The sequence below is a fragment of the Bos mutus genome, chromosome 15 (genome assembly GCF_027580195.1).
Source record: "Bos mutus isolate GX-2022 chromosome 15, NWIPB_WYAK_1.1, whole genome shotgun sequence".
In the NCBI taxonomy this organism is placed as follows: Eukaryota; Metazoa; Chordata; class Mammalia; order Artiodactyla; family Bovidae; genus Bos; species Bos mutus.
The window spans coordinates 1,518,494-1,586,952 of record NC_091631.1 but is presented as its reverse complement, the minus strand read 5'-3'; the positions used below and the strand labels follow the sequence as shown (position 1 = coordinate 1,586,952).

General features: G+C 51.6%; 2 protein-coding genes across 2 annotated transcripts; one reads left to right on the top strand and one right to left on the bottom strand.

Annotated features, from left to right (window-relative positions):
• The first annotated feature begins 9,292 nt into the window (after nucleotides 1–9,292).
• On the top strand, nucleotides 9,293–52,538 carry DTX4 (deltex E3 ubiquitin ligase 4). Its single transcript, XM_070383273.1, is given in 10 exon segments — nucleotides 9,293–9,753; nucleotides 18,106–18,504; nucleotides 18,507–18,813; nucleotides 26,809–26,870; nucleotides 27,489–27,650; nucleotides 29,785–29,846; nucleotides 31,042–31,194; nucleotides 34,898–35,059; nucleotides 43,720–43,809; nucleotides 49,273–52,538. Coding segments are annotated over 10 exon segments (1,842 nt in total). The 5' UTR covers nucleotides 9,293–9,542; the 3' UTR covers nucleotides 49,507–52,538.
• A 2,373-nt stretch (nucleotides 52,539–54,911) lies between these two features.
• Nucleotides 54,912–57,568, bottom strand: LOC102285769 (macrophage-expressed gene 1 protein). Its single transcript, XM_005907352.3, has one exon. The coding sequence runs from the start codon at nucleotides 57,465–57,467 to the stop codon at nucleotides 55,314–55,316; it is 2,154 nt and encodes a 717-aa protein (XP_005907414.1). The 5' UTR covers nucleotides 57,468–57,568; the 3' UTR covers nucleotides 54,912–55,313.
• Between the last annotated feature and the right edge of the window lie 10,891 nt (nucleotides 57,569–68,459).

The window sequence follows — 68,459 nt, the reverse complement described above, 5'->3', positions numbered from 1 at the left end:
GGAAAACATACATTAAGACTGAGTGACCAGATGCTCTGTTTTCATTTACTTTCTGTTGCTTAAACTTGCTTTTTTTACTTCATCTTTTTGGGAAAGCCTATCTCTAAAAAATGCAAATAATAATATAAAATTCATTCAAAATCACATAGTCTATTGGGAAAAGAAATAAACAAAGAATTGGGGTTTTGCTTCTCACTGTATTCATTGCTAATTTGTGACTTTGGGATGAAAAAAATTATTTTCTGTGTCCCAGCTTCCCCTTCAACCATTAGAGGTCATATTTGTCTCTTATCATTGACTTAATGACTAGAATCAAAAGTGCTGGGTAAATTTAAGTTATTATTAGCATAAACGACTATGTTTCAATGCGATAAATATTATGCTTCAGTGTCTTGCTAACTAATTTTTCAAGGTGTATTTTGGGAGAAGATGAACAAGATCCGGATGGCATGGGTTAGGGTTTATGAGAAGACTCTCTGCCATCTTGGAGCAAATGCTATCCCTCAGTTGATGGGTAAGGGGGAGGATTAAGTGTTCCTTTCTCCTTCCCACCACAGGCCCTCTTGTTAACAGTCTGGATGGCAAGAGGAAGGATTAAAACAAGTCATCCCAATGGTTCCTTGTTGTTACTCAGGCTGTTCTCTCTCTTCCAGGCAGGAACATTCCCGATGATGGTTCAGCAGGAAAGAATCTGCCTGTAATGCAGGAGACACAAGAGACTAGGGCTCGTTCCCTGAGTCAGGAAGATCCCCTGGAGGAGGAAATGACAAACCACTCCAATATTCTCACCTGGGAAATCCCCAGGACAGAGGAGCCTGGTGGACTACAGTCTGTGGGGTCACAAAGAGTCAGACCTGACTGGCATGACTGAGTGACTAAGCATCTAGACAGGAGCAGGAAGGAAGGTTTTCATGACAGTGGGGCAGCAAGCCTCGTGGCCAGCAGAAAAGCCACATGGCTCTGACTTCTGAGTGCAGGACTCCCCAGAGCTGAAATCGACCACACCAACCTTTAAACCTTACTATTTGCTGTCTGCCTTTGAGTGAATTAAAACAGGAGGTCTTTTGCTTGGACCCAAACTACCCACTAGCCACACAAAGACAGAAATAAATGCATGTCATCACTCCTGTTCTCTCCCTGCCTCTCTCCGTCAACCTCAGATGCCTTTGGGGAGACTTAGAGATGGAGCTGAGACTTCCCTGTCCCCCAGAGGACCAAAGACCATACACCCTTGTGTGAATGTACTGGGAATTTCAGGGAGGGGAGGAGTTAAATTTCCAGCTGTGTTGAATCCAGGCACCCCAGTCCCTTTCTTGCCCTGAGAGGGGAAAAGATTCTGGCCCAGGTGCAGGCAGTCAAAGGCACCGAGGACTGAGGGATGGCATGAAGGCATGTGCATGGAGTCAGAAAGAAGTCCCTGAACTTGGTTTTCACCAGACGCTGAGAGGGACATGAGAGAGGAATTAACAGTGGCACTTGGGCAATAATCCTGCAGAAAGGGGCTAACGGAGGAAGAGAGACCAACAGTTCGCTTCTCTCTCTCCTATGTCCACTGTCCTCTCTTTCCCACCTGAGCTAGACTTTCCCATCAGCTCATGGCAAACAGAAGGGGAAAAAGTGGAAGTAGTGGCAGCTTTTATTTTCTTGGGCTCCAAAATCACTGCAGACAGTGACTGCAGCCATGACATTAAAAGACGCTTGTTCCTTGAATTGAAAGCTATGACCAACCTAGACAGTGTATTAAAAAGCAGAGCTATCACTTTGCTGACAAAGGTCCGCATAGTCAAAGCTATGGTTTTTCCAGTAGTCATGTGTGGATGTGAGAGTTGGACCGTAAAGAAGGCTGAGTGCCGAAGAATTGATGTTTCTGAACCGTGGTGTTGGAGAAGATTCTTGAGAGTGCCTTGGTCTGCAAGGAGATCAATCACTCATTCCAAAAGGAAATCAACCCTGAATGTTCATTGGAGGGACTGACGCTGAAGCTCCAGTGCTTTGGCCCCCACCAGCTTTTCCCCACCACTCTGAACTTCCCTGGGCAGCTTTAATTGTGCCCCCCGATTTGCACTGTGATTCTGTAGGAGGAAAGACACCTGATTCACTCAGTGGGGTTCAGGTAAGATGTGAGGTGAGGAAGGAAATGTGAGCTCCTGGAGGAGGCGCTTTGGATGGACTCGGTATACTTCTGTCTGTTGTGTCTGTGGGTGTGTGCGTTCAGTCGTGTCCGACTCTTTGCGACCCCATGGACTGCAGCCCTCCAGGCTCTCTGTCCATGGGATTCTCCAGGTAAGGATACTGGAGTGGGCTGCCGTTTCCTCCTCTGGGATCTTCCCGACCCAGGGATTGAACCTGCATCTCTTGCCTCTCTTGCGTTGGCAGGCGGATTCTTTACCGCTAGTGCCGCCTGTGAAGTGTTGTGGGAATGGATGCCTTGCACCCCTGCACTCCCATCTCATAAACACCAGACAGATTTCTCAGGAACTACTTCACATGAGACATGTAGACTGGCTCCAAACCATTTCCCTGTCCTGTCTGGATATTCCAGCAAAAATTAATCCAGAATCCCAAAAGAACGGGAGTTCCCAGAATAGCTTAAAAACATTGGAAGCTGGCCTGCACGCGCACGGTTTCCCGGTACCACATCGCCACCTGCTGGACGGAGCCGCAAAACGCACACCTTCCAAACCGAGGCCGCGGTCCTCTTGCAGCCAGAAGACGTTGAAACTTACCAGGGGAATTTCCACCTGCTGGCTCCTTTGCGGAGCTGTCCAACTCTGAATCATGGACTATCAACGGAAGGATCCAAAGTCACTCGCAGTCAAATGCAAATGGTGTGTTCAGGAGCTCCGTCAGCCCCCAGCACAGGCATCACTTTGGATTTAACGTGAAAAAATGGCAGTTGCCTTTCTGGGAGAAAACTTCTCCCCCACTTCATTCCCCATCAGGATTTTTTTTTTTTTTTTTTTTTTGCCCTCCAGAGAAAGGTCACTCTGTCTTCTGATTGCTTGAAATCAGATCGTCTTCATCTTGTCAGAGATGAAACTGACTTGAAATGGAGTTACAAAATGTTAAGGTTTTGTCTGCCTCTGGTCCACTCCACTCGAGTTTAACCTACCGGGCGTCCAGCCGAGAGCCTGGGATGTTTATTAATGTCCTTCCCATGTCAAATTCTGAGCCCCAGTGTTTATCTCATCAGCACCATAAGTCTTTGCGGAGACTTTTCACTGACTTACCTACCCCCACTGGAGTGGGAGGGGGGCCTGGAAATTAGTGCAAGCTTCTTTAAGGACCTGAAGAGCACAGAAAGAGTGGCCTCTGTCACATAGGCCTTTGACTTGTCAGTCTGTCCCCTGCAGAAACCTAGCAAGTCCTGAAGAATGAGAGTCTCTTTCCTCCAAGTCAGCCAAATGGCAGGTCCAGGTGTAGCTTCTATTCCAGATGCAGTATCTTTGCAAAAGCAAATGAACACTGTCTTGGGTATATGGTTGTGGTCACTGATTGGATGAGTGTGGGTTTTTTTTTTTTTTTTCCTTTCACTATTAGAGGGGATCAGAAACATTTGAACTCACACAAAGAGACAACAGTATATATTATTTAGTTTTGCCCCAAGAAACTGTATTAACACACTTTCCTTTTGTTAGAGAGTGTGGATGATGTGTAATTCCCACTGCTGCTGCTGCTAAGTCACTTCAGTTGTGTCCGACTCTGTGACCCCATAGACGGCAGCCACCAGGCTCCCCCGTCCCTGGGATTCTCCAGGCAAGAACACTGGAGTGGGTTGCCATTTCCTTCTCCAATGCATGAAAGTGAAAAGTGAAAGTGAAGTCGCTCAGTCGTGTCGGACTCTTAGTGACCCCATGGACTGCAGCCCACCAGGCTCCTCCATCCATGGGATTTTCCAGGCAAGGTACTGGAGTGGGATGCCATTCAGACCATCATATTTGTCAGCTCTATCAGTGATAATTAGAAAAGACTCTGATGCTGGGAAAGATTGAAGGCAGGAGGAGAAGGGGACGACAGAGGATGAGATGGTTGGATGGCATCACCAACTCAATGGACATGAGTTTGAGTAAACTCTGGGAGTTGGTGATGGACAGGGAGGCCTGGTGTGCTGCAGTCCATGGGGTCCCAAAGAGTCGGACACCATTGAGCGACTAAACTGAACTGAACTGATAAATGGTATCATGCTAATCAAGCCAGATGAGCTGAAGTAGTCACCACTTCAGAGGCCCTGGCTCACATGCATTTCAGACATTGGGAGGTAATTCTATGAAGAACCTACTAAATCAGGGGCATGCCAGGATGTCTCCTCTTTAAAAAATGGTATACCCCACTATACAGGAGGAGGTCATAATGCCTCTGGTTCCTGAGGGTAGCATATTTCACAGCTGGGTATACTGCTTCTGCCCATTTATAGGGTGACAAAATAGGCTGCCATCTTTGAATGGGACTTAGATTAGGAAAGGGTTTTGCAGAAGATGCAGTCTGTGGTGAAAACAGTGCTGCTACTTGGATGATCCAGCCGAGCTGACCTGTGCTGTTAGAAGTATCAGACGTGGAAGAAGATTCCGCGTGGAGTTTACAGCACGTGTGGGAGAGTCACAATGCAGACCCCTGTGGCTCTGCAGCAAGGCCGCGCCATTTTCAGTGGAGGGTGTGTTTCCAGAGTAACAACCTCTGGTGTTCTAGTGGACCCTGGCTAAAACGGAGCACCTGCGCGTGAAATGACTTGTGACGATTCGTCCGGAACAGCCCGTTGTGTGGTGAGTTCTTTCAGGTTTGCCAAGTCATAATTCAGGTGTGGCCAAAAACTCCCTCTTGTAATTTGGAAGTGGTGTACCCAGAGCTAAGCGTGAATGAGAGAAAAAATCACAAGTGAGTTGCATGGGCAACGTGGGGAGCATTCCTGCAAAGACATCTGTGGCCTCACTCCTGGAACCTGTGAAAAAGCAGAGATGTTACTTGGCCAACAAAGGTCCCTCCAATCAAAGCTTTGGTTTTTCCAGTAGTCGTGTAAGGAGGTGACAGTCAGACCATAAAGAAGGCTGAGCACCGAAGAATTGAAGCTTTTAAACTGTGGCATTGGAGAAGACTCTTGAGAGTCCTTTGGACTACAAGGAGATCCAATCAGTCCATCCTAAAGGAGATCAGTCCTGGGTGTTCATTGGAAGGACTGATGTTGAAGATGAAATTCCACTACTTTGGCCACCTGATGCAAAGAGATGACTCATTGGAAAAGACCCTGATGCTGGGCAAGATTGAGGGCAGGAGGAGAAGGGGATGACAGAGGATGAGACAGTTGGATGGCATCATCAACTCAATAGACATGAGTTTGAGTAAACTCTGGGAGTTGGTGATGGACAGGGAGGCCTGGCGTGCTGCCATCCATGGGGTCGCAAGCTGAACTGATGAATATGTTATTTGGTAAATGGTAAATGTGAGGCATCTCTGATTGACCATTTTTAGCTTCTAAACTTCCTGTTGGGCAAGACTGTTATAATGTATAAGTTCAAAAGTCTCCAAAGACCACCTTTCAGTTCAATAATTTGCTAAAAGATTAGTAGAGCTCAAAAAACCATTATGCTCATGCCATGGTTTAGTACAGTGAAAGAATACAGATAAAAATCAGCAAATGAATATGATTTAGTCTAGGCATGCAAGGCTGGTTCAACATCCAAAGCCTTATTCACATGATTCATCCCATGAACTGACTAAAGAAGTAAAGCCATATGATCATAACAGTAGAGGCAGTAAAATCATTTGACAAAATCCAACACCCATTTGTAAAAACTATCAGCCAACTAGAAATAGAGGGCAATTTTCTCAAGTTGATAAAGAACATCTACAAAAATCCTATAACCAATATCATACTTCATGGTGAGAAACCAGATGCTTTCCTGCCAAAATCAGAAACCAGGCAAGAATGTTTGCTTTCCCCACATCTGTCCAACACCACAAACCTTTTATCTCAGTCTGTGGCTTGTCTACTCATTCTCTCTCTCTCTCTCTCTCTTTCTTTCTTTAACCTCTAACATATTAATAGCTACAGTAAATGTAAATGGTTTAAGTATATCAGTTAAAGGGCAGAGATTGCCAGAGTAGATTAAAACATAGCCTAGTTATAAACTGTCTTTAAAAACTCAGTTCAAATATACCTTTAGAGGCAGATTGAAGTGAAAGAATGGGGAAAAAATATGCATAATGAAGACACTGATAAAAGGAAAACATAAGTGCCTATCTTAATACTAGATAAAGTTGACTTCAGATCAAAGAAAATTACTGCTAACAGGGCTACTGTATAATGATAAAAAGGTCAATCCATCAAAAAATAAAGTAATCCCAAATATGCAAGCATAAGCAACTAAGTGGCAAAGTGTGTGATGTAAAACCTGATAGAACTAAAAGGAAAAATAGACAAATTCACAATTCTAGTTAGAGACTCCGGTTCACCTCTTTCAAAAATTTATAGAACAACTATACAGACAATCAGCCTCAGAAAAGAAGAACTAAATAAAGTCATCAACCAATAGCATTTAATGAAAATTTGTAGAACATTCCACTCAACAACAGAATACAGGTTCCATTTAAGCACCCACAGAACTCACCCCTTTTATCAGGTTTTGGCTTTTTCTACCTGGGAATTTCTCATTTAGTTGGTCAGGTGCTGTTTTTTTACTCTGATACTTCCAACTCCCCTTAAATTGTTACTGATATTTTCTAGTTAATTTTTGGATCTTTGCCTACCCAGACCATAGGAAAGTTCCCAGGGTCTTCATACTCTTGGTCCCATGACTGAAAGTAAAAATGGCTCGATACAAGTTTATATGCATTTTTCTTCAGTTCTACTTTGTCCTTCCAGAACATTCTATCCTCTTTGTCTCCCTTCCTTTCTTTCGCACTGAGGCAGTTTCACATTGCTATATGTCTTGCCTTTTATCACACCATCTCCTCATCATATAATGTGTCACAAAACAATATGGGGTTTTATTTTGTCTTGGCTTTTTTTTTTTTTGGTCTTGGTTTGTTTTGTCCACTGAATTTTTGAATCTCAGTTTCCCCTCTGTTAAACATGTAACTGGGGCAAACTGCTCAAATTCCCAAAACTGTGTCATTTATAAAATGGGAATAATGGTGACTCTTGGTGGGATTGTGGTATCCTTAACTCCTTTCCTTTTGTCCTTCAAACTCTAAAGCTCTTTGTTTTAATGAATGACGTTGATTGAGTTGGATTGGGAGACTGGTCCTGGGGAAGAGGTTTACTGGAGACTCTGGAGGTGACCTTGGGGAGATTTCTGGGCAAGGGGACCAGCAGGAACAAAGCTCAGAAGCAGCCTCAAGTCTGGTGCTTTCAAAAGCCCGAAGAAGAGCATGTTTGGTATTTTCTTGTTGACTTCGTACTTAGGACTCAGTGAAGAGGGAGGTGAGGGTAGAGGGATGAAGAGATTTGGAAAGTACTAGTGAAGGAAGAAAGGGCAGATATGATTCAAGGGAGAGCAAGGAACAGATGGAACACAGATCTTCCAAAACAAAAGAGATCATATGATGTTTTGGCAGAAAACGATTATTTCAGAAAGTTTCTTAATCCCCACTCTTAATACAGAAACTACTTTTATTTCTCCAGATCCTATCCTGGATCTTGATCATATAAATGCACTGTTTTATGTGGTTGCAGCTTTAGCAAAACAAGTTTTGTGCTTTCTGGAAGGATTAATATGTAATCCTGATGTCAAGCTAATCTTTTAGTCAGAACATATCCATTTTAGACTATTTTCCACGTTGACTGTTGATGACCAAACAACCAAGTCTAACTTTTATCTGTCCTGAGAAGGGTCCCATTCTCTGCAACCCCATGGACTGAAGCCCGCCAGCCTCCTCTATCCATGGAATTCTCCAGGCAAGAAGACTAGAGTGAGTTGCCATTCCCTCCTCCAGTAGATTTTCCCCACCCAGGGACTGAACCCAGTAGTCCTGCTTTGCAGGCAGATTCTTTACCATCTGAGCCACCAGGGAAGACCTGCTGCTGCTGCTGCTGCTGCTAAGTCGCTTCAGTCGTGTCCGACTCTGTGCGACCCCATAGATGGCAGCCCACCAGGCTCCCCGTCCTGGGATTCTCCAGGCAAGAACACTGGAGTGGGTTGCCATTTCCTTCTCCAATGCATGAAAGTGAAAAGTGAAAGTGAAGTCGCTCAGTCCTGTCTGACTCTTAGTGACCCCATGGACTGCAGCCCACCAGGCTCCCCCGTCCCTGGGATTTTCCAGGCGAGAGTACTGCAGTGGGTTGCCATTGCCTACCTAGTGTCTCATTATTTGCGTCACAGAAATTCTGCAAAATAAATCCATTTAACACATGCCTTCTTTATTTCAGTAAGGTAGTCTAAAGTGAAAGTGAAAGTCGCTCAGTCGTGTCTTACTCTGTGCGACCCCATGGACTATACAGTCTATGGACTTCTCCAGGCCAGAAAACTGGAGTGGGTAGCCTTTCCCTCTACCAGGGGATCTTTCCAACCCAGGGATTGAACCCAGGGCTCCCACACTGCAGGTGGATTTTTTACCATCTGAGCCACCAGGGAAGCCCAAGGTAGTCTAAGCAGGCCAGAAAACCCACATTTGCCCTCTACACCGACAGTGTTAATCCATCATCTCTCCAATTTCTGCACGCCTTTGCAGGGGGTCTCAGCAGCGAGGCTGGTACGTGCTGAGTCGCTCAGTCGTATCCGACTGTGTGGACTGTAGGCCGCAGGCTCGTCTGTCCCCGGGGTCCTCCAGGCAGGAACACCGGGGCGGGCGGCCGGGCGGGCAGGAGCGCGCTCGGCCGGCAGGGGGCGGGGGCTCCGGGCCGCGGCCGGGCCCGGGGGCGTGGCCCCGCGTCCTTGACGGACAGCGCAGGATGCTGGCGAAGATGCGGGAATACGGCCCCCGCGGCGAGAGCGTGCAGACCGTGAGTGTGCCAGGCGCTGCGGGTCCCGGAGCTCGCGGTGCGGACAGCGATCACACTGCACTTAAAAAAAAAAAAAGAAAGAAAGAAAGAAAAAAATTCCCTTTTGGGGAGAGAGCCTGCCAAGTTGAGGATGCTGACAGCGGCGGTCCCGGGCCGTGTCCTGGTCGGGGGTGGGGGTGTCGCTCCTTCGCGTCTCGGGACCGTGGAGCCCCTCGCAGGCGCGGGTTTGCCCGGGCGCGGGGTTCGGGAGGGGCGGCTCCTTCCCGAGGCGGCGGCGCGAAGCCGCAGGGAGGGGGAGCTCTCGGCCCGCGCGGCGGGCGGGCCGGGGGGGCGGCGGGGGCCGCGGGGCGGGGAGGAGGGCCCGGCCAGCCGCCCCGAGCGCCGCCGCCCGCCCGATCCCGCCGGCGCCCGGTGCAAGGGCTGGAGCCCCGGCCGCGCGCCCGTGTGCATGAGGCCCCGCGACCCCGTGGGGCGCGCGATCCGAGCCCGGCGGCTGGGCTCTCGGGGCCCCAGCGGACGCGCGGCGGCGGCGCGGCCCGCGGCCGGGGGCTGAGGCGGCCGGGGGCGCCGGGTGCGGGGCCGGGGCCCGCGGGCGGTCGGGCGCGCCATGCTCCTGGCCTCGGCCGTGGTGGTCTGGGAATGGCTGAACGAGCACGGGCGCTGGCGGCCCTACAGCCCCGCCGTGAGCCACCACATCGAGGCGGCGGTGCGCGCCGGCCCGCGCGCCGGCGGCAGCGTGGTGCTGGGCCAGGTGGACCGCCGGCTCGCGCCCTACATCATCGACCTGCACTCCATGAACCAGTTTCGCCAGGACACGGGTGAGCCGGCCGTCCCCGCCCCGCGCGCACCCTCCTCCGCCGGGGGCCCCTCCGGACCTCTGGGTCCCCCATAAGCTGCCGAGGAGGGGGCACAGTGCGCCCCCGCCCTGCGAGCGTCTTATGATACCTGCTGCAATAAACGTCCGTGCAGGTCTGGTTAGGCCGGCCGACTTTTACCCTCGCCCCTAAGAAAGCCCTTCAACGGTCTTCCCCCCCTTTAAACGCTCGGTACCCCAAGTCCACTCTAGTAGGAACAGAGGGGCCGCGGCAGCATATCGGCCGGTGGGCAAGTCTACCTGCCCGCCTTCGCCAGCATCACGTGGGCTGAGCCTTCGTCGGTCGGGCACCCTGGGGCCTGCCACCCGCACCCCCGGCTGCCCACGTCGCTGCCTTTGCCCTTCCCGGGGGCATGCCGTCCCCCCGGCCCCGTCCTGGGGGTGGGCACCGGGCGCGGGGGAGGGTGGAGATTCCTGGGAGGCCGGCGCTGTAGTCGAGCCTGCGAAGGCCTCCCCGGAGAGACCGATGGACTTGGGGGGCTGTCAGCGCCGGGCACGCCCTGGCGGCCGCGGGGCGGTGAGCGCCTCTGATCGGGCGCTCCGAGGGTGGAAGCAACAGGCCCGCGCAGATGGACAGAGGACAGGGAGGGCCGCCGCTACGGAATGCCGGCGGGGAAGCCGAGCGTGTTTATCCCTGGGGGCGGAGGCGGCCGGGGCTGCGCATTCCTGCAAGGAAACTGTCCCCAGCTTCCTCCCACAAAGGTCCCCGATGGGGGACACACTGAACTCCCATCTACTGGTGAGAAGTAAGTCGCGGCTGTGGCCACTACCAACCCGGCTTCCCAGCCCGAGTGAGGATGGCGATCAGGGTGCCCGGTCCTTGGCGTGAGGGCGGGGAAGCTGGGGAGACCTGCCTCTTTGCGAGGCCCCCGGGCCGAGCTCAGCTGGTCTAGTACGCATCTATCCCTGAACAGCCTCTTCAGGGAGGTGGTGTTTCTGGGGGGTGTTTCTGGAATTCTGGCTGGGCTTTCCCCACGAGTGTGACTGCTTAGTTCAGTTCAGCCGCTCAGTCGTGTCCCACTCTTTGCCACCCCATGGACTGCAGCCCCCCAGGCCTCCCTGACTGAGGAGCCCCCGGAAAGGCAGGTGTGGGGGAGGAGGGGCTGGAGAGGGGACTGGAGAGTCCCAGAGGGCCGGACAACAGCTGCCCGAGCAGGGCATGTCCGCCAGTCTTGGAAAGCCCCCACGTCCTGAGCGCTAATTAGGATGGTCATGGGAAAGGGGTGTCTTTCCACCCCCTGTCTTCATCTGTAGCCATGACTCCCAACAAGCTCGCTGCCAAGGACTTTGCAGACACTCGCCTATTGAGGGAAGCCTTCTGGGGAAAGGATTCCAGAAGTGTTAGCATCTGGGGGGCTTCAGCCTTGGTGAGAGAGGGGGAAAGGTGGATCTGAGAGAGACTGGGGGAGGAGGGGCTAAAGAGGGAAGTGGGGAGACTGGGGCAGAGGACAGTGGGGAGACTGGGGCAGAGGGAAGTGGGGAGACTGGGGCAGAGGACAGTGGGGAGGCTGGGACAGAGGAGAGTGTGGAGACTGGGACAGAGGGGAGAAGGGAGACTGGGACAGAGGATTGTGTGGCCTGGGGGGATAGGGAGAAGTTAACTGTGGATTTGGGGTAGCGGTTGGAAAGGTCTATCCCTTTTGGTGGGTCCAGAGGGAGGATGACGGTCAAGACACCTCCCGACAGGGAACTCCAGTCCTGCTCAGAATTCACGGACAGGTGTTAGCTGTTCAGTCGTCATTGTTGAGCCGCTAAGTCGTGTCTGACTCTTTTGCAACCCATGGACTGTAGTCCACCAGGCTCCTCTGTCCGTGGGATTTTCCAGGCAAGAATACTGGAGTGGGTTGCCCTGCCCTCCTCCAGGGGATCTTCCTGACCCAGGGATCAAACTTGTGTCTCCTGGATGGGCCAGCTGGTTCCTTACCGCTGAGCCACCAGGGAGGCCTATGAGCTGTCCCATTTCAGATTAAATCTCAGCTGCAGGTGGAGGGACACCTTAGCAACATAAAGGTCCCAGGCCTGGTCCCACATTTGGAAAGGAGGAAAGCTTACTCAGTGTTCAGGGATGTCTGCGGTGGGCCTGGTACGGATCCTTTGTTTAGAAGTGAAGTCTGGAGGAGACCCAGTGGAAGGACAGACCCTCCTCCCCAGGTCTGACCACTCTTTGCTGAGAACCAGCTGACCACTGCCTGGGGGTGCACAGGGACCCTGGAGGCTGGGGCGCCCCACAGGTTAGACCTGAGCTGGCCCTGGAGCCTTTTTCTAACTGCCTTGGGGTACTTGTTCCACTGTTCTCTTCCTTTTAGAGACTGTTGGTTTCACCCACTCATGCTAAGGGTCAGTTGGCCAACCCATCCTCCGTGCCAGACCCGGTGCAGAAGGCCCTGGGCTGGATTCCTGGGAGTCCTGGGTCTGTCGGGGAGCTTGCCAAAGCAGAATAGCATCTTGGGGTGTCTGCAACCCCCCTCTTCTGTCTTCTCCGCCAACAGACACACAATTCCTCTCCATATAGCTCATGGATGAAGCTGTGACAGGGTAGGGACTGGAACCCACTGGCTCCCCGGCAACCTTGGCCAAGCCCTAGCGATGACTAATTAAAGCACCCACCATCTCCAAGCCACAGTTTGAAGCTGGGAACCAGAAACATCTCCATAAACAAAGGGGAGCTGGAAGCCCCTTGCCCAGAGGCGATTCCTCTCTTTCTTTTTTCATTTTTTTTTTGTTGTTGCCTCTACTCTGTGGGGACGTTTCCTGACATGGGAGCTTTGTTTTTTTCAGAAGCTGCCTGCCTTGCTGCCAAGTAAGTCCTCGTCTCCAGTCCCCCAGCTCCAGCCTCATCCAGTCTGTCTCCAGGGAGATGGCTGGGGGGTCGCAGACACCTCGCCCGCCTCTGTTTGCCCTGGGCCCCTCTCCTCCCAGACTCTGAGCTTATTTGCATTCAGTGTCACTTTTCCTTGAGGCGAAGGGAGAAGGAGGAAAGAGACAGGGAGGTGGAGGTGAAGGAGTCTTGCCTGCTTCCCAAAGCCTTGGCTGGGTCCTCTCTGCCCCTGACCGTTCGCCTTGACTGGGCTGACCTGTTGTAGGGCAGCGGCTGGAACTTCATCCCCTGTATCTTCCAGCACTGTCCCCTGCATGTTTCAGCGGACCCGATCATTACCACTGAGTCCCTTGACTGCTTAAGCGTCATTCTCATCCATAGAATGAAGGGCAGCCTTAAGGTTCCTTCTGGCTCCCTGCCTCCCATCATGCAGGTCAGCAGGTGGTTGAGTCTGGAGCCAGCACCACTGAAGATGCTGATGAGAAGTAACAGGGTGTGACGGAGGGTTCCTTCCAGCTCAGTTTTCCAGGCAACGTCGGTCTCTTTTATGTCTTTAACACAGTGAGAAAGGTCAGATGGAGCATGAATCAAGGGTTTGGTAGGAGCTGATTTTTAGGCCCGCTCCCCCGCGATATTCCCCACCGTGTGTGAGCACAGGAGTGCTGGGGGCAAGCGTCATGACCACAGGGTACTGCGGCGTGGGGCAGGCAGCAGGCACCCCGCATGTAGTACCTGGTTCCATTCTCCATGGTCCTCTTATGAAGAACCTGCTGTTCTGGTTTCATAGTAAAGGAAACAAGTTGGAAAAGATGAAGTTGCCCAAAGTTTTACAGCAAGTGCACGACAAAGCTGAGGTTCCCGATCAAGTGCGCGTGCCCTGCCTCATCTGGGGAACACTTGCAGACCACCTACTTCACGCGGGCCCCGTCCCAGGCCCGGGGGATGTTGCAACAGCAAACCATCCAAGTCTCCACCCTCATGGAATGTTCGAGTGCGGATGAGGGCCACTGGTCAGAGAAGCCTGGGACGTCCTGAGCACAGGGCCGCAGAGACGTGGATGAAATGCCCTGGGAGATGTTGTCTCTCATTTCCCAGGAGCCAACAACTTGGGTGGTGCTTTGGGGTCTCGGTGTGTGAGTTGCCAGGGAAACCTTTTATTTCTCTCTTTCTCTTTTTTCCTGCTTAGTCTGTGTAATCCTTTATCCCTGTCCTTCAGTCACTGTACCTTGGGACCCAGTGGATTTCCTCCGATTATCTAGTTCAGGGTCTATAGACAGATCCAGGACTACAGACAGGTCCAGGACCTGCCCATTCCTGATGGAGCAGTCTCTGAAAATCTTCAGAGAATGCAACCCCACCATCCCTCTTGTCCCCCAGCTTTGGTGCCGAGGTCCACCCTCGCCCTCCAGGGCTGAACTGAACGCAGCATCTTTCCCTCCAAAAGCCAGCTCTCCTTGTGACAGCTCTCTGCTTGGTGAATGGCATCACCATCTTACGGCTTGCCCGTGATCGAAGCCTCAGGAGTCTTTGACGCGTTTCAGCTTTGTGTTTGCACGTCTCATCTATATGGACATGTGGGACTTGAAAGCTGAGCAGTCACGATGAACACGGCAGGGGCTCACGTGCAGGTTTCTGGGCCCGGCCCCCGGCCAGGCCGACCCTCGGTGACTCGTCTGTTCCCCAGGAGACTCAGAAGCCGGTGGCCCTGGATCACTTAGAAAGCATTCAGCTACTCAGGCTCACGCCCTGCCCAGCGCCCATCTGTGGGGTCTGTGATCTGTCACCTGCTTTTCATTTCTGCTCCCAGCACCCTCTCCCACCTCCATCCCCTCACCGCCCCACCCCCACACAGTACTCAATAAACAGAGCAGCTCTGGTGTCACTGTGCTTCCCCAGGGGCTCAGCGGTAAAGAACCCCCCTGCCCATGCAGGAGACACAGGAGACACAGATTCAGTCCCTGGGTCTGGAAGATCCCCTGGAGGAGGGCATGGCAACCCACTCCAATATTCTTGCCTGGAGAACCTCACACGGTCCGCAGGGTGGCAAAGAGTCAGACTCCACTGAATCGAGTTGGCACAGACGCACTTGTGCCGTCACTTCTCTGTGTCACAAACCTCAGTGGTTCCTCGAGACCTGTAAATACAAGCCCTCACAGCCCAGCGTTTCCAACCACCTGTACCCTGGCTCTCACACGCCTTTCCAGGTTTATCCTGTTCTCTGCCCATATTTTCCTCTATGCCTGCCGACAAGCAAGCCTTTTATTCAGGCGTCCCCTGGGACCCCCCTCCACCTACAGCAGCCTGCTTCTCCTGAGCTGCCCTCCTTCAGCCTTGTCACCTCCTGAGATTCCCCCTCTCCCCCGGGCCCTAGGCTCTTTGTCATGCTCTCCGCTTCTTGAAATGTTCTCCAAGTGGTTACTACCTCATGTGTTCCATGGATAGGTACTGAGCTCCTAGAACATGCCAGGCATGGGGGCCACAGCCGTGAGCAAGCTCCTGGATGCCCACCCTGTGAGACCGGGAGTCCCATGGGTTAGAGTGACGTTCATCAAATGAGTCACACAAAGAAATGTGTGACTGCACCTCCAGATCGTGTGTAAAAAATAATAATAATAGGGGCAGGAATTTGAGCCAGTTGGACGGCCCAGAGAGGCTTCCTTGAGAAAATGAACTGAGATCTGAAGGATGGGCACCTAAGAGGGTGCCGGAGGCCGGAGGCGGAAGTGCGGGCAGAGAATATCAGGGTGTGCGGAGGCCACGGAGGGGCGGCTCTAGGTCTAGACCTCGAGGAAGTCGTGCCCGGGACCGGAGCTCCCAGGGCGTGTGGTTTACTGTTAACACAGCCCTGCTGGCAGCCTTCTCGGGCAGCCTCTGTCTCGTAACTTCCTTGCCTGGTTTTAGACTCCAGGCGCTCAAGGAGAGCCTGAATCGGCCTTCCTCACGGCCGCTGATACACACTCAGCAACACGGGATCCGGAATCAGATGCCAGCGTCCCCAGAGGTGCGTCTTCTGCGCACCGCGGCGCGTCTGTAGGGCCCGCGTTACCGCCCGCGCTGCATTAGGTGCTGGAGGGCAAGGTGCTCTGCTGTGAAAAAGGCCGGGATGCTGGTACCCAGCAGATCGAAGGCGCCGTCTCCCCAGGCTCCTTGAGGGTGGCGCCCGGACCAGGAAGGCACGTCCAGAAACGAGTGACAAATGGCACAGGAACGATAAGGAACATTTCGGCAGATGAAAACAGCAAAGGAGGGCGTCCCCAGAGGCCTGCCCTGGTGACTAGGAGGCGTGGGGGAGTCAGGGAGCACTGGCGAGGGAGCAAACAGGTGGGGGAGCGAGGCTGGACCAAGCGGCTGATGCGCCCGGAAGCTCCGCCGTTGGATCCGAAGGCCGCGACTTTGTCCCCCAGCGAGCTGGCTCCTTAGGGGGAAACCGGGGGGCTAACGGGGGCCTCCTGGGTGCCCCTTCTCCCTCCTCTCCCGCGCCCTCGACGTCCCCCAGCAGAGCTCCCGGGCCTGAATAAGGGGCTTGTTCTGTCTCTCCCTCCAGCCTCTGCATATTGATGTTCTGGGTCATTAAGGGGCTTGGAGACAGGGCGGGAGGGCGGGTGACGACCTGGCAAAGGCCTCAATAGTCATTGTTCCTTTTCTTCCCCCTTTGAATGGGATTCTGTCCCCGGTCTTGGTATCTCCTTCTGGCTTGGAGGAGGGGATGGGTCAGGGGCCAGCGGAGGGGAGCCTTTTCCCACCGCTCTGATGGAGCCTAAGCTGACAGATGCAGAGATTCCAGCATCCTAGGAGCTCTCCCAGTCTCCCCCTCCTGCCCCGAGCCAGGCGTCCTCAGCCTTGAGCTTAATACCCATGAAATGAGCCTGGGGTGGACCTGGGTCTGCATCAGGGTTCCGGGAGGTGGAGGAGAAAGAGGCAACAGTTACAGGCTTAGTTTTCCCCACCATTCCTGAAGGTTCATCTCTGCTCTAACTGTTCCCCTGCAATAACCCAGATCTCTTCCCTGCCCTTGCCACCCTACCCACCCACCCTGAGATGATCCAGATTGAGACTGTCCTATCTTTGTTTTATAATTACAGGAACTCTTTTTTATTATTATTCAGGAAGCAGGCAGAGTTATCTAAGGTTGAACAACATGATCTTTACTCACACATCTGGATTCAAATTCTTGACCTGTACTTCACTTTGTCTCATTGGGCAGTTTAAATGAGACTACCCTGGTGGCTCAGATGGTAAAAATCCTCCTGCAATGCAGGAACCTGGGTTCAATTCCGGGGGTGGGGAGATCCCCTGGAGAAGCCAACGGCAACCCACTCCAGTATTCTTGCCAGGAGAATTCCATGGACAGAGGAGCCTAGTGGGCTACAAAGAGTCAGACAGGGCTGAGCAAGTAGCACCTTCACTTTCACCCTGCCTTTGGCTTTCCTGGGGGGTCAGCAGGTAAAGAATCCGCCTGCCAATGCAGGAGATGTAAGAGACTCAGTTTCAGTCCTTGGCTTGGGAAGATCTCCTGGAGAAGGAAATGGCAACCCATTCCAGTATTCTTGCCTGGAAAATCCCATGGACAAAGGAGCCTGGTGGGCTATAGTCCATGAGGTTGCAAAGAGTCAGACACAACTTTTGACTAAACGGCAACTAAACAGCCACAACCCTATCTTTAGGAAGGTTGAGCCTCTTGAATAAAAGATGTTAGATAAATAGAAAGTTATTCTTAGGATCGCTATTACTGTTGTTGATATAAGATTTAATGCTGGGAAATATGAGAGAGTTCTTCCACCCTGATCTTTTATTTTTTTACCACACCCATAAAAGTCCAGACAGCCAGCTCCATCACCACCTGGGCGGGCATCCTGGGTGGGGACAGAGTCTTCCTACGTTCTCTAGGGTTCCCTGACCTGTGTTCTTTTCCTCTTAGCCCTCGGGGGCTTAGGCCTTCAGAGAGTCACGGAAGAAGAGAGATTATTTAAGAGCACCTACTATGTGTCAAAGGTGATATGCCTTAGTGCAAAGGACAGGGCGCTTGAGAAATCCCAGACTTGGCACAAATACATACATGTTGAGTGAGAGAGCAACATTTAATTATGGCAAAAACTTTGCAAAGGAGCTATTATCTTATTCCTCCTGGGGGAGAAAAGGAGGTTGTGGGCTGTTATATTAAGCAAACAAATGTGGCTGCAAACTAAAGTAGAGTCTCCGAACTCCAAACCAGGCAGTGCTCTTTGGGGTACCCTGCAGCGTCACCCGCATCCTTCCCTTGCAGCTCATCAGCTTCCCACCCTGCCTTCCACCCCAGCCTGCACCCCTGAACCCTCCCCGTTCACGGCAGACCTTAAAACGGCAGGAAGGAGCCTCCTTCAAAGCCAAGGCAGCCAAGGGCCGGCCACGTAGACTCGCTTACCGCGAGCCTCTTAAGGTAGCACCCGTGGGTTCCAGCCCTGGGTGCCGCTGACCGCCTCCTCCGTCCCTCTCCGGCAGGGACCCTCCGGCCCGTCCGGCGCAACTACTACGACCCCGCCTCGGCGCCCGGAAAGGGCGTGGTGTGGGAGTGGGAGAACGACCACGGCTCCTGGACGCCCTACGACATGGACGTGGGCATCACCATCCAACACGCCTTCGAGAAGCAGAGGCCCTGGATCGACCTGAGCCCCATCGGCTTCGGCTACGTCATTGACTTCGGCACCATGGGCCAGATCAACCGGCAGACGCAGCGCCAGCGCCGCGTGCGCCGCCGCCTGGACCTGGTCTACCCGCTGGTCACGGGCGCCGCGGGCCGCGCCGCGTCCTGGCCGGCCGCCCCCGGGGCCGCCGCCGCCGCGGGGCCGCGCGCGCCGCCCTGCTCCTGCCCGCAGTGCGTCCTGGTGAGGAGCGTCAAGGCCGCGGCGCCGCCGGCCCCCGCCGCCCGCAGGAGCGCCGCCCGCCCGCGGCCCTCAAGGGCCGCCCGGGCCCCGGGGCCACGCCGCCGGACAGCGCGGGCGCAGGCCGGGGCCCCGGGAAGCCGGCCCCGTCGTCGCAGGCGATCCGGAGACAAGCCTCCAGCGCGGCGGCAGGGGCAGCCCCCGCGGCCTGTCCCGCCAGCCCGCCGGGGGCCAACGGCAAGGCCGGCCGGGTGGCCCTGGCGACCTTGAATCGGACCAGCCTGCAGCGACTGGCCCTCGCCCAGTCCCGGGTGCTGATCGCCTCTGGGTAAGTGCTTCTGCGGTGACACCCCTGAGCGCGTCCGGAGCCCCGGGCCTCAGACCTGAGGATCGCCTGAGTCAGAGAGGACCCAGGGGCTGCTCTGGCTTAAGCTCCTCCATGGCTTCTCCAGACCCCCTGGCTGCAGGGGAAAGGCCCGCAGTGGTGTGGTGCGGAGGGGAGCCTTTTGGTCTTTGGGGTCCCGGCAGGTCTGAATTCTGAAGGAGACGTTGCCTCTTACCAAGAGCAGGAAACGGCAACCCAGTCGTGTTCTTGCCTAGAGGATCCCGTGGACGGAGGAGCCTGCTGGGCTGCTGTCTATGGGGTCGCACAGAGTCGGATACGATGGAAGCGACTTAGCATGCGTGCGTGCTTTGGAGAAGGAAACGGCAACCCACTCCAGCACTCTTGCCTGGAGAATCCCAGGGACAGGGGAGCTGGGTGGGCTGCCGTCTATGGGGTCGCACAGAGTCGGACACAACTGAAGCGACTTAGCAGCAGCAGCAACAGCAGCCCTGTGATAGAAGCCGGTTCCCTAATATCGTAGAATCCTGACTTGCTCATCTGTAAATCCCAGCCATGGTGTTAGGGTTGCGGTGAGGACTATGCCTGCCAAGGAAGAGCAGACATCATTCGTGGGCTCCCCCTACTTCTAGTTTGCAGGCCTTATCGCTTTACTTAATCCTTGCAAGTCTACAAAGCACGGTTTTTGGTCCCATTTTACCTTGGAAGACCCGAAAGGCTCACTCGCTCCAGGGTACATATCTGGTTATCAGCAGAGACGGGGACTCAAACTTTAGGGAGTTCTTCCAACTCTGCCACGCTGCTTCCCTGGCAATCGCACACCGCACGCACAGGTGTCCCGTGTGAGTTACTCCGCCTCCAGGGACTCCAGACTGGAATAACAGCCCCTGTTTAGTAAATGCTTACCATGGGGTTTCCCTGGTTGCTCAGATGGTGAAGAATCCGCCTGCCATGCTGGAGCCTCAGGTTTGATCCCTGAGTTGGGAAGATCCCCTGGAGGAGGGCATGGCAACCCACTCCAGTATTCTTACCTGGAGAATTCCACGGACAGAGGAGCCTGCTGGGCTACAGTCCATGGGGTCGTGAGCAGTCGGACTCGACTGAGCAACTTCACTTTCACACACTTCCACTTATATGTGCCAGACATTTTCCGTGCCCGAGGTCAGTCATTCCTTGTGACAACTTGGGGGAGTTGTCCCTTCTGTTATTCCCGTGTTCTATCAAGCTTCTTAGTCTTCCTGGTCATAAAATCAGAGAGACCCAGGTCCACATGGTACCCACCGCCTTTGGCTGCTGGCCATGGATTTCATGTGAATTGGGCCTCTTGTACCTGCCAGCCTTCCCTTCTCTGGAGGAGCCTGACTTGGCGGACACCCCTAGCCACAGATATTCAGGAAGCCTTAGAGTTAGGGTGGACACCAGCTTGCGAAGATCGAGCTGCCAGGAAGAGTGTGTCTGCACCGGGGGGCTCGGCCCTGGGCGGAGAGAAGATGAGAGGATGCTGAGGACTGGGAGGTGGCCCAGCTTACCCCTGCCTCTGCCGCTGGGGGAGCCCTAGACTGTCTGCACATCCACGTTCCCGCCTGTGTGGACTGGGGGTAGCAGGCTTGCCCTGCCCCCCACCCCGAGTCAGCATGTAACCCTCAACGAGGAGAGGGCGCTCCTTAACATCTGCCCAGATGCACTTGCCAGCAAGGACCCATTCCAAGCGTCAGACGCAGGGAGAGCTGCACACTCCACGTGTTACAGAGTCGGGGCTGGGGCCCAGGTCTTCGTCTCCGCATCCGATCGGTGCTCTCTTGGCTAAAGCCCAGCTCCTCATTGTATTTAAAGGCAAGTTATAAATGGTCAGATGCCGGTCAGGTGCGGGGGCTTTTCCTATGACTTCCTCTGGGCCTGCAGGAAAGTCTGGCAGAGGGACGGGTCCCGGCGCAATGCCGCTGGTCCTGTCTCCACGCTGGCGAAAGGCAGCCTCCTGGGGCCTCTCGCAGGAGTTCCTGGTGCCTGCCACCGTGGGAGAGGGACGCTCATGTGGAGGTAAGAGCTCACCCTCTAGAAGCTTCACCACCTGCGCTGGGACCCAGGTTTCTGGCTGAGTAACTCGGAGCAAGCTGTGCACCATCCGTCTTCAGTTTATTCATCTGCAAAATGGGGTAGGAACGGTTCCTTGCTTATAGGATTTGCCATGGGGATTATAGGAGGTTTTCAGTGGGATTTACCATAATGCTGGGCACGTGATGAGAATTTGGTCAGAGGCTGCTATTATTATTACTATGAACTATCTGAGCTAGGCCCTCTGTGGTTGCTGAAGTCAGATCTAATCTGACTCCACCACTTCATTTCTGGTGCCCTAGGCAAAAGCCAGGCAATGGCACCCCACTCCAGTACTCTTGCCGGGAAAATCCCATGGACGGAGGAGGCTGGTAGGCTGCAGTCCATGGGGTTGCTAAGAGTCTGACACGACTGAGTGACTTCACTTTCACTTTTCACTTTCATGCATTGGAGAAGGAAATGGCAACCCACTCCAGTGTTCTTGCCTGGAGAATCCCAGGGACGGGGAGCCTGGTGGGCTGCCGTCTCTGGGGTCGAACAGAGTCAGACACGACTGAAGCGACTTAGCAGCAGTAGCAGCAGGCAAAAGCCAAGTGACCTCCTTGCCATAACTGAGGGTAAGGAAGCCCAGATCGCTGTAAATCTCAGCTTTTATCTCTCTGCTGTAGTGTCAGCAGGGCAGATGGAATCTGAGGGACCCAGGAGGGCGGAGTTCTGGGCAGTTCAGTTTGAAAAGGGCTATAGAAAGGAGCTGGTTTTCCTGTGCTGTCTCCCCGACAGGGGAGGCCCCCTCCACAGAGCTCTCCGTCTCCCAGCTCTCTCCTCTCAGCCTCTCCCCACCTCCCTCACCCCCACGGCCGCTTAATGAGCCCGTTGATTCCCTTTGTCTGCCTCTGCCATCGCCCTGCTGTCATCCAGCGGCCGGCCCCTCCCCTCTCTGCCCATGACCTCTCCCAGCAACTTCCCCCGGAAAAGAGGAAGACCCGGCAGGGTGGGAGAGGTGCCCTGGAGAGAAGGGTCTGGGGGGAACAAAAGACCCTGTGAATTATTCAGAGACACAAGCGGGGCGGTTTCTAAAGAAGGGGGCTGTGCCCCCGAGGGCGGGAGTCGCCCCTCTTTTCTGGACGCAGGCGGCTCCATCTCCAGCGAGACCTCGGTGGCTGGAGAGACAAGAACACGGTTCTGCTGACCACCCCTGGGCTGGCTCAGAACCCCCTGAACAAACACTGCCTCTCCCGTGGCGTCTGCAGAGGGGCTCTCCCCTCACCAACGCCTCCTTCCCCGCCACCCTGCCACTCCTCTCTCCGTTTTGTATTCTCTGAGACTGAAATTAAAATGCACACCCAGAGCAAGCAGGCCGGAGGGTCTGCCCACTGGCTGACAGGGGTCGGGTCCCGCAGCCTTGGCTGAGCCGGCTCCTGGAGGAGGTGGATGAATGCTCACCACCCTTTGTCTGGCCTGCTGATTTCCAGACAGAGGGCTCAGGCGCCTGTAACCCAGGGGCCCCAGCGGGGTGTGACTGGTGTGGACCCTGAAGGCCACTCTCCCGGGTTTTCACCTCCACCAGGAACACCGCTGGAGGGCGATCGGGTGTTTGCAGCTCCACAGTCTGCCCAGCACTCAGCCTGATGCTTCCCTTGACCCCCTCAAGAATCTGAGAAAACTGGGACATTAGGCAAGCAGGGGAAAAGGGCTTCCCTGGTGGCTCTGCTGGTAAAGAGTCTGCCTGCCCTGCAAGTGACCTGGGTTCGAGCCCTGGGTCGGGAAGATCCTCTGAAGGAGGAAATGGCAACCTACTCCAGAATTCTTGCCTGGAGAATGCGGGGCCTGGCGGGCTGCAGCCCCTGGGGTCACAGAGTCCAACCGACTGAGTGACTAAACCACCACCAAGCAGGAAAAGGCTTTCTCTGGAGCCCGCTTCCTCTTACCCTTGGGAAACAAGAATGTAAACGATCACCCAGATTCGCACAGGGCTGGGCTGTTTACAGAAGATGCGACCCAGATCCGCATTCCTCCCAGGGACTGAGATTTGGGGCGCCCTGTGTACTGCCGCGGTAACGCAGACGTGGCCAAGGATGGCAGAGAGACTGCGCGGTTCTCAGAAAGGCCCCGCGGGGTCAGCCTAGACGCCAGGCCTCCCGACCCCCTGGCGGGCCCTTCCCCTGGGCCCTTCTGCATTTCATAAGCACGTCCCCCTCCCCAGCCCTGCTGCAGGCGTCCAGGGCTGCCGACAAGCCCTTCCACCTCTCCTGCCATCAGGCAGTGGTGGGGACGCCCACCCATCTGCCAGCATTCTCTGCCAGCAGTGGGGGGCACACCCTCCCTGTCTCTCCAGACCCTCCTCCCAGCCCCCAGTTCTCAGGCCACCCTGGGCGAGCCCTCTGGGGAGATTGGACTATTTCCTCCTTCACCAGACCAGGTAAACCTGCTGGTCCAGTTTGTGGGAACAAAGGTGGCTTTTGTCCTGCAGATTGCAGCTCCTTATCAGCCTGAGTGGGGGCCTCAAAGGTGGTGAGGGGGGTAGGCAGGTGCAGGGCTGGGCCGTGCCTGCCCCCCCACAGTGGGCATCCAGGGAGCAGGCCCTCCCGCACCTCCTGGAGAGGCTGGAGGGGAACCAGACCCGGTGTGGAACCCAGCAGGGAGACTGCCCCCAAGGTTGGGTCGTCAGATTCTGGAGTGGAGAATCATCAGGAAGTCTCTCCCTGCAGCGTCTCAGTTCAGTTTAGTTCAGGCGATCAGTCCGACCCCGTGAATCGCAGCACACCAGGCCTCCCTGTCCATCACCAACTCCCGGAGTTCACCCAAACCCATGTCCATTGAATTGGTGATGCCATCCAACCATCTCATCCTCTGTCATCCCCTTCTCCTCCTGCCCCCAATCCCTCCCAGCATCAGGGTCTTTTCCAATGAGTCAACTCTTTGCATCAGGTGGCCAGAGTATTGGAGTTTCAGCTTCAGCATCAGTCCTTCCAATGAACACCCAGGACTGATCTCCTTCAGAATGGACTGGTTGGATCTCCTTGCAGTCCAAGGGACTCTCAAGAGTCTTCTCCAACACCACAGTTCAAAAGCATCAATTCTTTGGCACTCAGCTTTCTTTATAGTCCAACTCTCACATCCATACGTGACCACTGGAAAAACCATAGCCTTGACTAGACGGACCTTTGTTGGCAAAGTAATGTCTCTGCTTTTTAGTATGCAGCCTCCTACCTAAGACTTCCACAGTTTTACAGATAAGGAAATGGAGGCTCAATAAAGTTGATGGACGTTGTGACCGGTGGGCTTCCCAGGTGGCGCTAGAGGTAAAGAACCCGCCTGCCAATGCAGGAGACGTGAGAGTCACGGGTTTGATCCCTGGGTAGGGAGGATCCCCTGGAGGAGGGCATGGCAACCCACTCCGGGATTCTTGCGTGGAGAATCCCGTGGACAGAGGAGCCTGGAGGGCTGCAGTCCATGGGGTTGCAGAGAGCCTGACACGCCTGAAGTGACTTAGCACACGTGCGTGATCCTGGCGGGGTTGGGTCTTAAACCTGGTTTTTCTGATTCCCACCTGCTGTGCCACGCCTGGCCCTGTGGGCAGGTTACAGAGTCCGGAATCCAGTCTGTTCCTCTTTTTCTTGCTGACTTTCTTCTTCACTTTTTTTTTTCTTTAGTGTTTATTTGGCTGCACTGGTGGCTGCAGCCCTCAGCATCTTCTTGCTGCAGCGTGTGGAATATTCATTTGTAGCACGTGGGGTCTAGTTCCCGGACCAGGGATCGAACCCAGGCCCCCTTCACTGGGAGCTGGGGGTCTTAGCCACTGGACCTCCAGGAAAGTCCCCTTGATGATTTTCTTTCGTGTTGAATTCAGCTTCCCCTCCCCCGGCCCCAATCAGGATTTGATTTATCTTGAAGCGGGTTTCTGAGGACAAGTGGCCTTCGGTGGCCTGTGGAGACACAAACACTCCCGCGTCTGTTATTCTCACATCCCCTCACAAGCCTGGTGCACGGTCACCATCCCCGGGAGGAGACAGAGACCCCAGAGGACTCCGTGTGGCGGAGGGCGCGCCCATCCTCCCGGCGCGTGGGGTTCAGACGCACTAGCGCCCAGCTCAGCCTGCAGATGCCGTTCTGGCCTCGCCTCTCAGGGTGGACTTATTCCTTAGGCTCGCAGCTTCACGCTTTCTGTCTGCAGCACGGGGGTGTGATAAGAACCGCACAGACCCAGGAGCATGCTGAGTGGCTGAGACCATGGGCTCCAGAGCCAGATGGGCTGGCTTCAAACCCTTGGCTGTGTGGCTTCCCTGAAGCTAGCTTCCCATCTCTGCGCCCCAGCGCCCCTGCCTATGAAAACGGAGTTCATGACAATCACATCTCTCGCATAGGTGGTTGGAAGGGTTGGATGGATGTGTCTATTCTGAGCATTCAGAATGGTGTCTGGGATCAAGCAGGCTGGACTCGTTAGTGATTTCAGCATGCAGATGAAAGGCTGTGTGGGCCACCGCTGTGTCCCCAGCATCTGGGAGAGTGTCCAGCACCAAGGGGGTCTCTATCGGGATGGGCATCGAAGCACATGAATGAAAAGTAAGCCAGCAAAATGCTCTTTCCCCTCCCCCCTGCTTTCCCAGCACCCCCTCTCGCCCCCCCAGAGCAGAACTGCTGGCTTCTCTGGCAGTCTGGCCCCTGGAGTAGTCTGTGACCCAGGCCATCAGGATCTCCAGCCCACGTCCCCCACCCCAAGCCCAGCTGCAGAGGCCTGGGTAGCAGGGGATGGCGCAAGACCAAGCCCCATGCACCCCGTAATTTTGTCCTCAGCCCCGTGGGAGGCCCCAACTTTCCTGGGCAGCGGGGCTGTCTCCAGGCTTGTCTCCAGCCTGGCTCGAGTTGCTGGAGAGAAGGACAAGGAAGGAGACTCTGCCTACTTGTCTGTGTTTCTCTGGGTAAAGAGGTGATGGTTTCCGCCTGTTGGGCCGGGGGTGGGTGCCCTCTGCCCACCTCTCAGCAGAAGCTCCTCCAAGTGCAGCTGGAACTTCTGATTCAGGCAAGGGGCTCTCCCTTGCAGAAGCTTCTGAGGTGACTATACCCTGTGGGTTTGAACTCGCTTCTTTTTTTTTTTTTTTCATTTCATTGCTTCCACTGATACTCATGAAATGCCATATTCATGAAGTGTCAGGCTCTGAATGAAACAGACAGCAATATTTGTCCTGATAGAGCGTAGATTTCGAGAGGGGAGATAAAAAGTAACAATTTATTTCAAAAGACCATAAGTGGGACTTCCCTGGTGGCCCGGTGGTTAGGACTTCACTGCCGGGATCCCAGGTTCAATCCCTGGTCAGGGAACTAAGATCCTGCAGGTCGACCAGTGTGGGCAAAAAGCAAAAAGGACCAAGGAAGAGGACTTGGCATCTCAGGGTTGGGTGGAGGGGTGGGTAGCCGTGTTAAATGAGATGGCCTCAGGGACATCGCTGAGTAGGGCACGTCGGAGCCCGTACTGAAGGATCTGTAGCAGGGAGCCAAGCAGGGGTCAGGTGGAAAAACACTTCAGGCAGAGGGAACCGCAGGTGCAAAGGCCCTGAGGCTGGGGTGTGCCCGGCCTGCAGGAGGGACAGCGACATCACGGGAGGAGATGAGTGACTCGGGGCAGACCAGGGAGACCAGGGAGCTGGTGGGGGGTGCTCGGGCGGGCTGTTCGGTGGCTCTACAGGGCGGGACAGGCCTCGCGGAACCTGAGGGAGCCCTGGTCCGTTCGGGGCTGTGAGGTTCTGAGTGGAGCTGTAATGTGCTCTGCTGGGGTTTGAAGGGCTCAGCTCTGGCTGTGGGCTGACTGCGGCTTTAGGAGGAGCAAGTGGCTCCTGTAACAGGGGAACCCCTGACGCTCTGGGGCTCCCAGCACTGTGGCCCTTTTCCCGCTTGTCGAAAGCGTGATGTGTCTGCTCTGTGCTTCTGCAGGGTCCCCACTGTCCCCGTGAAGAACCTGAGTGGGTCCAGCCCTGTCAACCCTGCGCTGGCAGGTAAGGAAGCCCCGGCCGAAGGGACAAAAGGGAGAGGCTAGGAGGGCCTTTGGGATGGACGCGCAAGCACTGAGTGCGGTGAAAGTCGCTCAGGCGTGTCCTTTGCGACCCCGTGGCCTGCACGGTCCGTGCTGGTCCATGATAAACCGACAAGTAACAAGGACCTACTGCAGGGCACAGCAGACTCAGCTCAGTGTCATGTCAGCCTGGGCGGGAGGGCAGTTTATAGCGGGATGGACGCATGGAAATGTAGTTCCCCTGAGACTGTCACCACATTGTTCATCCGCTGTACCCCAACACGAAATGAAAAGTTTAAGAACAAATAAAAAGAAGTTAAAAACAAGAAGAGCAAAAGCAACAGGTGTCATGGACGCTTGTAAAAAGAGAGAATCCTGGTGGTGACTGAGACAGACGAGGGCCTGAGGGGGTGGACGGGAAGGGCAGGAACAGTTTGGGCGAAGTGATTGCAAAACGCAAAGCTCACTGTGGAGAAGGGGGGATGGACGTGTTTCTGGGAGGATCTGTGTGGAGAAGGGGCGAGCGGGTTACTGGGAGGGGAGTGTGGAGCGGGCTGGGGGCTGACCCTCCGCCCTCCTCCCTGGTGCCCTTGTCTTCCAGGAATCACTGGGATCCTCATGAGCGCAGCAGGGCTGCCTGTGTGTCTCACCCGGCCACCAAAGCTGGTCCTTCACCCACCCCCCGTCAGCAAGAGCGAAATAAAATCCATCCCCGGGGTTTCCAACACAAGCCGCAAGACCACCAAGAAGCAAGCCAAGAAAGGTATCAGCCTCCTTGTCCAAAGGAGTCCTGGGGCGGGGGTGGTCACAGATTGGCTCCCAGCCCAGCTCTGTCTCCACCACTGAGGATCACACCCGTGCCTTCTGTGCCTCGGTTTCTGCATCTGCTAAATGGGCTAACTAATCCCCACTCTGAGGATTACACCAAAGTGGATAGGTTTGGATCTGATGGAGACCCTTTGAGAAACAGAGAAATTCAGGGCAACAATACAGACACATGAAGATACAGCGTGTGACACAGAGAATATACACTAGAGAGATGGAGCACCTCAGCATGGGAACCCGAACAGCCTGGATTCAGATCCCAACTTTGTGCCCTGCAAGTCACGAGACCCCAGGCTGCCTCAGTTCTCTCCCCTTTACAATACACACAACCAGTACCCAGCAGGTGTGTCCTGGAAGGCAGTGGAAGTCACTTCTCGTGTCCCTTGGGATACTCCAGAAGCTCTGGCTGCTTGACCCTCCTTCAAGAGCTCATCCCCTCCTCACAGTCCCGCAGCTAAGAGGTCAATATACCTGTGCCTACCTGGGCCCCAAGGACCCAGCCTGACCTCTACAGCTGCTCTCTCTAGCTCTGGGGTGTGTGTGTGTGTGTATGTGTGTAGTGGCTAAGTCATGTCCAACTCTTTGTGGCCCCCTGGACTGGAGCCCGCCAGGTTCCTCTGTCCAGGGGATTTCCCAGGCAGGAATCCTGGAGTGGGTTGCCATTTCCTCCTCCAGGGGATCTTCCCGACCCAGGGATTGAGCCTGCATCTCCTGCTTTGGCAGGCAAATTCTTAACCACTGACACCACCTGGGAAACCCCTGGTCTCTAGTATCAATTTCTAAATGATTCGACCGTCAGCCCTAAGCCCTCCCCTTGCAAACTGGTGAGGTTTCAGTGGGATCGTAAGCATGTTATAACTTATCTCAGCAAGCAAGAGGCTCTCAGTCGACAGAAGCTTAATTCTTGTTAGAGGAACAGGCCAGCAGGAAGGGAGGGCGAGCAGGCCAGCGGGGAGGGAGGGCAAGCAGGCCAGCGGGGAGGGAGGGCGAGCAGGGCAGCGGGGAGGGAGGGCGAGCAGGGCAGCGGGGAGGGAGGGCGAGCAGGCCAGCGGGGAGGGAGGGCCTGCGCCACAGCTTTTGGACGCTGGAGGCTCCACTTGGTGAAACGCTTGTCCTACTTTTCCAGTCTATCGATGCTTCTCTGCTTGAATGAACTCGCTTGTCTTCCTGGCGGTCTCATAGGAAATGATGGGATTTTGCGCTTTCCCATTCTTCCTGTTATTATTAATAGCACTTGCCTGACTCTTAGCAGGCTAAGTGCCACAGGGCTCTAGGTCCATTTAATTGTATGTCGTTTAATTGTCCAAGCGCCCCTCTGGGCAGGTGCTGTTGTTCTTGCCCACTGTCTAGGCGAGAAACAGAAGCTCAGAGAAGGTCAGGGAGTCGCCAAGGAGGCTCCAGCCCTTTATTCCTCCCTGCCCCATGGCAAGGCTGTCTCCTGCCAACCCCTGCTTTTAGTCCAGGCTGCCTCCTAGGGGCCTGGCTCCCCTCCCCCCAAATCCCAGAGTCACTGCCCCTGCCAGGACGCATCATCCTCTCCCTACTGCTGGGCAGCGACTGCACTGTCGACAGGAGGAAGGCTGGCAGAAAGCTGCGGTCGTCAAGTCCCGGTTTCCCGTAAAAATAATGGCGCTTTGATGCCACGTTACAGATCAAGACAGTCCTTAGCACATTGGGAAAGGAATGCCGTAAACTGGCCCAATGTCTTAAGACGTGAAACTGTTTACAGAGAGTTTTCGTTACTGTTAGCCCGGTGCAGCCTTTGGGCAGGTCCAGGCTCTTTGACGTTGGGGAAGGGAAGCCTGCTGGCCCGTGCCAGTGAAAAAGTGGGCTTGTTGCGATTAGGCAGGCCAGTGTCGGGGAGGTGATGGCAGGAGATGAGGCGAACATAAACACGCCCCTCCTCAGACCACCTGGCTCCCGCATCCACTCCGTGTCCCCTTTGCATCCTTAAATCCAACTGCGCAGTGGTTCCTTGTCTTTTCTGAAAGCTCTGAGCCTGGCTGACAACGCCCTCCTCTCTGGCATGTCCAGCTTGTCTTGGTGGCCCCCTGATCATCCTGTCCCCACAGGGAAAACCCCAGAAGAAGTGCTGAAGAAGTATCTGCAGAAAGTCCGGCATCCGCCAGACGAGGTGAGTCCAGGGCTGGCGGGGGGTGGGGGGATTCACCCTCCCCACCCCCAGTCATCTCCCCGGCCAGATTTCTGCAGGAGGCAGCTGGCACTGCTTTCTGGGTCCCGACCAACTCAGAGCTGGTTGGAGTGGATGTTTTGGGCCACAGCTGTGGCTTAACTTCTCACACCTGCCTGTTCAGCAAACTGCTGACTGGTGCTCAACTGTCTTACCGTGAATTTAAGCAAAGTGGTGTGATAAGCTATGGGAACCGACTTAAAAATGGGCTTGATGGTGATCAGAGATTCTCAACCAGAGGCGATTTTACAGAACTGGAGGGAAGAGGAGACGCTGGTGGCATCCAGCAGGCCAAGGCCAAAGATGCTGCTAAACCCACCACCTTGCTCAGGAGGGCCCGGGACAGCACCCGCAGCGAAGAACTGTTTTTGTTCAGTCGCTGAGTCACGCCTGACTCTTTGCGGCCATGTGGACTGGAGCCTGCCAGGCTCCCCTGTCCTCCACTGTCTCCCGGAGCTTGCTCAGAGTCATGTCCACTGAGTTGGCCATGCAATCTATCTGACGTCTCTTCTCTGCCGCCTCCTCCTTTGTTCTAGACCAGGGGCTCTGGAACACAGGGCTTCGGTGGTTGCCGTGTGTGGGCTTAGTTGCCCTGCAGCGTATGGAATCTTTCCGGACCAGGGATCAAACCCGTGTCCCCTTCGTGAGCAGGTGGACTGTTAACCACCGGACCACCAGGGAAGCCCTCAGCAAAGAATTACCCAGCCCCAAATGTTGAAACATGCTGCAGCCTCTCCAGGGCACTTCAAATACAGTTCCTTTACAAATGTCCACTTAAATAAGTAAATGGTCAGTGGGTCAAATCAGCAAGTGTTGGTTTCCCGCACAGACCTCTGAGGGATCCCACGGAGGGATAGTCACAGCCCCCAAGGAGGGGCTATCATTCTGTTTGGCAGCCTAAATTAACATGTATCAGCATCAGGAATTAGTTCAAGAGTTACTCTGCTGTGCCAAAGAAGACAGAATTCTGTCTAGATTCCCAGTGGCGCGTGTTCCCCTGTTTGTGGGCTTTCTGGAGGAGCAGCAGCAGCAGCCCGCTTGGCAGCTGAGATCATGCTGGAAGACCGTGGAGGTGCTGTGGCCTCCCAGGCTGAGTGGGAACTGATGGTCTTTCTCCTCTGCCCCTTTCCGCCCCCAGGACTGCACCATCTGCATGGAGCGCCTCACGGCCCCGTCCGGCTACAAGGGCCCCCAGCCCACAGTCAAGCCGGACCTGGTGGGCAAGCTGTCCCGGTGTGGCCACGTCTACCACGTCTATTGCTTGGTGGCCATGTACAACAATGGCAACAAGGTGGGTGCCAGCTCAGGGGGTGCCACCACCTCCCAGGCAGCACCCAAGCCTGGAGGCCTTTTTGGAGTGGCACCCAGGTGCTTTGGGGGGTCTTAGAGGCACCCCCAGGCTTCCCTGGTGGCTCAACGGTGAAGAATCCACCTGCAATGCAGAAGACGCGGGCTTAATCCCTGGGTGGGGAAGATCCCTGGAGGAGGGCATGGCAACCACTCCAGTATTCTTGCCTGGAGAGTCCCATGGACAGGGGAGTCTGCCGGGCTAAGGGCCTCAGGGTCACAAAGAGTCAGACACGACTGAAGCGACTGAGCGTGTGAGCAGGGGCAGCCCAGAGGAGCAGGAGTGATGATCTTGGTTGTTCTCAGCCTCATCAGTTTTCCCCAAAATTACTATGTTGGCAAAATCTGTCTGCACCTCCCTTTTGGGCTATGCTGCCTACCTTCCCAGAGCTTCCCTGGTGGCTCAGTGGGAAGGAACCCACCTGCCAATGCAGGAGACTCAAGTTCCATCCCTGGGTCAGGAATATCCCCTGGAGAAGGATAATAGCAGCCCACTCTAGTATTCTTACTGGGATAATCCCATGGACAGAGGAGCCTGGTGGGCTACAGTCCACGAGGTCACAAAAGAGTTGGACAGGACTGAATGGCTAAACAACAACCACCAACCCAACTCCTCCCAGTGTCTACACTGTGTGGTGGTCTGAGAGGTGTAGACGTCTGTCCCTGAGGGTTTGGAAGGGAGTTTTCTACAGTGACCGGCCCATGGTGAGTGTCCATCGTGCTGGCACAGGACTCCCCAGTGACCCTTCCTTCTCCCAGGCCTTGTGCTTCTCAGTCACATTCATGTTCTTTGGGCGCCTTTCATTGTCCTTTCAAAAGCACTAAAGGTTTTGTCAAAGGACGGCTGGAAGGCCCTTAAGGTCAACTGTTGGAAAGGAGGGCTGTGTGATCTTGGCTGGAAGGCCCTTAAGGTCAACTGTTGGAAAGGAGGGCTGTGTGATCTTGGCTGGAAGGCCCTTAAGGTCAACTGTTGGAAAGGAGGGCTGTGTGATCTTGGCTGGAAGGCCCTTAAGGTCAACTGTTGGAAAGGAGGGCTGTGTGATCTTGGCTGGAAGGCCCTTAAGGTCAACTGTTGGAAAGGAGGGCTGTGTGACCCTGTCTTACCCACCAGTGATAGTGGAGTGGCGGTCCCCCATCAGAGCTGGCTTCCAGGAACCTGGATGTGCCCTCAGATGATAAGTCTCTCCACACAGCGCCTAAAATGAAAGTGAAGTCACTCAGTCGTGTGCAACTCTTTGCGACCCCATGGACTGTAGCCTACCAGGTTCCTCCATCCATGGGATTTTCCAGGCAAGAATACTGGAGTGGATTGCCATTTCCTTCTCCAGGAGATCTCCCCAACCCAGGGATTGAACCCGGGTCTCCCGCATTGTAAGCAGACACATTACCATCTGAGCCACCAGCGCCTAAAGCCCTTGGCTTTTCTCATGTTCTGTCCCAGGCCTGGGTCACCTTGACCCCATCTATGGGATTCCGAATTCTCATTTCTCCAGGCCCAGCTGGGATTGCATCAGAGTCTGGGATTTTTGTGATATCCTCCCACCACTTATTCATCCAAAAGTATGTCTGGCCTTCAGGGGCTGCCCTGTCCTTATCCTGCTTGAGGAAAAGAGTAAAGGCAGCCTACCCAAGTGCAAACCCTGGCTGAGGAGCCAAAGGACTGCGGGCAGCAAGATTTTCAATCTCTCTGAGATTTCATTTCCCATCTGGAAAATGGAAATAGAACAATCCCTACTTCCTAACATGATGAAAGTGAGAAGAAAAAGGGAAAGGGGCTCCCCTGGTGGCTCAGACGGTAAAGAATCTGCCTGCAATGCAGGTAGACCTGGGTTCGATCCCTGGGTCGGGAAGATTCCCTGGAGAAGGGAAAGGCTACCCACACCAGTATCCTTGCCTGGAGAACCCTCTATGGACAGAGGAGCCTGGCAGGCTGCTGTCTGTAGGGTCACAAGGAGTCCAGCGTGACTGAGCGACTAACACTTTCAACCCTTTTTATTCAAATTGACACCTCTGTACTATGACAATTTTTTTTTCTTCATCCTAATGTAGTCCTATGGTTGAAATTCCCAAAGTGCCAATGTCGGGATCTTTCTGTGTCTCAGAGAGCTCAGTTATTGATGGATGCTGTGTGTCTGGATTCCCTGCTCAGTTTCCTGACACTACAATAAAAACTTTCAGTAGGACTCAGCCTTTGAAGGGGTTATTTCGGATTTAAAGGGGTTTCTCAGCACCTTCGCTCTCCTTTTGATAACCGCATGTAAGAATAATCTCGTACCTTTCGTTTATTTCCATGGTGCTTCAAAAAGGGTGCGGACATGATCTTTTATCCTCTTTCGCACTTACACTTTGAAGTATGCCTTTTTTATTTTCTTTAAAAGGGGTGAGAAGGGCCCAGAGAGAAATGGGGTGATTCATCCAAGGTCATGCAGCAAGTTAAGACCAGAGCAGAGAGTGGAACCCTGACCTTGGCTTCCCACCCTTTGATCACACGAACACAAGCTGAATGCAAGCTGTTTCTTTAAATGAGTGGAGTTGGGGTTAAAGTGTCCTTAAATAGCCCCGCAGTGAGTTCCAGTCTTCCCCGAGGAGACCCGGATGTCCTGGAGAGCTCTGGTCCCAGCTGCGTGACAGCACTTTGTACACACGTCACTCTCTGCCCACTCACAGGCTCCTCCTCACCCCCTGTCTGTTTTCAAGCCTGGGAATAGGGTTTACTGTCCAGGCTCTACCCCAAGACGGCACTTCATGAGGTCCTGCTGTGAAACCAGGACTCCTCACCTCATTGAATCCAGAGTCCCCCCGCCATTGCCCCAACAGAACTCTGAAAGTGGAAGTGTTAGTTGCTCAGTCACCTGGGAAGCCCCCCAGAGCCCTGATGAACAGGGTAAATCCTGGCCCCCTTCTTAAGGATGATGCTACTGCTGCTAAGTTGCTTCAGTCATGTCCGACTCTGTGCAACCCCATAGACGGCAGCCCACCAGGCTCCTCCGTCCCTAGGATTCTCCAGGCAAGAATACTGGAGTGGGTTGCCATTTCCTTCTCCAATGCATGCTAAGTCGCTTGAGTAGTGTCCAACTCTGTGCGACCCCATGGACAGCAGCCCACTAGGCTCCCCTGTCCAGGAGATTCTCCAGGCAAGAACACTGGAGTGGGTTGCCATTTCCTTCTCCCTCTTAAGGATGAGGTCTTTCATATATGTCCCCAAGCATGGAGCCCAGTGCTGGATTGGAGTGTTCCTCCTGTTGCTCTGGAGAAAACTTCAGCGTTCAGTAGCCCTGATAGCAGGCAGGGGAGCAGCTAAGATCTAGTACTGGCGTGGGTGCATTTTGCCCCTGACCCCAACTTCTTGGGGCTTCCCTGGTGACTCAGACAGTGAAGAATCTGCCTGCAATGCAGGAAACCTGGGTTCCATCCCTGGATTGGGAAGATCCCCTGGAGAAGGGCATGGCAACCCACTCGTCTTCTTGCCTGGAGAATCCCATGGACAGAGGAGCCTGGCAGGCTACTGTCCCTGGGGTCACAAAGAGTTGGACATGACAGAGTGACTAACACACCAGCCCTTTATCTCTGGTACCTTTTGAGATTGGGTGGGGTGGTCCTGACCAAACCTGTTTCCCACACTGGAAGTTCGGGCCTTGTCTCTTCAGGATGGGAGTTTGCAGTGTCCGACCTGTAAGACCATTTACGGGGTGAAGACAGGCACCCAGCCTCCAGGGAAGATGGAGTACCACGTCATTCCCCACTCCCTGCCTGGCCACCCGGACTGCAGAACCATCCGGATCATCTACAGCATCCCCCCCGGCATCCAGGTCAGCCCGCCCTTGGCCATTGGCTTTTATGACTTCATATTTAAATGTTTGCAGGTCCGTGTTTGTCTTTAGGCCACTTAGGCTGCTGTAACCAAGGAAAAATGTGTTCATGTCTAACCCAACTTCCTGTACACCTGAAACTCACACCACATGGTTGATCAGCTATTCCCTGGGGCTCAGCAGTAAAGAATCTGCCTGTAATGTAGGAGCCAAAGGAGACCCCAGTTTGAGCCCTGGGTTGGGAAGGTGCTCTGGAAGAAGGCACGGCACCCCACTCCAGTATCCTTGCCTGGAGAAAGAGTCGGACATGACTGAGGTGACTCAGCACACACACACCAATGTAAAATTTTAAAAGAGAACAAAAAACACAGACTTTAAAAAAAAATGATTGGTGTGCAGTTGATTTCCCATCTTGTGTTAGTGTCAGGTGTACAACAAAGTGATTCAGTTGTTGCTGTTGTTCAGTCGCTCAGTTGTGTCTGACTCTTCGTGACCCCATGAACCGCAGCACACCAGGCCTCCCTGCCCATCACCAACCCCCAGAGTTTACTCAAACTCGTGTCCATTGAGTCAGTGACGCCATCCAACCATCTCATCCTCTGTCGTCCCCTTCTCCTCCTGCCTTCAATCTTTCCCAGCATCAGGGTCTTTTCAAATGAGTCGGCCCTTTGCATCAGGTGGCCAAAGTATTGGAGTCTCAGCTTCAACATCAGTCCTTCCAATGAACAGCCAGGACTGATATCCTTTAGGATGGACTGGTTGGATCTCCTCGCAGTCCAAGGACTCTGAAGAGTCTTCTCCAACATGACAGTTCAAAAGCATCAATTCTTTGGCACTCAGCCTTCTTTATGGTATGGACCTAACAGAAGCAGAAGATGTTAAGAAGAGGTGGCAAGAATACACAGAATACACAGAAGAACTGTACAAAAAAGATCTTCACAACCCAGATAATCATGATGGTGTGATCACTCACCTACAGCCAGACATCCTGGAATGTGAAGTCAAGTGGACCTTAGAAAGCATCACTATGAACAAAGCTAGTGGAGGTGATGGAATTCCAGTTGAGCTATTTCAAATCCTGGAAGATGATGCTTTGAAAGTGCTGCACTCAATTTGCCAGCAAATTTGGAAAACTCAGCAGTGGCCACAGGACTGGAAAAGGTCAGTTTCATTCCAATCCCAAAGAAAGGCAATGCCAAAGAATGCTCAAACTACCGCACAATTGCACTCATCTCACATGCTAGTAAAGTAATACTCAAAATTCTCCAAGCCAGGCTTCAGCAATACATGAACTATGAATTTCCAGATGTTCAAGCTGGTTTTAAAAAGGCAGAGGAACCAGAGACCAAATTGCCAACATCCACTGGATCATGGTAAAAGCAAGAGAGTTCCAGAAAAACATCTATTTCTGCTTTATTGACTATGCCAAAGCCTTTGACTGTGTGGATCACAATAAACTGTGGAAAATTCTGAAAGAGACGGGAATACCAGACCACCTGACCTGCCTCTTGAGAAATTTGTATGCAGGCCAGGAAGCAACAGTTAGAACTGGCCATGGAACAACAGACTGGTTCCAAATAGGAAAAGGAGTACGTCAAGGCTGTATATTGTCACCCTGCTTATTTAACTTCTATGCAGAGTACATCATGAGAAACACTGGGCTGGAAGAAGCACAAGCTGGAATCAAGATTGCCGGGAGAAATATCAATCACCTCAGATATGCAGATGACACCACCCTTATGGCAGAAAGTGAAGAGGAACTAAAAGCCTCTTGATGAAGGTGAAAGAGGAGAGTGAAAAAGTTGGCTTAAAACTCAACATTCAGAAAACGAAGATCATGGCATCTGGTCCCATCACTTCATGGGAAATAGATGGGGAAACAGTGGAAACAGTGTCAGACTTTATTTTGGGGGGCTCCAAAATCACTGCAGATGGTGATTGCAACCATGAAATTAGAAGACACTTACTCCTTGGAAGGAAAGTTATGACCAACCTAGATATCATATTCAAAAGCAGAGACATTACTTTGCCAACAAAGGTCCGTCTAGTCAAGGCTATGGTTTTTCCAGTGGTCATGTATAGATGTGAGAGTTGGACTGTGAAAAAAGCTGAGTGCCGAAGAATTGATGCTTTTGAACTGTGGTGTTGGAGAAGACTCTTGAGAGTCCCTTGGACTGCAAGGAGATCCAACCAGTCCATTGTGAAGGAGATCAGCCCTGGGTGTTCTTTGGAAGGAATGATGCTAAAGCTGAAACTCCAGTACTTTGGCCACCTCATGTGAAGAGGTGACTCATTGGAAAAGACTCTGATGCTGGGAGGGATTGGGGGCAGGAGGAGAAGGGGACGCCAGAGGATGAGATGGCTGAATGGCATCACTGACTCGATGGACATGAGTCTGAGTAAAATCTGGGAGTTGGTGATGGACAGGGAGGCCTGGCATGCTGCGGTTCATGGGGTCGCAAAGAGTCGGACACAACTGAGTGACTAAACTGAACTGAACTGAACTTCTTTATGGTCCAACTGTCACATCCATACATGACTACTGGAAAAACCATAGCTTTGACTAGATGGACCTTTGTTGACAAAAATGATGTCTCTGCTTTTTAATATGCTGTCTAGGTTGGTCATAAGTTTCCTTCCAAGGAGTAAGTGTCTTTTAATTTCATGGTTGCAGTTATACATACATATATATATATATATATATATATATATATATATATATACACACATCTCTTTTTTAAAATTATTTTCCCATATAGGTCATTGCAGAGTGCTGAGTAGAATTCCCTGGGCTGTACAGTAGTTCCTTATTAGTTATCTGTTTTATATATAGTGGTGCATCTATGTCATTCTTCATACTTGTGGAGGCTGAGACGTTCAAGATCAAAGTGCTAGCAGACTCAGGGTCTGGTGAAAGCCTCTTCCTGGTTCGTGGACCACCCTCTCCCTGCGTCCCAGCGTGATAGCAGTGAGAGAGCTGTCTAGTGTCTGCTTTATAAGGGTGCTAACCCCGGTCATCAGAGAAGGAAACAGCAACCCACTCCAGTCTTCTTGCCTGGGGAATCCCATGGACAGAGGAGTCTGGTAGGTTACAGTCCATGGAATCGCAAAAAGTCGGACATGACTGAGCGATTAACACACACACACACACACACACACACACGACCCCATTCATAATGGCTTCACCTAATCGCCCACACAGAACACTCCCACCTCCTAATACCATCACATTGGGGGTGAGATTTCAACATATTAATTTTGGTGGGAACCCAGACTTTCAATCTATAGCTTTTTGCCCCTGGCCTCTGAAAATTTGTGTCCTTCCTACCCACAAAATACATTCATTCCATCCCAGTTCAGTTCAGTTCATTTGCTCAGTCATGTCCAACTCTTTGCAACCCCATGTCGCAGCACGCCAGGCCTCCCTGTCCATCATCAACTCCTGGAGTTCACTCAGACTCACATCCATCGAGTTGGTGATGCCATCCAGCCATCTCATCCTCTGTCGTCCCTTCTCCTCCTGCCCCCAATCCCTCCCAGCATCAGAATCTTTTCCAGTGAGTCAACTCTTCACATGAGGTGGCCAAAGTACTGGAGTTTCAGCTTTAGCATCAGTCCTTCCAAAGAACACCCAGAACTGATCTCCTTTAGAATGGACTGGTTGGATCTCCTTGCAGCCCAAGGGACTCTCTAGAGTCTTCTCCAACACCACAGTTCAAAAGCATCAATTCTTCGGCGCTTAGCTTTCTTCACAGTCCAACTCTCCCATCCCAGTAGTCCTCAAAGTCTTCGCACAATCCAGCACCCACTGTAATTCTTTTTTTAAAGTATTTATTTGTTTATTTGGCTGCTCCGGGTCTTCCTTGGGGCATATGGGATCTAGTTCCCTGACGTGGGATCTGGTTCCCTGACCAGGGATTGAATTCAGGTCCCCTGCTTTGGTAGTACAGTCTTAGCCCCAAGACCGCCAGGGAAGGGCTCCAGCATGCACTTTAAAATCTAGGTCCAAAGTCTTTTAAAATAGCATCTAAACCAGAGCGAGATTAGACTGAAGGTATAGTTCCTCCTGAGGCCACTTCATCTCCAGCTGTGAACCTGTGAAAGCAAACAATTTACGTGGTAGAGTCTCATCAGACACCGAGTCTGCCCACACCTTGGTCTTAAACTCCCCAGCCTCAGGAACTGTGAAAAAAGAATTCCTGTTGTTTTTGCTGTCATTCTGTTAGAGCAGCCTGAGCTGCTAAGATGATGTTACCCTGTGGAAAGTCTCCTTCCCACTCTGGGGCCCCTCCATCCAGTCTCCCCCTCCCCCCTCACCACCGCTGTCCTTACTTTCTTATGCGTCCTTCCAGGGTTCTTTGTGCATTTGCAACAAAGATTCTTCCACTCCTCCCAGCTTCACACAAAGGGTGACGTATCAGCCACATTGTTCTGCACGCTGTATTTTCAATGCACAATATAGTGTGTAGATCTTCCCATGTCCATAGAAAGAGAACTTCCGCATTCGTGCTTAGCTTTGCATAATCATCCCTTGTATAAAGGGGCTATAATTTGTATTCAGCAGTCTCCATGTGATGGGCGTATGGATTGTTTCCAACCTTTTGCTTTAACAAATAATGCCATAATGAATAACCTCTCATGCCTGTGAGTATCTCCATAGAATAGTTTTCTAGAAGTGGAATCTTTTTTGTCAGACGGTATTTGCATGTGTAAGTTGATAGTCCTTGACTTTTGTGGGCGTGTCTTTCTTCTTGTGAGTCTTCTAAAGACAGCCCATAGGAAGAAACTGAACAATTTCCCAGTCAGTAAATACAAATGTGGGGTTTCCCAGGTGGCTTAGTGGTAAAGATTCCACTTGCTAGTGCAGGAGATGTGGGTTTGATTCCTGGTCCAGGAAGATCCCCTGGAGAAGGAAATGGCAACCCACTCCAGTGTTCTTGCCTGGAGAATCCCATGGACAGAGGAGCCTGGCAGGCCACAGTCCACGGGGTCTCAAAGAGTCCGAAACGACTGAGCGACTGAACAACAACAGATACAAATGGGTCCCTTCCTTCATAATTGAAGCTTTTTCTAAATGTTCTAGGGGGCTCCCTGGATTCCTTTATTTACCAAATATTTATTAGTTTACCCTCCTCTCCTCCTTCCTCCTCACCTTCCTCCCTTTTGTCTTTTATTTAACAAATATCTGAGAGTCAATTGTAAGCCAAACTAGGTGCTAGAGGAAGAATGGTGAGTGACACAGACACAATCTTTACTCCTCTGAAGTCCCCATTCTAGTGGGACTGGGAAGAAATAAAACAGGGAAACCTAACAGCCTGCAGAAGAACTGAATAAAAAACACGGTTCTTCTTTGAAGGAGTTAGCAACCAGTCAAGAAGAAATAGGTACACGTCACTGAGCTCTAGAGTAAAAACCGATGGGCACCGTTGATACAAGCCGTGGGAAGCAGGGTGGGAAAGGCACAGGGGGCAAGACAAGGACTTCAGCGTCTGATGGGCCCCGGTTCTGATCCTTGGCTGATGTCCTCCTTCGCAGGGGATTTTGGACCTTGACCGCTAGACTCCCCTGAGCCCTGTTTCTTTATCTGCACAACCATGAAGCCAATATGCAGGGGTTTTGTAAAGATGGGTGATAATGTTTGTGTGTGCATATGAAGGTCCCGGGCACAGGACCAAGGTGCTCAGTACCTGGCTCCCATCATTTTTGAGTATGCTACTTGTCAGGGCAAGGAAGGGGGCCTATGTCTGTCTGTCTGTCTGGGACAGTCAGAGGAGCCTTTCTGGGGCAGGGCCCTTGGTAGTAGAGCAAAGACATGAAGAAATGGAAGAGAAAGTTTTTAGCATTTTATTATTTCTTTGACTTCTTAGTTTATACTGGGATATAGAAAGTGAAAGTGAAAGTTGCTCAGTCCTGTCCAATTCTTTGCGACCCCATGGACTATCCATGGAGTTCTCCAGGCCAGAATGCTGGAGTAGGTGGCCTTTCCCTTCTTCAGGGGATCTTCCCAACCCAGGGATCAAACCTAGGTCTCCCGAATTGCAGGCGAACTCTTTACCAGGTGAGCCACAAGGGAAACCCGTACTGGGAAATAGCAGATGAACAATGCTGTGATAGTTGCTGGTGAACAGCAAAGGGACTCAGCCATACATGTACATGTATCCATTCTCCCCTCCCATCCAGGCTGCCACATAACATTGAACAGAGCTGCATGTGCTGTCCCTTTTAAATACAGCAGTGTGTGCATGTCCATCCCAGACTCCCTAACTAGCCCTTCCCTCCATCCCTCCCCGCTGGCGACCATAAAGGAGAACATTTTTTAGTTGGCAGGCACAGCGGAGTTTCAGAGGAGAGACAGGAGGGCTATAGGAGGCCTGTAAAGAAGTTTAATCTGGGTTGAGTTGCCCGAGTGGTGGAGAGGAGGAGGGAGCAGGCGGTTGGGGGAAGACAGTGACCTGGTCTGGGGAGGCCCTGACCATTGTGGCGGGGACCGCTGACTCTCCTCGGCAGGCTGGGGGCATGGCTGGTCCTTGAAGGTCATTGGGCGGGTGGCTAGGATCATGGGAGGTCACGTGGATTGGGATGATGCTTTAGCAAAGCCAGTCTAGCCAGAGTCGAGATGACCTCACCACCCCATTAGGGGACCACTGCTTCCAGCAGTGACCCCAGGAGGACTCTGGACCAGGGCAATGCCATTGGATGTGAGGACAAATGAGACTTCAGGGGTGACTCTAGGGCTGTTGAGGGCACGATGGGGAAATGAATGGAAATATGGGAATCCCAAGAAACAGCCTGCGGACTTGGTGGAAAGCAGGACAGACTGCAGGGGGCAAAGTTTGGGGTGGGGAAACCACTTGGGAGGATGCAGTGTTTTTCCAGGCTTCAGGACTAGAGGGTAGAGATCCCGCATGAGGGTCCAGAGGTGCCCACCTGCCGCCCCTGTAGGCACCACGGCTCCCCCAAGAAAGCCCAGGCTTGTGTCGAAGGGCATGCATCTGGGCACTGTCCTGACAGGTGGTCCATAGACCTCCCCCGAGAGTCAGTGCCTGTATCCTCCATGCCATGTCCATCCCTGGAGACTCCAAGGGCCACGCGGGCTTGGGCTGTCATGCGAAGTGAGGACCTGTAAGCTCTGCCTTCCCTGCAGGGGACGATTCTTTGGGGGAGAAGCTGTGAGTGGGCCCAGGGCAAGTCGTGACTGCTGAGCTTAGCTGGTGCTAGGCAGGCTTCTGCACTGGCCACATGACAGAGACATCCTGGGCGGGAGAGGGGAGCGGAGCCACAGTCAGAATCGGCACCAGTCATCCAGCCTGGCTTAGAAACAGCCTTGGCTGCGGGAGTGTTGTCAACGTGCTTTCACATGAACATGAAATTCAGAAACTTCCGGTCCTGCATCTCCCAGAAGACACTGCCGCCTCTTTCCGATCCCTGTAATCTCTCCTTCCCTGAGGCCTCATTGGACTCCTGCTGCTCAGTTTGCAAAATCATAGACAGTCTGAACCATGGGATTCATTTTTGTTTTAATCACATAATTTTTAAATTGTTTTGGAACTGTCATGTTAGTAAGGGAAAACGGGAAATCTGTGTTTTTTCTTGCAGTTTGGTTACGACTCATTCGCTCACTCATTCACTTGTTCAGCCGGGAGATAGTTGCTGGTCTCCTGTGTGAGAGCTTGTGCCAGGAGTGGTGTGGAATCATCCATACTCTATTGGCTTTGTCTAGAAGGGATTTTAAAACAGGGTTTCATACCCTCTGAGGAGGGACCAGGCTGCTCAGAAATGATACACAAGCACGTGGGTGTAGAGGAGAAATATGTGTATTGATACTGGGAGGAAATCCCTCATTTTTCATGAGCTTCTCATACAGGCCAGTAGATTGTTCTGAACCCTGATTAGGAAGACTGGCTTTTGGCTAAACTCTGCTTCAGTTTCTTTCTCACCTGGTGGCCTGAGACGGCTTGTTTCACAGGGGTGTTGGGCGGTGACAGTTGAAATCTTAGGAGATTTTTAGTCATGCAGATGCCAAGGCATATCGTTCAATAAGGAAACAGACTGACACCCGTGAGGACCGAGGAGAAAATCCCCAAGAGTCATTCAGATCATTCTGATCTCTTGGCTCTTGGCTCAGAGCTCAGAAGCACGTGGGTCATTCTGAGCAGTTCAGCAGTTCAACAATCCAGAGTACAAGCCAGGAAACCTGGGCTGAGGTTCTGGCAAAGCTGTTAATGCTACAGAAGTCGTTTAACCTCTGGGGCTGCAGTTCTCCTCTTTTGTGAAACAAAAGAGCCGGAAGAGATGCTGACCAAGGTGATATAAACAGCTCCCGGGCTCTGAGAGTGCGCCAGGCTCACCTAACATCACGTCCTACAAAGTGAGCATTGCACGTCTTCCCTCCTTGAGGCCTGGGTCACCGACAGCCTCAGAGATGGCAGCTCCGGCTCACACAGCTGGGAGGCCCCCGCTCTGAGTCCTGACCTGGGTCCAAGGACCCCGGCATGTGTTAAACCACCGCCCCATCGGTCCTTGAGTCTGTTCTCTGTCTAGACCTGATGGCTATTATTATATGGATAATAATATTTGGATCCATCAGTATTTGGATCAATCACAACCCTTATCTGAAACACTTTTAAAAATGCTCTTTGCTTTCTTTTTGCTGCTTTCAGGGGCCGGAACACCCAAATCCTGGGAAAAGCTTCAGCGCCCGTGGCTTCCCTCGACATTGTTACCTCCCGGACAGCGAGAAAGGGAGAAAGGTGAGGGCAGGTGTCGGCGTCCGGGCCCCAGCTCTGCTCCCAGTGGTGCTGAGCAGAACTGGGTCTCTTAGCTCTAGATGCCTGTGTAATCAAGTCACCATAGAGAGACTTCCCTGACGGTCCAGTGTCAAAACTCTGCCTTCCCATGCAAGGGTGCAGGTTCGATTCCTGGTTGGGGAACTAAGATCCCTGACGCCTTGCAGCCAAGTCACCAAAATGAAAACAGAAGCAATATTGTAACAGATTCAATAAAGACTTTACGAATGGTCTGGGTCCAAAAAAAAAAAAAAATGTCCCAAGTCATAGTGGAGTTAGCTAAAGGAGCGAAGAGATATGACTACAATTTTGCTTTTGTAGCATGGTGGGGGCTGGACTTTTGGCTTTTTTCTCTCCTGGATTTTACGGGCAATAATTCATCTATTTTAGGTTCTTCCTCTAGAGCTTTGCTGCTTACTGGCAGGTCCTGGGAAGAGCAGCAGTAGCAACATCTGGGAGCTCGATGTAAATACAGGTCCTTAGAACTACTTCATTTAACCAGATCTCAGGGGGCCTGACAGCACCTGAGCGCTTGTGAAGCACCGCTCTGAGCAGGGATCTTAATCTGTGGCATTTTACTGTTCTCTGTAATGAAGATTTTTGTTGTTATTTAGTTGCTAAGTCATGGCTGACTCTTTGTGACCCCATGGACTGTAGCCCACTAACCTTCCCTGTCCATGGGATTTCCCAGGCAAGAATACTGGAGTGGGTTGCCATTTCCTTCTCCAGGGGATCTTCTCGACCCGGGGATCAAACCCAAGTTGCTGGCATTGGCAGGCAGATTGTTTACCACTGAGCCACCAGGGACTCAGTCAATGAATACTTTGACTTTCCCCAAAAGAACAGAGGGAAAAATCGCTGGGTTTCTGGATTCCTAGTGATTCTGGGGGAGGCTTCAGTGGTCTCATGAACTCGAAAGTTAGAATTACAACTTCATGTTCATTTTTTCTGTGGATAAGCCCAGAAAAATCACTGGGTTTTTTAAAACCTTTCCTGATCTCAAAAGCGAAAAGTACTGTTGATTTATTGGCCAAGAGGTGCGTTTTGGTTAGCTCTCTCTAGGTCATGGCACGTAACAACAGCCTCTAAATCTCGGTGGCTTCCTCCAGCCCGCGTTTATTTCTCATACAGTTTGCGTTTTACTGACTATGACTCAGTGGCTGCTGTGGGTCAGCTTTCAAGGATCCGGTTCTAAAATTCAGGGAGAAAGAGATTTGCTTCGCTGGTCCATTCCCTCCCCATGGAATGGGGCAGAGGACCAAGAGAGAATGCAAGTGGATTCTACAATCCCATCAAAGCTTCCCCCTGAAGCTTGTCACTTCTGCTCATGCTGTTCAGTTGCTAAGCTGTGTCCGACTCTTTTGTGACCCCATGGACTATAGCCCGCCAGCCTCCTCTGTCCATGGGATTTCCCATGCAACAACACTGGAGTGGGTTGCCATTTCCTCCTCCAGGGGATCTTCCCAACCCCGGGACTGAACCCACATCTTCTGCATTGGGAAGCAGATTCTTTACCATCTGCACCACCAGGGAAGCCCGTGCCTTTCATAGGCTCCCGAAAGTCACAAGCAAGCCAGACCAGGAGGCTCCTGAGCAAAGAGCGTGCCTACAGTCTCTCACAGCGGGAGAAGCAGAGAGTCTGGGACAACAAGAGAGTCCACCACGTCATCCCGAAGGGGTGCCCAGTGCAGTGTCCCCAGATGAGTCGTCAGGGCCAGTCCTGGAACCCATTTGCTCAGAACCAACAAGTCTCTACACCCGAGACCTGCAGCCCCAACTGCTGGCTAAATGACCCCACCATCAAGTCCTGTGGTTAAAACGTGAATCCTCTTGCCAAGAGCTGTTTCTCCGCCAGGTCTCCTTCTTTTTGTTAATGACATACACTAAGTCCCCTACATGCGAACCTTCAAGTTGTGAACTTTCGAAGATGTGAGCGTGCGTTCCACCAGCATCAGGCGTGAGTGACATTGCAGCTCACCCCCCGTCTCCTGCTGCTGATGGTCCCTCAGCTCCACCACCTCCCACGTCCTCTCCCTGCTCTAATCAGGGACTCTTTTCGCCTGTCCACTCGATGCCGGCCCCCATGTGCCAGCTGTCGTACTATGATTTCAAGGTGCTGTTCAGTTCAGTTCAGTTCAGTTGCTCCGACTCTTTGCCACCCCTTGGCTGCAGCACTCCAGGCCTCCCTGTCCATCACCAATGCCCAGAGTTCACTCAAACTCATGTCCATTGATTCAGTGATGCCATCCAGCCATCTCGTCCTCTCTGTCATCCCCTTCTCCTTCTGCCCTCAGTCTTTCGCAGCATCGGGGTCTTTTCCAATGAGTCAGCTCTTCGCATCAGGTAGCTGGAGTATTGGAGTTTCAGCTTCAACATCAGTCCTTCCAATGAACATTCAGGACTGATTTCCTTTAGGATGGACTGGTTGGATCTCCTTGCAGTCCAAGGGACTCTCAAGAGTCTTCTCCAACACCACAGTTCAAAAGCATCAATTCTTTGGTATTCATCTTTCTTTATAGTCCAACTCTCACATCCGAGGTACTGTACTGTAAGATTAAAAATGTTTTCCTTATTTTCTGTTTGTTTTTTTATGTAATATTTGTGTGAAAATATTATAAGCTACTATTATGGTATAGTACTGTATTGCTGTCTGTGTAGTTGGGTTGGACTTATGAATGCACTGGACTTAACAGATGTGCTATCATTACTCATATCTCGGGGACTTACCATGCTCTGTATCCCTGGAACCATGCTGGGCGCATGAACATGGCCCTGAGACACACACTCCTCCCTGCACTGCCCTCCGAACCACTTGAATCTTTTCCTAATCCTCCAAACTAGTTATCTGTCACCAGAATAGTGATCCTAAAACACAGTTTCCCACATCAGTCTCCTTTGTTTAACAGAAATAAAGTGAGAGAAGACAACGCAAAACTGTTAGGATGGTTTTCTCAGTTCAGTAGACAAGACCTCCCACAGTTTGGGTCTGAATTGTCCCTTCCCACCCGGTCCTCGCCTTTATCCCCCATGCTTGCTGTTCTCAGACCCTCACCCTGGGTTCCTTTGCAGAGCAAGGTGATAGAGCGTAAGCTTTGAAGCCAGACCAGCCTGGCTTCAAATCCTAGTCCTGCCGTTTACCACATGTGGGAAATGGACATGAAGTTGATTTAAGTCTCGGTCTCCTAATCCCTGAAAGCGTGTGATCATTTCCAGCTCTGTGGACAGGATGTTGTAAGAGTTAAATGAAGAATTCTTTCTTGTGAAGAGTCTGCCTGCAATGCGGGAGACCCAGGTTCAATCCCTGGGTCAGGAGGATCCCCTGGAGGAGGAAACGGCAACCCACTCCAATATTCTTGCCTGGAGAATCCCATGGACAGAGAAGCTTGGGCTACAGTCCAAGGAGTTGCTGAGTAACATACAGCTGAGCAACTAGCACACACAGCATTGATGAAAGGCTTCCTTGGTGGCTCAGTGGTAAAGAATCCACCGGCCAAGGCAGGAGATGTGGGTTTGATCCCTGGGTTGGGACGATTCCCTGGAAAAGGAAATGGCAATCTACTCCAGTGTTCTTGCTTGGGAAATTCCATGGACAGAGGAGCCAGGTGGGCTGCAGTCCATGGGGTCACCAAAGAGTCGGATACAAGTTAACAGCTAAGCAACAATAACAATAAGCATTTTGTGAAATGTCCAGTTTGGTGGCAGCAGTGATCTATGCCTTGGATGATATGTCTTCCCTGCACCTGTACATTCTTCTCTATTAATACACCTCAAATCCTCCCCGCTCTCTGAGACTCAGCTCACAAGCATCCCCTCCATGAAATCTATCCTGACGCCCACTTGTGGGTCAGCAGAGTCATGCCTGAGACCAGAATGTAAAGGCAGGCAGGTCTGAAGTCAGGGCCCGCTCTGGCACTTTTGAGCTGCATGACCCAGACACATCTGTTATCCTCCGAACCTGTTTCCTCTTCCGCAGAGAAGGGATAATGAGTATCCTGTCATAGCCAACTGTTAGGACCATGAGTTGAACCAGAGCCTGGCACTTAGTAAGTAAGCAGTCAGGAAATGGTGGCTCTTAGTTTCAGCATCTTCCAGGCTTTTATTTTTTTTTTTTTTTACTGTTCTGGGTCTTCATGCTGGCTCTTCACCACACAGACTTTTCTCTAGCTGCAGGGCCTTCTCTTACTGCAAAGCATGGGCTCTGGGGTGCAGGAGCTTCAGTTGTCCGGGCACAAGGTCTCAGTAGTTTCAGCTCCTAACGGTCATGGCTCATGAGCTCCGAGGCATGTGAGGTCTTCCCAGCTCCGGAATCAAACCCACATCACCTGCACCGGCAGGCAGATTCTTTCCCACGGAGCCACTGGGAAGCCCCTGCCGATCTGATCACTAAGATTCCTCACCTCCAGTTCACACCATGTTTACAGGCTTTCGGTTTTGAACCCAGTGCATTTTTATCAGGTGCCTTCTTCACACTGGGAAGGGCGTCAGGCGTTTGTCTCCCTCAACCAAGATTGTTTTTCAGTGTAGCTGAATTGAAACATGCTGCATGTCCTCACACCTCTCTGAGCCTCACCCATGACTCAGAGGTAATGACAGCACCTGCCAGACCTGGTGCTAGATTTCCCATCTGAGCCTCACAGCCAAGGGTGGTTGTGAGGATCGGATGAAAAAATAACTATGAAATGGCCTGGAAGAGGTCGAACACTTCTACCATGTCCCTGGAGAAGCACTGCACAGCATTAGCTGTGAGTCAGTTAATGCCACACTCTTGTGCTGGTGGCGGTGGGCACGGCTCAGAAGATCTCAGACTGCTCCTAAGAGCCTCGAATTCCTAGATCCCAGCTTTTAAAATGCTGCTATGATGCCAGTTTCCCAGGTGGTGCTTGCGGTAAAGAACCGACCTGCTAGTGCAGGAGATGTAAGAGATGTGAGTTCCATCCCTGGATAGGGAAGATCCCCCAGGGCAGGAAACGGCAACCCACTCCAGTATTCTTGCCTGGAGAATCCCATGGACAGAGGAGTCTTGTGGCCTACGGTCCATGGGATCACAGAGAGCTGGACGTGACTGAAGTGACTTAGCGTGCGTGATGCTGGGCCCTAACATTAGTTGAGTGTTATGCCAGGCACTGCTGTGAAAGCACTCTGCATGTAGGGCCCCCTAAGACGCTCACAACCTTTGGAGGTAAGCAGTACCACTGAAAGCTCAGAGAGGTCATGTAACTTGTCCAAGGCCAGCCTGTTGGTCCGTGACAGAGTCAAGACTGAACCAGGTCCTTGAGTCCACTTCCAACTCCTGTCCATTCCCTGTGCTTCTTGGAGCACTGTCATGTGGGCAGGGCTGGGACCCCTGGGCGGGGAAAGCGTCCTCCCTGCAGATGATCTTTGACCAGCACAGCCTGTCTGGCGCTGATCTCCCCCGTTTTCTCTCAGGTCCTGAAGCTGCTTCTCGTGGCCTGGGACCGCCGCCTCATCTTTGCCATCGGGACATCCAGCACCACGGGTGAGTCAGACACCGTCATCTGGAATGAAGTCCATCACAAGACAGAGTTCGGCTCTAACCTCACCGGCCACGGCTACCCAGACGCCAACTACCTGGACAACGTGCTGGCCGAGCTGGCCGCCCAGGGCATTTCCGAGGACAGCGCTGCCCAGGAGAAGGACTGAGCGGGGGGGTGGGGCCTCGGGGGGGCAGGGGTGTGGGAGCCACAGGGCAGGAAGTAGGGAGAGTCAGGGTGGAAGTTGGTGCCGTGCCCTCCTGAGCCCCTTGTGCAGTCTCCATCTCCCATCCTTCCGGCCACAGCAGGGAGCCAGAGTGAATAAGGGGGTGTCATTCACAAACCTCATCCAACACACAGGGGCTGTGGGACAGGGTGAGGGCCGCCCTCCATCTGTTCCTGTGGAGTTTCGGTGCTGGGTAGGCAGGGACTCCTCCCCTCACCGCCCCCTACCCCCCAGCAGGGGGCACGGTCAGCACACTTAGGGTACGGGCACCTCTTACCCTGGCCTTGTGAAGCCAGAGGCGCCCGCCTTGGCTGGCTTCTCGCTGCTTCCACTCTGCTTGGAGAGTGGAGTTTCTACTTTTCTCTCATCCCCTGGAGGTGAGGAGCTCTCACTGTGCAAGACTGAGGGGCAGAGGGGTGAACCGCTAAACCACTGCGACATCGGCAACCGATGCCTCGATGTACATCGAGGAAGTGCTTCTCACCAAGAGGGTCTGAGCAGTGAGGGCTTCCAGGAGCATCTCAGCTCCCATCGTGGTCCTGGCTGCTCCCGCCTCCCGCTCACCCCTCTCCCCTGTCCAAAGAGGCATCCGATTCTCTTATGCAGACGGAGGGACTCTGGGATTCCTCTCTGGGGCGCTATGTCTCCCGCCCCTCTCTGATCAGACCAGAGCCTGCGTCCCACTTAGCATCTGAATTAGTCCTCAGGGAGAGGAGCCCAACTCTTCCAACTCATCCCAGACCAGCTCAAAGATTCCTTGTGATTCATCCAGTCACTGTGAGTGGAGCCCAGGCTGGGCTCCGTGCCATCTGTGGATGTGTGTGTGTGTGTGTGTGCATGCGTGTGTGCACAGCACTGGGCCAGGCTCTGCCGCTGGGCCAGGTTGGTGGAGGGTCCCATCGTGATCTCACACTCTGGTTCTGCAAGCTCTCGGACCCCAGTCTGATGGGACTGAAACAGCCAGGCAGCGGTTCGTCAATGTGCCTCACTGTCTGACATCTGTCCCATAGTCAACATGAACCCAGACGGAGACAGAGCTGCGCTTGGGGCGGGGGGAGGTGTAGGGTGTGGGGTGGATGGGCCCTGTATATCTCTCTCAAGGTGGGATCTGAGCTGGTCCACGAGGACCTCAGCAGGTCTCCATGCACGTTGTCTAATGAGCCTGGAGGGGGTGCGGGGACCCTCATCTCCCTCTGCAATGACAGGCTGGCCCAGTGCGTGAGGGAGCCTCCAGCCCTTTCCCAGCAGGGGTGGGACCACCTTGGCGTCCAGTCCAACCTGTGTCAGGGTTGTGACCCAACACCCTGCTGTCCCCTCCCCCACATTCCCCTCGGCTCCCATGAAGTTGGGGGTCAGGGAGGAGAGACGGGATGAAGAAGGCAACCCCAATTCTGCCCCCTTTGAAAGTGGATTCTCTGAACTCCGTGTTTGGGGGAAGTCGCTCTGGATCCTGATTCGAATTTATATACCTCGTGTCTGGGGCTCTGACATATATATATATATATATCTCTATATATATATATATATATATAGAGAGAAGGTTTTCAATGCTGGAAAAATGGAAATGGAAAAGCCTTCAGACGCGGTACTGAAGTTAGAAGCCACAGCCAAACTTTTCCAAGGGTCGGCTCTGAGTGCCCTGCTCTCAGGCCTGCAGGCATTCTGACGGGGGCGGCCAGTGGGTTCGCTCGGGCGCACTGGTGCTGAGCTCGTCCTCCTCTTCCACGTGGCAGAAGACGTGAAAGTGTTAGTTGCCAAGCTGCCCTGGGGATATTAGTTAGCTCCAGCGAAGGGCGCTCTGGCAGGAGGCCTTCCAGCCTCACCCATCGGTCATTTATCTCACCAGCAGACCAGGAGACTGGCCCCCAGCCCACCACACAACGGGGCAGTTTCCTGCCGCAGCCGGGAAGGAAACATCCGAACTCAACGGGAGAGCCCTCCCTTAGCATTTCATGTCAGCCCATGCCCGTTGCCGGACCACCCTGTGCCAGAGAAGGGCCTCATCGTAAGCCCGACTACGCCCCCACCCTCCTTCGGCATCCTTGTCCGGGATCCTCTGGGCTCCTCACCCACAGGAACGCGGAAACAGACCCAGAGTCGGCGGGTAGACAGAGCGGTGTGGCTAGATGTGGGGAAAGAAGGGAGGCTGGTAACTGGCAGAGGGCCGGGTGGAGAGACTGATTTCCCTGGGTCGGCCAGAAGAAGGTGCGGGTGGAGAAGGAGACGCGCCCAGGGCAGAGAGAAGAGGCTGCAGGGGAAAGGCAGGCAGGCGGTGCCCCTTTGAGAGTCGTCTTCACACCTTCCAGCCTCCCCCTCAGGATGCTGATAGTACTGATGGCCTGTGTCTCTTCCCGAGATGCTTGTAGGGGCTACCTCATCTGCTGCTCTTCTAGTGGGACTTTCTGGGCAGAAGGAACCGTTCATGTCCTTTTCTAACACTGTGCCAGGCAAAGGGGATGGGAAGGGCATGCCTCTGCCCTCTCTCTCATGCCAACCTGAAAAGGTACAGCCCTGGGTTGGGCGAGAACCCCCGCCGGCAGAGGTCCTGTGCATCCATCACTCGGACGCAGGAAGTCCTCCCGCCGGAAGCCCTGCTGTGTTCCCTGCCCCGTGCAGGGAATCCCACGCCTGTCCTCTCATTGTCTTAGCACCAGCAGCCTCGTGTCTCCCCTCCTGAGTCTCCGGGGAGGACACGTGGGACTGGAGACAAACCCTGTTAGTGCTCATCCCTTGAAAGGTGGATCGTGTGTGTGTGTGTGTGTGTGTGTGTGTGTGTGTGTGTAGTTGCCTTTGTGTTTCCATACCCCTTTGGGGAAGCCTGGACTTCTTTGTGGTTTCACGCCTGGTCCAAAGTGCTCGTCCTGGTGTTGTGGGCATGAGATGGTTGGGGGGAAGGTCCTGTGTGGTACAAGGAAGGGCCCTGTCCTCTTTTCCTGGTCTGTGGTCCCTGGCATTGATGGTGGGGCGGGGGGCGGGGGGTTGGTGGTTCTGGGGGAGAGCGGGTGACTGTCCTGTTGTAAATCACTGTAACTGGTGTGTTTTGAAGTCCTTGGTGTTGCTCTGTGAGTGGACATCGCCACCTGGTGCTCATGAGGTTTACGTGCGGAACAATAAACGGCAAACAACAACCGCAAAGTGTCCTCAGCCTGCTTTCCGTCCATCCGTGCGCCTACCGGTGAGGACTTGGGGAACCTCGCCAAGTCCGCGAGCAACCGCAAGTCCTTCCACTGAACGGGAGAGTCCCTTTTTCTACTCTTTTTTACATCTTTACCCACACATTTGACCAAGTGACCTACTTTGACTTCTTGTTCCTCCGAAGAAACAGACGACCTGGCAGGGGAAACAAGTGAAGCAGTAGGGGAAAGACCATCTTAAAAACCACGAGCGTTTGCTTCTCAAAGTTCCCTTCACTTGGCCACAATGTCCGGTACATTTCAATAGCTCACAGGCTGTGTTTTTCAGATGTACTCAATTGCTAAGCGGGGTCCAACTCTTTGACCCCAGGGACTGTCGCCCACCAGGCGCCTCTGTCCATGAGATTTCACAGGCAAGAATACTGGAGTGGGTTTCCATTTCCTCCTCCAGTTTTTCAAATCCCGATTCGAATGAGAACACAAAGATAAAATGCAATTGCAAAGGGGCTTTTGTCACCCAAATGTGTCCTTGTTTCTGACGGTCCACGGAGTGTGGTTTTCTTGGAAGTCTGGATCAGTGTTTCCAGACTCCAACCTGAGCTAGCCAGTCAAGAAAGCAGGACTCAGAGAATAGAACCTATGTAACCCCCATCAGGGTTTGGATTTTGTAAAGTGACTTGATGAATGTAAACCTCAGGCTGTCTCATTCTGATTTCCTGTGGATGAATAGAGAACACATTCCTCAAGTACACATTTTAATACATATTTACGTGCAACGTTGTTAGAAGCCTAAGTTGGTGAAGAACTTTTCATTTCAGTGGGCTGTTAGTACATTAAAAGTCTCAGAGTTTAAAGGTATACTTTGTTTATCCGATTCAGTAATCTTCAAGAACTCATAGGGAAGTCAGTATCAGCAGGAAAGTGGTTAGCTTGGCTGAAACATACCCACAAAACCCCCAGAGGTGAGGGAAGGCATTTTAATGCTTAAGAAGCAGGGGTTTAGTACAGAGGTTGTAGAAATCTCTGTCTGGTTGAGAGCACAGCTCCAGTTTTGTGAGTCACTCCTCTGTATTGTAGTGGGAGTGACTGTAGGACCTCCCTCTTGTCTTCCCACAGTCTGGGACAGTTCAAGCTCCCAGAAGAAGGACCTGGTAGAAGCCAAACTTGTGACTGCAGGTGTTAAATGAGGACAGGACAAATTATCCTTCATCCAGGATAACTCACCCATGACATTCGATTTGGTGAAGAAATACATAGCTTTAAAAATACAGTGCAGACTATTAACAGAGTCACCCTAATAATTACAATTAAGTGAAACCATTATTAAAATTAGGCAAAGCATCAAATGCCAGGTGACAATCATGCATCCTATGAGGTGTCCCAGGGGAGTCAGTGTGGGACTGAAATAAACGTGCCACAAATGATGTTGAGTGTCTTTTTTCTTTTCATTTAAGAACATTGATTTGATCACATCAACCTCCTTTCTGCTGGAGAAAAGAAAAGGACAGGGTACATGATTGGGTTTTTTCTATCTTGTCCAGATTTGGGGGATGCAGTGATAATTAGATGTGGATATACTTTGATTTCTTGCATCTTTCTTGTCTTCCACCCCCAGAAAAATTTCAGAATGTGGGGTGTGTGTACGTGTGTGTTGAGGTGGGTGTGTGCACGTGATGGGAGAGTAGAAGGGGGATGGTCATCTATGGAAGAGGGAGGGACCATACCTGGGTAACAGAACGAGAGGGTCACGCTTGATCTAGCCAAGTTCTTTGCCCCACTTAGGACAAGCTGAGAGGACGAAACCAGGCAGCTGGTTCTGGGTAAGAATTCCACTTCCCCATAGTACCAGAATCTTTTCTAGCTTTCACCCTTTCTTCACTCACTGCTGGTCTCCAAACCACCCCTTCCCCCTTGACCTCCTCAGAGAAGTTTAAATGTTAAAATATTCTCTGAGGACCTCACGACACTAGTCTGAAGTCCAAGAGTGGCCTGGTCTCAGTAACTCTTAATTGTGGGGAGCTTGAAAAGAGTAGGCTTGGTCTAGGCACCATCTCCTGGTCCAGAGGATGCTGAGGTGGTCCAGAGGAGACGACGCAGTCATCAGTACCTCAGAAAGAAATGTGATAGCCAAGCAGGACCTGCTGTGTCTTCTGGGGCTCTTCTGGGAGTGTGAAATCCAGACAGCTTTCAAAAAACACAAAATAGTGGGGGGGGGCGGTAATGTTCAAAGACATCCTTAGAGCTCATGAATTGGAAACCATGGCTGACCTCAGATTAAATGCATCCTCAAATCCAAATATGAACATTCTCCCTTGTCCTTCTTGCACACAAGCTTTCAGGTGAAGATAATGGCACACACCGAGAAGAGACAACCGCCTCAAGTTTTAGGCTCCAGGATGACTTTTGCTTAAACAGTCACAATTGCCCTCCAGTCCCTCTCCCAACTTTGTCCATATTTATTTCCTGGCCCAGAGACCTAGAAAGTCACAGTTCCACAAGGACTTCTGTTGCACTTGACACAGCAATACTTAGGAGGGCAGAAGTGGAGAGAAAAAGAAATGAAAGCCATGCTTGAAGGCCTGACTGGGGAGGAGAGAAACGGTGTCCTGGGAGAGCCTAGGCAGGGTTCTGTGCCTGCTCTTGGTCAAGGGCATCTCCATTCACAGCAGCGCCTGCAGCCAAACTCTGCTTCTCATCCTGGAGGGCCTGGTATCCCTTTTTCCTGGACTTCCGGGCACCATAGATGGCCAGGGCAACGACCCCTGCCAGGGCGATGGTCACCCCCAGGGTGAGCCCCGCGGCTGCTCCTCCAGACAGACCCTTGCCGTCTCCATGGACGACTCTCATGGCCCTGCGAAGCTCTAGGGGCTCCCCCAGCCTCCACTGGTGGGTCTGGGGATCTTTAATCCAGGAGCTGGCTGTCTCGCGGTTAGTCACCAGGACAGTGTTGGTGGCCACTTGACTCATGAGGGGTGGTCGGGTGTAAGGAGGGAGCCTGACAGGAGGCAGAGACCCTCCAGTAAAAAGCCCGGCTTTGACACAGTAAGACACTTGGCACCCATCACTGATGAGGGCTAGGTGTTGGCTAAAGCCCCCGGGACACTTTCTTAGAGAAGGTGCCCCCAGATCTTTGGATGTGGCAGAATCCACCAAGGGGTTCCCCGCCGCACAGCTAAAGAACCCACCAAAGGGAATGGAAAATCTATATCCCAACTCATAGTCCAGAGAGGCACATACCTTAAGGTTTTCAAAAAGTTTCAGTTGAAAATAGCCAGCTGGGCACGACTGGGCATTGGTCAGAGGATTTATGCTCTTCCCACTGAAGAGCCCACCAAAAAGGAGCCCAGAGTTTTCAGATACTTGGCCACTGGCTGCGCACCAAAAAGCCCTGAATTCAGCCCTGGCTACTCGAAACACGTCTTCACACACTGTCTTGCAGAAGATGTAGAGGGTACACTTGCGGGAACATTCCAGGTGGTTGTAACCCTCCTCGTGGGTCTGAGTGAGCAGCTGGACTGGGGAGTAGCCAGAGGGGCAGGACACGCTGCCAGTCAGAGGATTCTTCTGCTCCAGGTTCTGGCAGAGTTGGACAGCCTCATTCCCTGAGAACTGGGTGCATTCCTGGTAAACTCCCCCGAAGGAGAAATTGGTCATCTTCCCTTCGCAAGAGCCATCGTCAGTGTTGGCTTGGAAGTTGAAGTTGGGGGAGCTGAGATCTGTGCAGCCGGGGTAGGTGTTGACCACATAATACCTGTGCACGGCAGCTTCCACCGTCTTCGACAGCTTTCTCACCAAGGGTCCCGGCAGGTCAGGCAGTCGTTCGGGGTTGATGAAGAAATACAGAGGCAGGCCAGCTCGGTCCATGGCCACCAGGTGGTTGCTGACGCCCTGCTGCCAGGCCTGGAGGGTGATGCCTGGGTAAAACGGAAGTCCTCCAAAGCTCTGAACTCTGGAGTTAGTTCGGTTTGAGAGGTAGCTCTTGGTGAAGGCGTTCTGCGAGGTGTAGTTCTCCTCAAATTTGAAGTTCACGATGTTCAGGAAGGTGATTCCAGCGGACGCGGTCACAGCACTGCGGCTGCTCTGGCTGTCCTGCAGGAAGGACGACCTGATGTGGTCCTCCTGAATGAGCGCGGCCCCTGCGTCCACGCTGGTGATGACATGGGTACCGTAGTTGAGGACCAGGAGTTCTGCCAAGTAGGTGGCCATCCGGGTCTGGTTGTTCTCCAGTTGCTCTGAGATGTCCATGAGCGCCTTCTTAAACCCCAAGCTTAGCTCTGCATCTGGGTTGATTTTGACGGTGTAGACCAGGTTTCTTACCTGAACCTGGGTAGTTACAGCTTGGTCCTTCACCTGAAGCGTCTTTATCCTCTGGAACTCAAGGGAGAACTTGCCGTTGACTTTGGAAAAAAGAGAGAGCTCCATGTTGATGGAGTTGGAGGTGCTGCTCTGGTAGTTTACCCAGGACTCCAGGATTTTGGAGTTCATCTCCAGGTTGCTCTGCTTCTGGGGAATGGTGAAGATCTCATCCGGGACGATGTACTGCCCGTCTTCCGTGGTCCTGCAGTGGCTGTAAGCCAACTCCATCACCCGTCCCGTGTCCACGTTCCGCAGGTTATCCCAGCCGCCTCCGGGTAAGACGGGCAGAACGGGCAATTTTAAGGCATTCTTGCAATTTTGAAACCCAGGCTCATCGGTCACTCCCCAAGATGTGTCCGTTTCAGCCCATGTTGCCACTGCCCAGATTAGAAAGGCACCCCTGAAGCTGTTCATGGCTCAGACAGCCCCGGCCTGACCCACCGGTCCTAAGCTGTGGCCAGAGGGCTTGGGGCAGACTGAACTGATGGGAAAGAAAGCCGTTGCTGAAACAAAAAGTTTAGCAGTTCTCCTAAAGCCACCAGTTCCTCTTTGGGCTAGTCTAATCTCGAAATGGGGAAATGAGAGTCGATTCGAACTCTAAGGTCCATCAGGACTGAAAACATTGTGTGGCACTAGATAGGAAACCCAGCCCTGTATCCTTAACAGTCAGCTGCCCCCGACCCCCCAGCGCCCAGCTGGTTACTCTGCACAGCAGTGGGCACTCAGAAAAAACACAACCACACACCTTACCGTTACCCCCATGAGAGCGTTCCAGCTTTGAAAGAAAGCTTTGGTTTCATTTTTTATTCACTCTCTTGATGGTTCTGCTTTCCCCTAATGACTCTCTGTTGGGACTTCAATATCACTCTCCTTTTCCTCTGTGTATAGTTGGCAATAACTCGGTACCTGCTCTTATAACTTTAATTTTTTCATTCCATGGTTAAGTGCATGTAACTTAGACAGATGTGTAAAAATGAATGCGGTCTTCACCATTCAGGTTTTTAAAGCAGCAATTCATTTGTTGTGTCGTAAGGAGAAGATAACTTCATGAATTTGCATTTGTGTACTAATGCTAACAGAGAAGGGAGTGGCACCCCACTCCAGTACTCCTGCCTGGAAAATCCCATGGACGGAGGAGCCTGGTGGGCTGCAGTCCATGGGATCGCTAAGAGTCGGACACGACTGAGCGATTTCACTTTCACATTTCACTTTCCTGCATTGGAGAAGGAAACAGCAACCCACTCCAGTGTTCTTGCCTGGAGAATCCCAGGGACGGGGGAGCCTGGTGGGCTGCCATCTATGGGGTCGCACAGAGTCGGACACGACTGAAGCGACTTAGCATCAGCAGCAGCAACTAGTGCTAAGTCTATTAAGCCTCATTATTTAAAGTAGTCTTTTCAGGCCCATAGACCTAAAATCAGGCTTGATTGGAGCCCAGTTCTGTTGGTTCTTTGGGACAACTAGCACATTGAGTGGAAGCCAGGGAATCCAGAGGAGTTAATGGAAATTCCCAATTGCACCCTTATGTCACCCTGATGGCTCCCAGCTGCACCCTTACACCATGAACCAGACGCAGGACTGAGACTGCAAAAGCCATGTTTCAATTCACAGGCCGCCTGTCTGCATTCTGGAAAGACAATTTCAAGGAATTGAATCACCACAGGATTGTCACTGAGGCAGCTGACAGGTGTTTTCAGAAATAATGAGGCCGGTTGCCTAGCTTTACAGGCGGAGCACCACTAGTTGCTATTAAAACCTTGACACAATCTAGAAAAAATGATACAGATGGACCTGTTTGCTTAGAGAACAGACATAGCGAACAAACGCATGGACACCAAAGACGGAAAATGGGGTGGGGTGAACGGGGCTCACATGTGTGTGAGTTAAGTAGATCGCTAATGAGAACCAGCTGAAGAGTCCAGGGGAAAAGAGAAGATACATACAGTCTGTTTGTAGGACACATATCAAGCTAACCTTAGAAATGTGCTCCAATATACATTAGATGAAGACAAATACTGCTTGATTTCACTGATGCGAAGTACCTAGAATAGTCAAATCCACAGTCAGAAAGTACACTGGTAGATGCCAGCGGGGTGGGAGTCAGTGTTTACTGGGGACAGAGCTTCAGTTTAGGAGGGTGAAACATCCCAGAAATGGATGATGGTGAGACTGCACAGCAACGCGAACGCACTCAGTGCCCCTGGACTGCATGGGGAGCTACGGTAAAGTAGTGTGCTTCCAGTCTGTGACTTTCTCCATGGTGGCTCAGATGGCAAAGGATCTGCCTCTGTTGCAGGGGACCTGGCTTCAGTCCTTGCGCTGGGAAGGTCCCTTGGAGAAGGGAGCGGCTAACCCACTCCAGTGCTCTTGCCTAGAGAATTCCATGGACAGAGGACACAGTCCACGTGGGGGCCAAGGGTCAGACATGACCGAGCAACTAACACTTTGCCACAATTTAAAAAAAAAAGCCTGATTTGTGTGGTCATGTGATACTGCAATCCTACTCCTCGGCATATATCTGGAGAAAATTCTAATTCAAATAATACATGCACCCCAATATTCATAGCAGCACTATTTACAATATCCAAGACATGGAAGCAATAAGCGCCCACTGACAGATGAAAGGATAAAGTATACGGATTTTGTGCATGTTCTCAGTCACTCAGTCACGTCCGACTCTTTGCAACTGTGTGGCCTGTGGCCTGTCAGGCTCCCCTATCCGTGGGACTTTTCAGACAAGAATAGTGGACCGACCGGGTGGCCATTTCCTCCTCCAGCAGATCTTCCCAATCCAGGGATCGAACTCACATCTCCTGCGTTGGCAGGTGGATTCTTTACCACTGAGCCACCTGGGAAGCCCATATAGATTTACATGTAATGGAATACCGTGTTTTAGTTGCTAAGTTGTGTCTGACTCTTTGCGACCCCATGGACTGTAGCACCAGGCTCCTCCGTCCATGGAATTCTCCAGGCAAGAACACTGGAGTGGGTTGCCATTTCCTTCTCCATATTTCCTAGTCATAAAAAAATGAAATAATGCCATTTTGCAACAACACTGATGGATCTAGAGATTATAGGAAGTGAAGTAAGTCAGACAGAGAGAGACAAAAATCACATGATTTCACTTATTTGTGTAATCTAAAGAAAATACAAATAAACTTAACAGACTTGTGGTTGGCAAGGGAGAAGGTGGGTGAGGGAGTGATGGATTGGGAGTCTGGAGTTAGCAGATGTGCACTATTATGTATAGGAAGGATAAACAGCAAAGCCCTACTGTACAGCACAGGGAACTAGAGCAGTATACTGTGGTAAATCATAACGGAAAAGATGTGAAAAAGAATACATATATATGTGTCTGAGTCATTTTGCTGTATAGTAGAGATTAACACACCATTGTAAATCAACTACACTTTAATAAAATAAAATTTAAAAAACCTTGGTGGTGTTCTGTAAACCCAGAAATATCACATTCTGGCTCTATTGATGCCTCAGTTATCATGCTCTGGGGAATTCACTTACACTCAAGTTCAGTTCAGTTCAGTTCAGTCGTGTCTGACTCTTTGTGACCCCATGAGTCGCAGCACATCAGGCCTCCCTTTCCATCACCAACTCCCAGAGTCCACCCAAACCCATGTCCATTGAGTCAGTGATGCCATGCAACCATCTCATTCTCTGTCATCCCCTTCTCCTCCAGCCTTCAATCTTTCCCAGCATCAGGGTCTTTTCCACTGAGTCAACTCTTTGCATGAGGTGGCCAAAGTACTGGAGTTTCAGCTTCAACATCAGTCCCTCCAATGAACACCCAGGACTGATCACCTTCAGAATGGACTGGTTGGATCTCCTTGCAGTCCAAGGGACTCTCAAGAGTCTTCTCCAACACCACAGTTCAAAAGCATCAATTCTTTGGCTCTCAGCTTTCTTCACAGTCCAACTCTCACATCCATACATGACCACTGGAAAAGCCATAGCCTTGACTAGATGGACCTTTGTTGGCAAAGTAATGTCTCTACTTTTTAATATGCTGTCTAGGTTGGTCATAACTTTCCTTCCAAGGAGTAAGCATCTTTTAAGGGTTTAGTTTATGAGTCAGTTTCTGGGCTTCCCAGGTGGCTCAGTGGTAAAGAATCTGCCTGCCAGTGCAGGAGACACAGGAGATGTGGGTTCAATCCCTGGGTCACGAAGATCCCCTGGAGGAGGAAATGGCAACCCACTCCAGTATTCTTGCCTGGAAAATTCCATGGACAGGGAAGGTTAGTGGGCTACAGTCCATGGGGTCACAAAGAGTGACTGAGCAAACACACACCTGGTTTCTACTTGGCTAGAGAAGCAAGCCTCTGACCAGGTTATAAATTAATAGCTCAGTAGAGTGATCACAGATTTAGAATTAGAAAAGTTAGAACTGAATGCCCTTGAGTACTTCCAATAAGTTTGCAGAAATATTCATATACTTTTCTTAAAACTATCTCAGGGCTAGTTCATCAGAATCAGAAAACTCACTTATCCTGTTTTGAAGACATGCTGACGATTTCTTATTTTTTCTTTTGGCTGTAGTAGATCCTAATGGAATCTCACTCTTCTTCAATGAGAATACAAGTAAGGTGAATATAGATAACTCTACATTTAGGTGTTCCTATATCTCTAAACACCTAGTCATTGTCATTTACTTTTGGACCACCTTCTTCTTCATTTTTATTACAGCAAGAAGAAAAAATGAAATAGCTAAAAGAGCCCAAAAGAGTGAAATTACATCGCATTCATATGACAAAATATTTTGCAGCCATCATAATTATATTTTCAAACAGTTTTAATAACATAAGAAATTCTTATGCCATAATGTTAAGAGGAAAAGCCATGACAAGCATTCAATATGATCTCAACTATGTACAAATATAATGAGGAATATACACCAACTGACCCATTGACAGTAGTTATATCTAGTAGGTAGGTTTTATGAATTATTTACTTCTTTCCACTCTTCTACATATTTTGAGTTTTCAACAATGAGCATGTTTTTACTCATTTAACAAAACTTTATTGAGAATCTACCAAGTCCCAAACACAAGGATGAGTAATCATTACTTTCGTATTCAGAAAAATAAGCAACAAATATATATTTAAAAACCAAAAGAAACCAAGTAGTTCCGGAATTTCCATACACCTGAGATGATCCAAAGCCTATGACTGTGTTTGCTACGCTCAAGGAAGTTCTCTTTTCAATTCATGGAGAAACAATGAAAGAAGAAGTACAAATTTGGGAATTTCGGCTCAACTGAAATTTGCATGCCACCAGCAGGAATTGCTGCTCATAATGGTCAGGCAGGAGGCGGTGACCTCCAAGAGTCTGACCAGAACATTTCACCGATTTCTTTCTTGCTTTCCTCTGCTCACCAGTGATTTCTTCCACTTTGCTTGTACTGAAAGGCATAAACTCTCCAGAAGGCTGCTCTCAAGGGCTTGTGCCTAATAGCCAAACTTTAGTTTCTAAAAAGAAAAAGGCAACTTTTCTACAAAAGTTGGGCACCTGCTTTGCAGCAGAGTGGTTTCACTTCCTACAAAAAGAGGCAAGAGGGAAGTCCCAGGTCCGCTTTCTTTCTCAGTGTGAGCACGTGCTTTCTGACACCAGCTCACACAGAGCCACACCATGACTCACTGTCTGAGGTTCAGTTCTGTGTGGGCTTGGAGCGGATCCAGGTGTCCCCTATTTCTGCATTTCACCTGCAGTCTGAAATAGAGACAAACATTTAGCTGCATTTGGAGTGACGACCCCCTTTCTTAGTTTTAGCAGAAATCTATGGATGTATCAGGAGTCTGAAATCTGACAGTCAAATAGTCTAAATGGATCAAAGAGCTGTGACTTCTAAAGACTCTGGAATAAACCTGTTTCTGGAAAATCCAGGAGGAATTAGTCACAACCTGACAGTGTTTTCTTTTCTGAGCAGTTGACGGCTAACCTGGGGTTTTCGTCCTTGCTTTGTCAGCTCCTTCTCCTCAGAGACCGTTCTTCCCATCAGGACTGTTTGTGACCTGACCACAGTGGTTTCTTGATTCTTTTTCATCAAACTTAATGCTCTTTTAAGAGTCTAGCTGACCAGGTGAGCCCTTGGAATCACTGCTTCCTTCTTTCTACCCTCCAAGCTAAGATCCAAGCTAAGGATCCAACCAGTCCATCCCAAAGGAGATCAGTCCTGGGTGTTCATTGGAAGGACTGATGATGAAGCTGAAACTCCAATACTTTGGCCACCTCATGTGAAGAACTGACTCATTTGAAAAGACTCTGATGCTGGGAGGGATTGGGGGCAGGAGGAGAAGGGGACGACAGAGGATGAGATGGCTGGATGGCATCACCGACTCAACGGACATGAGTTTGAGTGAACTCTGGGCATTGGTGATGGACAGGGAGGCCTGGCCTGCTGCAGCCATGGGGTTGCAAAGAGTCAGACACAACTGAGCGACTGAACTGAACTGAACTGAACTGAAGCTAAGCTCCACTGGATTGAGCAGTTAAGACCAACCTTACTCCCCCTCCGATCAGTCCTCAAGTTTCCTAATGACACCAGTGTAATATGAAGAGCGCCTCTTGCATTCTCGTTCAGCTGAAGACAAACAGAGAGCCTTGTCCATCACAAATCAGAAACACCTGGGATTCCTCTCATGCTCTTGTTTCTTAGTCCCAGAGTCTTGCCTGTCATGTAACTGCCTCTTGGAGGAAGATTTGAGTGAAAGAAGTGACTGGGTGGCATCTGGCCTCTCTGGGTTAACTGCTGGCAGGAATTCATATTTCTATATTTTTTTATTTTTGAATAATACAAACCCCATCTAACATTCAGTCTTTCCCTCTTTAGCTGCAGGATCTTCAGACAGATGTTGAGCAGAGATGAAGTGAAAATCGCCACCATTTTTCTTCCTGCTTGAAATAACCATGAAAGCAAGTGAGCTAGGGGAGGTGGTTCTGCATCATGGAATCACATGGAATCAGGAGCTTGGGGTCCTCTGATGAAATATTCCCATTGTCGTGACTACTTTTCTGTGATCTAAATACAAGATTAAGCGCATGGGCTGGGCTGGGAGTCTATTCAGTCTCTAGATTTTGTTGTGCTTTGTACAGTCACTCAAAATATCTCAACAGCTGTATGATGTATGTCTATGTGAAACAGAGGTTTCAGAATTGAAATATAAGCAGCATCCTGGCTCCATAGGTGACTCAGGGCAAGCTCTGGAGTCTCCCTAAGCCTCCATGTCCTCAGCTGTGACGTCCGTCTATGCAGTAGATGAAGTTGTTAAGAGGACTGACTGAAACTCTCCATGTAAAGCTCTGTACATCCCAGCTAGAAGCTCCATGTGTATCAGCTTTCAGCTTTGCTGAGCTTGTTGCTGCAGTCTTCAGGCTGACTCTGCAGCTCAATTCTCGCAGAAGGGGAGTGGAAGAAAAGCCACCGTATTAGAGCACCTCAGGAGCCTTTTTTTCTTCTCATGCATTTGATAGCATTGATAGGGAAGTTATACTGACTCAGAGGGAGCACCTGAATCTTTTTTGTTAATATCCTGAACAAAGACATGCATATCTTTAAGGAAAACAATCAAGTAGCCTTGCCACACAGATTAACGGCAGAGGTAAATCGGAGATAGTTGGAGGCTTTATCAAAGACTTCATCCCAGGAGTCTCTTAGAATGAGGTTCACAAGCTTTTCCTATAAATGGCCACCAGCTAGTGAATGGCTTAGGCTTTGCAGCCAAACGGTGTCTGTGACAACTACTCAACTTTGCCATCAGAGTGCGAACTACGTGCGGATGATGCACAAATGTAGAGTGTAACTGTGCTCCAGTAAATCTCTACAGAAACAGGCGGAGGCTGGGTTTTTCCTGGGCTCCATAGCTTACTGATGTCTAATTTAGAATCCAAGAATTATGGAATCTCATGATCGGAAGGGACAAGCGCTCTCAGCCCAAGGCTTGAGCCTCCTCCAGTACTGTCTTGCAAACTGGTCATCCATCCTTTGCTTGGATGCTTCCAAGGCAGGGTGGCTCCCTACATACTATCTCTGCACAGCTCTGATTCTTAAAAAGCTGTTGCTTCAGCTGAGGCCAAATTGTTTCTGTGATCTCTGTGGCTGAGGTCATACTTCTGTGCTGTGGCCATCTTTGCGGCAATGCTGTATTCCAGATGCAAGCGAGGGAAGGTGGCTGACTTACATACTCACCAGCCTAGAGGTCCTGGAGGGGGTGACTATTTCTACCTTGTTTAAATGACAAAATGAGAATGGATAAAGACCATGCTCAATGCAAGGGTCCTAGTAGCTTCCTTCATTGTTGGATTGTGGGGAATTTCCGGGATTTCCAGGGCAAGCATCAGGATGGAGAGGGTACTTGGTGAGCTTCAGTTCAGCTCAGTTCAGTCACTCAGTCGTGTCTGACTCTTTGCAACCCCATGGACTGCAGCACACCAGGCTTCCCTGTCCATCACCAACTCCTGGAGTTTACTCAAACTCATGTCCATTGAGTCAGTGATGCCATCCAACCATCTCATCCTCTGTCGTCCCCTTCTCCTGCCTTCAATCTTTCCCAGCAACAGGGTCTTTTCCAATGAGTCAGTTCTTCACATCAGGTGGCCAAAGTATTGGAGTTTCAGCTTCAACATCAGTCTTTCCAATGAATATTCCGGACTGATTTCCTTTAAGATGGACTGGTTGAATCCCCTTGCAGTCCAAGGGACTCTCAAGAGTCTTCTCCAACACCACAGTTCAAAAGCACCACAGTTTGGTGAACTTGGAAAAGCACATTTAACTTATAAGGAGAAAATATTTCATTATTCTTGCAACTTGTCCCCATAAATACCAGCCTTCCCTAGAAAAGCATCTGGCACCCACTAGGTAGTCAACAGATATTTGTTGGAAAGATTAACTGAAGAAATGGATAAATGTAAAAACTCTGCAATCTTGGGACTCTGTTAGCAAGATTCAAAAATAGTCAATGGTGGCTTCAAGGCCTAAGGTAATAGGAACAAAAGGACAAGACGTTCCATTTAGGAAGGACACCTAGTTTATATTTGAAGCTGACAATCCACATTCCAGAAGTAATTTTCTGCCTGAGGCCTGTCAAGACTGGGGCTAGACAGATGCGAAAGGGCAAACACTATACGAGTCCCACTTACATGAGGCGCTGAAACCAAGTAAGACCCTGGGGGGTGGCTTCTGGGAACCCCAGCTCTTCTGTGTCCCCCCGTTTCTTGATTGTAGGAAATAGGCTTCGGCCTCCAAGACCTACCTTGAGTTACAAAGGAACAAACTGTCCAAACAGTTGCTAATCAAGGAAGAGAGGGGATGGAGAGACAGGGAAGGAGCAGCCAAGAAACAGCAGTGCAGTCTGGGGCAGGGCCCTGGCTCTGACTCAAGGGCTGCACGCAGCGGTGTCTGTGAGCTCCTCTGCAGAACTAAAGCCCCCAACACGCAGAAGATGTTGACTATTTGATGAAGGGTTCTTCATTCCAGAGAGAAGGTCACAGTTTGATAACCTCTAGAACCACAGTAGCACAAGCTGGAATCAAGATTTCTGGGAGAAATATCAATCACCTCAGATATGCAGATGACACCACCCTTATGGCAGAAAGTGAAGAGGAACTCAAAAGCCTCTTGATGAAAGTGAAAGAGGAGAGTGAAAAAGTTGGCTTAAAGCTCAACATTCAGAAAACGAAGATCATGGCATCTGGTCCCATCACTTCATAGGAAATAGATGGGGAAACAGTGTCAGACTTTATCTTTTGAGGCTCCAAAATCACTGCAGATGGTGACTACAGCCATGAAATTAAAAGACACTTACTCCTTGGAAGAAAAGTTATGACCAACCTAGATAGCATATTCAAAAGCAGAGACATTACTTTGCCAACAAAGGTCCATGTAGTCAAGGCTATGGTTTTTCCAGTGGTCATGTATAGATGTGAGAGTTGGACTGTGAAGAAAGCTGAGCACCGAAGAATTGATGCTTTTGAACTGTGGTGTTGGAGAAGACTCTTGAGAGTCCCTTGGACTGCAAAGAGATCCAACCAGTCCATTCTGAAGGAGACCAGCCCTGGGTGCTCTTTGGCAGGAATGATGCTGAAGCTGAAACTCCAGTACTTTGGCCACCTCATGCAAAGAGTTGACTCATTGGAAAAGACTGATGCTGGGAAGGTTGGGGGCAGAAGGAGAAGGGGAAGACAGAGGATGAGATTGCTGGATGGCATCACTGACTTGATGGACGTGAGTTTGAGTGAAATCTGGGAGATGGTGATGGACAGGGAGGCCTGGCGTGCTGCAATTCATGGAGTCGCAGAGTCAGACAAGACTGAGTGACTGAACTGAACTGAACTGAGAACCACAGAAGCTCATCAGGAGACCATCTGAGGCCAGATTACAGGAGTGCAGGCCCTGCACACACCGTGATCCTTATCAGCAATCTTGCCCTTAAATCATCACCAAGAAAAAGAAATGCAAAAAAGCAAAATGACTGTCTGTGGAGGGCTTACAAATAGCTGTGAAAAGAAGTGAAGTGAAAAGCAAACGAGAAAATGAAAGTTATACCCATTTGAATGCAGAGTTCCAAAGAGATAAGAAAGCCTTCCTCAGTGATCAATGCAAAGAAATAGAGGAAAACAACAGAATGGGAAAGACTAGAGACCTCTTCAAGAAAATTAGAGATACCAAGGGAACATTTCATGCAAAGATGGGCTCGATAAAGGACAGAAATGATATGGACCTAACAGAAGCAGAAGATATTAAGAAGAGGTGGCAAGAATACACAAAAGAACTGTACAAAAAAGATCTTCACGACACAGATAATCACGATGCTGTGATCACTCACCTAGAGCCAGACATCCTGGAATGTGAAGTCAAGTGGGCCTTAGGAAGCATCACTACAAACAAAGCTAGTGGAGGTGATGGAATTCCAGTTGAGCTATTTCAAATCCTGAAAGATGGTGCTATGAAAGTGCTGCACTCAGTAGGCCAGCAAATTTGGAAACCTCAGCCGTGGCCACAGGAGGGGAAAGGTCAGTTTTCATTGCTGTAAAACTCCTCACCAGATCCCCAGGTTGGTCGCTCAGTCAACGGGGCATTGACACCCTGTAGTCCCTGTTGTTTTTCTTTTCTGCTTCACCCAAAACTCTGTCTCTGAGATGCAATTTGGCACCAGTGCTCAGCGTCAGTACACAGAAGCAGTAAATTCATAAAGACATAAAGTAGAAAGGGACTGGGGCAGAGAGGAAAGAGGATGTGAGGCCGCAAGAAAATGTTGATGATGCACACTTATTTATTTGGGCTGTTGCAGAGACAAACTCAAATAGAAGAGTTGCCTTTTGAGGTGCAGGCCAAACTACAGCTAAAGGCAGTTACACAAACTTGAAGTCCACTGTCTGGGTGCTGGACAGTTCAGTTC

Coding starts and splice junctions, on each gene's coding strand:
- LOC102285769 (XM_005907352.3), bottom strand. CDS start 57,467: ATGAACAGCTTCAGGGGTGCCTTTCTAATCTGGGCAGTGGCAACATGG.